Here is a 72,089-nt window from a genome sequence, read left to right on the forward strand (position 1 = left end):
AATGGTTTGCATTGGAAACGAACAGAGATCATTCTGTCATTTTTGAGATTGCATCCAAGTATTGCATTTTGGACTTTTTTGTTGACTATGATGGCTACTCCATTTCTTCTAAGGGATTCCTGCCCAGAGTAGTAGATATAATGGTCATCTGAGTTAAACTCACCCATTCCAGTCCATTTTAGTTCGCTGATTCCTAGAATGTCAACATTCACTCTTGCCATCTCCTGTTTGACCACTTCCAATTTGCCTTGATTCATGAACCTAACATTCCAGGTTCCTATGCAATATTGCTCTTTACAGCATCAGACCTTGCTTCTATCACCAGTCCCATCCACAACTGGGTATTTTTTTTGCTTTGGCTCCATCCCTTCATTCTTTCTGGAGTTATTTCTCCACTGATCTCCAGTAGAATATTGGGCACCTAACAACCTGGGGAGTTCCTCTTTCAGTGTCCTATCATTTTGCCTTCTCATACTGTTCATGGGGTTCTCAAGGCAAGAATAGTGAAGTGGTTTGCCATTCCCTTCTCCAGTGGACCACATTCTCTCAGACCTCTCCACCATGACCCGACCATCTTGGGTGGCCCCACACGGCATGGCTTAGTTTCATTGAGTTAGACACGACTGTGGTCCTGTGATCAGACTGGCTAGTTTTCTGTGATTATGGTTTCCGTGTGTCTGCCCTCTGATGCGCTCTTGCAACACCTACCGTCTTACTTGGGTTTCTCTTACCTCGGACGTGGGGTATCTCTTCACAGCTGCCCCAGCAAAGTGCAGCCGCTGCTCCTTACCTTCTCTAAATCAATGAAACTATGAGCCATGCTGTGTGGGGCCACCCAAGATGGACAGGTCATGGTGGAGAGTTCTGACAAAATGTGGCCCACTGGAGAATGGAATGGCAAACCACTTCACTATTCTTGCCTTGAGAACCCCATGAACAGTATGAAAAGGCAAAAGGGTATGACACTGAAAGATGTACTCCCCAGGTTGGTAGGTGCCCAATATGCTACTGGAGAAGAGTGGAGAAATAACTCCAGAAAGAATGAAGAGACGGAACCAAAGCGAAAATGCCCAGTTGTGGAAGTGGCCTGTGAGGAAGTAGAGTCTGATGCTGTAAAGGACAATATTGCATAGGAACCTGGAATGTTATGTCCATGAGTCAGAGGAATCAGTTCAGTTCAGTTGCTCGGTTGTGTCCAACTCTTTGCGACCCCATGGACCACAGCATGCCAGACCTCCTTGTTCATCACCAACTCCTGGAGTTTACCCAAACTCATGTCCATTGAGTCGGTGATGCCATCCAATTTCGGTATTCATGATTTGAGGCAATAACTGAGATTATGTTAAATTGGCTGAGGGATAAACACAACAACCAAAAGAACAGAACAGAAGTCTTAGAAACAGACCCACACAAGCACAGCCAACTGACTTTTGGCAAAGGTACAAGAGTAACTGAATGGAAGAAAGATGGTCTTTTCAACAAGTAGTGCTGGAACAATTGCATATCCTCAGGCAACTAATAAACCTCTACCTAAATCTCACATCTTATACAAAAAGTAACGCAAATTGATCATAAATTTACGTGTAAAACTATAAAACTGTCAGAAGGAAACACAAGATAAAATATTTGGGACCTAGGGCTTATTTAAGAGTACTTAAATATGACACCAAATGCACAATCTATAAAAGAGAAAAATCAACAAACTGCAGTTCATCAAAATTTACAACTTTTTCTCTGTGAAAGATCCTGTTAATAAGATGAAGTGATTTGCTACGAACTTGAAGATTATGTGTGCAAACTACATATGTGACAAAGGCCTCATTTCTATAATGTACAAAACTCTTAAAACTCAATAGTAAAACAAACAATCCAATTAGAAAAGGGACATATCACAGCCGGTAACATTTCCCCCATGAGGATACATAAATGGTGGATAAATACAAGAGATGTTTGCCATCACCAGGAATAACAGAAAATACAAAGAAGGACTGTGACGAGTTATCATGACACATCTATTAAAATAGCTGAAATAAAAGTGGCGACATCACATACCGGTGACAATGCAGAGAAAATGGATTTCTCATGGTTGGTAGTAGGAACACCAATGATACAGCTACCTTGAAAAAGAGTTTGGCAAGTTCTTTAAACACAAAAAAGGGTTTACATTTACAACTTAGCAAACACACTTACACCCAACAAACACTCTTATGCATTGTCTCAAGAGAAATGAAAACTTAAATGTTCACAGAACAACTTTAGGTGGATGCTCAACTGATCCATATCTGGGGAAATCATTTGGCTCCCCCAGATAATATAGCATTCTTAGGATGGTAGCTTCTCAATTCCAAACGTGGGTTCTATTAATAGTTTAACTTGACATTGCCTGCCTGCATGCTTAGTTGCTCAGTCGTGTCCGACTCTGCGACCCTATAAACTGTAGCCTGCCAGGCTCCTGTGTTTCCATGGGATTCTCTAGGCAAGAATACTGGAGTGGGTATTCCTTTCTCCAGGGGATCCTCACAACCCAGGGATCAAACTCAGGTCTCCTGAATTGGAGGCGATTCTTAACCAGCTGAGCCACCAGGGAAGCCCTGACATCTCATGACTGAAATCAAACTTTCCATTCTACAAGGTTTGTCACCATGGGCTGAATTCACACAGGTCAGAATGAAAGATTCAGTTCATGAGAATTAAAAAAAAAAAAAAAACTTGCTTAAAATGAGACAGTGTTTGTAAAACTTCTGCTAAAAAGAAAAGGAGAATAAGAAGGACATATTTGGAGAGACAAAATGGCAACTGTTCTTAGAGAACAATATTCTAAATATATTGGAATATTGTCTTCCAAAATAATTTCTTATGGCCACAGTGAGTTAGTACTATTTAGTCTGAACTTTTGAAGTTTTGTCTGGGGGTAACACCATCTGAGTACCTCCCCTTTTCTCATTGAAATGGTCAGGAATATAACTGTCTGAGAAGGAATAGAAGATTTAGCAAGGCTGCGGACTAAGTCATTTATTCCATGTTCAAAAGCAATAGTAGAAAGGAAGCCAGGAAGATGTCTTTATTCTTCTGTGAGAATTCTATTGTTCATCCTGTTCTAATTATGAAATCTGAACTTAAAAGGATGAAAGGGAAGCTCAATCAGTAGTATAAAAGTGTGTCTTCTCTGGAAATGGTTCTTAACAATTTAAACGGCAGGCTTATCTATCCTGGACTGACTGACCCAATAGTTAAAAGTAATATTCTATAATACTGAAAACAGTCTGCAAAGCTGCATTTCTTGATTCATTTATGTTTCAAATTATAAGGCTGTATGGCAGAGAGAGAAAACACTACTAATCTTTCATGACTGTGAGGTGGTTTAACTGAAATGTAATTGTGAAAACAAATTTCTCAGGTACAGAAAAAAAAATATGCTGTGCCATTTCCTCAATTCAAAATGAATTCATTTAGTTCTTAATCACAGAAAAGAAAAAAGCTCTCCAAACTGAACAAAAGGAAATGTAGGGGATTTCCACAAAAGAGAATTTTAAAATAAAATGAGAAAAGGGCTTCAAGAATACTTTCATTCCTCAGAGGCCCACCAGGGAGTTAATGGGAACTGTGGCCACAGCAATCCAGAATTAATATCTTACATTTGGAAAATCAACATGTTTGGGAATCTGAAAAGAGGAAAGCTACGTGAAATGAAATCATCTTGGGTCATTATGTGCCTACAACATTCGCCCCACTCAGGCACACTCAGACATATGTTAAAGACATAACTGTCTCTACCTCCATTTGAGACTCTTTTCAATAAATGAAACTCCAACCGCAAAAGCAGTTGACAATGTGAAATTACAAAAAAAGCTGTCAGAAGGTCTGTGTGGGAGATACATTCGCCATAAGCAGAAGGGCTAGGAATCTGAGAAGCTTTTTAAATGGATTCAGAGACCTTTGAAAAAAAAGGTCTCCTTCTCCAGTAATTGAATTTGACACCAATGTTCTTTGGATGCCAGGGCTGTACAGGGTATTTTCCCATCCACATCTAGGCTAAATTGGAGATGGTGACCTCTGATAGACTAGAGCAATCCAGGAAGTAATAGAAACCTCACTTCATAGAAACTAGTGACAGGTTGGGATTAAATGCTGGGCTGGCCAGGAACAGTCCAATTCCTTTTTAGGGAGCCCACAGGCTTCCAAAGGAATGGAGATTTTAAAAATCACTCTATAAATGCTACTTTCTCCAACTTGCTTTAACTAAATTGAACATCATAATCTAAGGTCACCTCAGATTTAGAACATAGGCAAGCCTTAAATCCAAAGGAGATATTCTTGCTTCCTAAATTCAATACATTTTACAGAATTCAATAAAAGTTGATTAGGACTGGGGCATTTACCCAGAGTTAATATATAAGGATGTTCCCTCAAATGTTATCTCAAATAGTGAAAAAAAAAAAGCCTAAGTTTGCAAGAACAAAGGATTGATTAGGATAAGGTATGTCATAAAATGGAAGTTTATGATACAATTTGAAATAATCATTTTCTATAAGTTTCCAATGCACCCCATTATGTTTGACATCTGTAGACACTACAGAGTGATCACCATCAGAAGTCTAATTAACATTAGTCACCATACAGGTGACCCACGTCTCTATTTTTCTCACCTCTATCCTCTTCCTCTCCTGTTACCACTAATTTATTCTACTTCTTTGTTTTTGTTTGGTTCTTTTCTTAAGATTCCACACATGAGTGACATCATATGGTATTTATCCTTCCCTGACTTATTTCACCCAGCATAATACTCTCGAGGTTTATCAGTGTTGTCACAAAGCCATTCCTTTTTGTGGCTGAGTAGTACTCCATTGTGTATATATCAGTTCAGTCACTCAGGGGTCTGACTCTTTGTGACCCCATGGACTGCAGCACACCAGGCCTCCCTATCTATCACCAAATCCCGGAGTTTACTCAAATTCACGTCCATTGAGTCAGTGATGCCATCCAGCCATTTCATCCTCTGTCATCCCCTTCTCCTCCCACCTTCAATCTTTCCCAGCGTTGTATGTATGTATATATCACATTATCTTTACCCATTCAAGTGTCAACAGACACTCAGGTTGTTTCCATATGTTGGCTGTTTTAAATAATGCAGAAATGAACATAGGGATGAATATGTCTTTTCAGATTATTGTATTTATGTTCTTTGGATAGATACACAGAAGTGCAATAGATCATTACGGTAGTGTTTGTGTCATATTTCTTAACTTTTTGAGGACTTTTAATACTGTTTTCTGTAGTAGTAGCTCCACCAATTTACAATCCCACTGACAGTGTACTGGAGTTCCCGTTTTTCCATATCCTATATAACATTTTGCTAATCCTGGCCTTTTTGATAATAGCCATTCTAACAGATGTGGGGTAACATCTCATTGTGATTTTGATTTCCATTTCCCTGATAATTAGTGATGCTGAGTATCTTCTGATATGCCTGTGGGGCATCTGTATGTCTTCTTTGGAAAGATGTCTATTCAGAGCCTCTGATCATTTTTTAATCAGGTTGTTTGTTTTGTTGTTGTTGAGTTGTATGAATTCTTTATATATTTTGTATATGAATCATTTATCCAACAGATAATTTGCTAATATATTCTCCCATTCTGTACATTGCCTTTTCATTTTTATGATGATTTCCTTCATTGCTCAGAAGTTTTTTAGTTTGATATAGTCCCATTTGTTTATTTTTTATTTTATTTCCCTTGCCTTTGGAATCAGATCTACAAAAACATGTCTAAGACTGATGTCAGTGAGGTTACAGCCTATGTTTCCTTCTAGGAATTTTATGGTTTTCAGTCTTACAGTAAGGTCCTGTATGGTATAAGTTACTGGTCTAGTTTCATTCTTTCGCATGTGACATTCCAGTTTTTCCAGCACCATTTATTGACAAGATTGTCCTTTTTCCATTTTCTGTTCTTTGATCCCTTGTCATAGATACTGTCCATATATAAGTGGGCTTATTTCTAGGCTCTCAGTTCTGTTCCACTGATCTATGTGTCTGCTTTTGTGCCAGTGGCATACTCTTTTTACAACTATAGCTTTGTAGTTTAGTTTGAAATCAGGAGTGTGGTACTTCCAGCTTTATTCTTCTTCCTCAAGATGGGTTTGGCTATTCAAGGTCTTTTGTCACTCCATTCAAATTTTAGAATTATTTGTTCTAGTTCTGTGCAATATGTCATTGGCATTTTGAGGAATTACATTGAATCTGTAGATTGCATTGTATAAAATGGACAGTTCAGCGATATTAATTATTTTAATCTATAAGCATGAAATAATTCCAATTTTTTATCTTTTCAATTTCTTTTATCAGTTCTTATAGATTTCAGTCTAAAAAGTATTTTTTAAAATAATATTTAACTAAATTTCTCAAGTTATATTATTATGAAAGATTGAGAATGATGTACATAACGCATACATATATATGTACACATGCATATAATAAAACATAAGAAATGATAATCACTAGGCATCAGATTACAAATGTTTCTTATTTTCTTTATTGCTTTGTATTTGTTTATTTATATAAATTTTTCCTCTGGTCATGATCACTTAACTGGTACTGAACTTGCCTTCCCAACAATTATGAAAGTGGACAAAATAGAGACACTGAGAAAGAGGTAGTACAAGATGCAATCCTTTGGAGAGGGGAAACATGCAAGTCCAGCTATTGTTCCACAGCTGCCCTGTTTCTCTGCCCAATGGTATTCTGTTATAGATCAGGAAGGTTAAACCAGGCAGAACAACAGTCTTGTTCAGTTGAGGAGACAGATATTGTAATTCCAGGCTGCAGAAGCAGGGAGAATTTTCAGAGCAGGGTATGTAAGAAAAGGGAGTTATATGTGTGTGGTGGGGGAGGAGTCTTTTGAGGATTCACTGGAGTGTTAAGCTAAGGACTGGACTGATTGTTAACAGGGTGAGATTCTGCAAGACCACACAGAGATGGCCTGCTACAAGGCTGAGAGCTAGCCAATGATACCTGAGGTTGTGCAGTGTTAGGAGATGCTGGAATGCCATCTCAATGTAATCAAGAAACTATACACTGAGTACAGTGGACAATTCAGCTGACAATAACCATATGCCACAGTAAAAGGTACACCATACAATTTGGCCCCAAACTGAAATAGACCAATCTTCACAAATAATAAAAATAATCCTGACAGGATCAAAACAGTTTAACTGAATTTAAGATCTTCCAAGAAAAAAAAAAATCCATCTTTTACAGCAAGATGATATAACCCATACTCTCTGCAACATATCATTCAGAATGTCCAGTATATACTCCAAAATTAGTAGGAATGCAAAGAACTAGGAAAATTTGACCCAAGAGATAGAGAAAAAATAGTTAATAGTAATACTTCTCCAAATAACCCAGTTGTTGGACAGAACAGATAAAACTTTAAAGCCATTATTACAAATATATTTAAGGTCTTAAGGTAAATATGGTTATAATGAAAAATGATCCAAATTTAGCAGAGAAGTATTGTAAAAAAATAATTAAATGTAATTTCAATAAAAGAAATGTACAATATATGAAATGAAAAATTCACTGGATGGGCTTCATTGGAGAATTGGAGCAGCAGAAGAAAGAGGAGCAGAGAAAAGTGTCTATGAATTTGAAAAAGATCAATGGAATTTATCCAGTGTTAAGGACACAGGAGAAAAGAGTCAGAATAAATTAATAGAACCTCAATAATCCATAGGAGATAATAGTGAAAATAGAATAGAACAAAATTTTAAGGAAATGCTAACAGAGAATTTCCCATATTAGGCAAAAAAAAAAAAAAAAATCAACATAGAGTCCCAATAAGCTAGTAAACGCAAATAGGAAAAACACAGAGAGAACCACATCTAGGCACATTGTAGTCAAACTGCTAAAAAGAAGTTAAAGAGAAAATCTTAAAGTAGACAGAGAATAGCCATATATTATACATAAGGAAACAGCAATATAAATAATATTTAATGTCTCATCAGAAATAACAGAATCCATTAAAACAAATGCAATGGCATCTTTAAATTGCTAAAGGAAAAACAAATGACATTCAAGAATTTTATATCCAGAGACACTATCCTCCCAAAATAAAAGGCATTTTCCCATGATGGAAACAGAAAATCTGTCACCACCAAATCTTTACTAAGAAAATTCTAAAAGAAGTTCTTCAGGCTGGAGGGAAAATGATACCAGGTGGAAATTTAAACCTATGAAAAGGGATGAAGAGCACCGAAAGTGATAATTGTGAATATATATATATATATGACATCTATAATTTTCTTTTAATATCTTTAAAATCATAACTCTTTAAGGCAAAAATTATATCATTGAGTAAGGATTTAAAAATGTGTAAAAGTAACATGTATAATGATAACACAGAGTATGAAGAACAAATAGAACAGTACTGTTGCAAGGCTATACCTTCTGAAAAGGACCAAGTGCTTACTCTAAAAAGACACTGTAAACTACAGATGCACACTATAATTCTTAGGAAAGTCACTAAAAAAGTAAAGAAGTATACCTAAAAATCCAATAGAGGAATAAAATGAAATAATGAATTATTCGATAATCACAAAAGAGGGCAACAAGGATGAATGGAAGAAGAAACTGACAGGACAAATAGGAAGAAAACAGCAAACAGCAAAAGCTATTCACAACTAAGTGTTGTTTACAAGACATGCTCATTTAATGAAAAAAGAGCATTAATCTATATGTTACAGGTTGAAAAAATTTTAATGGAAGAGGATATAGCAACCAAAGAGTAAGTAAAAGAGAATGGGAGGGGGTACATTAATATCAAATACAAAAATAGAAATCAAGACAAGGAGAATTATTGGAATTTTTTTTAAAAAGACATTTATTAATAATATAAGGATCAATTATAAGAAATGGCAGTCAAAAACATGCATGAACCTAACGGTGGAGTTTCAAGATACATGAAAAAACAACTTAAAAAGAACTAAAGGGATAATAAATAAATACCTACTAATCATGGGAGGTTTTTAACAGCACTTTTCTCAGTAATTTATAGAACAACTAGGAAAAATTCAGTAAAGATATGGATGATCTAAACAATGCTACAAGCCACTAGTGACCTAATAGATACAGATTAAAAAATGTACTCAACAGTTATGAAAAGCACTGTCTTTTTAAGTACACAGGGAACATACAATTGGGTAATAACATAAGTTTTGATACATTTCAAAGATTGAAATATCACAGAATATGTTCTCTGACCAAAATAAAATTGAATTTTAGAAACAAATAAGATACTTACAAAAGACTTAATTATTTGAAAGTCAAATAACATGCTTCTAAATTACCAATGAATCAAAAAAGTTATGACAGAAATTAGAAAACATTTTAAATGAAATATAAGAAAATATAACATATCAACATTTGTGATATAACTAGTGATTGGCCAGAAATTTTAAGCTTTCTTTTCAAAAAGAAAAATAAAAGTTACTTTCTATTATAAAAAGTTGGAAGAATACTTAAACCCAAAGTTGATTGAAGACTGCACTCTTAATGAAAATAAGAGTGCATGTCAGTGAAATAGAGAACAAATAGGAGGGAAATTTAACAAATCCAGAAATTGGTTCTTTGAAACAGCAAAGTTGCTAAACTCTAGCAAGACTGATTAAGAAATATAAGAGCATAAATCATGAAATCAAAAGCATACACCAGAGAAAATTAAGTCAGAAGTTGGTTCTTTGATAAGATTAGTAAGATGATAACCTGAGCAAGACTGATGAATTTTTAAATAAAGAAGACAATACACAAATTATTAAAATTAAGAATGGTAGAGGATATATTTCTTCATATTCCACAGGCATTAAAAAACTACCAGGGGAGTATTGTGAACAACTTTATGTCAATAAATTTGACAACATAGCTGAAGTGAACAAATTCTTTGCAAATGGCATGTGTAAATTAAAACAAATGAACCAGAAAATCTAAATCCACTCTACTTATTTAAGAATTTCAATTTTTTCTTAAAATCTTTCTACAGAGAAAACTCCAGGACCAATTGTTTTCACTTGTGAATTCAAGTGTTAAGGAAAAAATAATGCTAAATTTACATAAAGTCTTTCAGAAGATGGAAAAGGAGGGAACATTTCTCATTCATTTAATAAGACCATCATAAACCTAATACAGAGATATGATGATGAAATTATAAGATTAGAAAGATTACAAAATAACTACAGTCCAATTTTTCTCATAAACATAGACCCAAAGTCCTCATAAAAAATATTCACAAGTTGAATCCAACAACACAGGAAAAGGATGATACACCACAACCAAGAACAGTCTATCTCTGCAATGCAAGGTCATGTTCACATTCAAATTTCAATCAGTGTAATCCACAGATTTAATAGAGTAATAAACAACCACATGAGCATCTGAATTGAAGAAGAAAAAGCATCTGACAAAATTCAACATCAATTTATCATAAGTACTCTTAAGAAACTGGAAATAGAAGGGAACTTCCTCAACCTGAAAAGGGGCATTTTTGGAAAAAACTGGCTGTTAACATCATATTTAATAGTGAAGAGAGAAAAATTTCTTCTTGAGATAAATTAAAAGGCCAGAAAGTCACAATTCTATTCAACAGTGTACTGCAGACCTTAACCAGTGCTAACTGACAAGAGATTTGAGAGGAATAAACTAAAGTACATGTTTACAGATGACTTGTCTTCATTAAAAAAAAAGAGAAATTTACAAACAAATACTAGAACTAAAAGTGAATTTATGAAGTTAAATACAAAATCACCAATTATCTTTCTACATACTAGCAGCAAAATTTGGTAGGTAAAATTGTATTAACAAGTCCCTTTGCAATGGTATCAAAACTACTAAAGCTAATAAGTAAATGCTGCAGTATCATAAGGATAGGGAAATAAATCAACACACAGAATAGAGATTCCAGAAGTAGACCCACACTCAATCTAATTCAAAAAGATATATGCACCCAATGTTCATAGCAGGAATATTTACAATAGCCAAACATGGAAGCAACCCACTGCCCACGAACAGGTGAATGGAGAAAGAAATTGTGTTACACATATATAGAATGGAATCGTAAAAAAATGAAAATTTTCCATTTGCAACAACATGGATGGACCTGGAGAGTATTACACTTAAGTAAGTTAGAGAAAATAAAGACTGTGTATCTTCATTTTTCTGCGGAATCTAAGAAATAAAACATAGACTCACAGACACAGAGCAGAAACTAGTGATTATCAGTGGAAGAGGGCTGGGGGAAAGAGTAAGACAGGTGAAAGGAATTATTCTGACTATTTGGCAACCTCATGGACTCCTCTGTTCATGGGATTTTCCAGGCAAGAATACTGGAGTGGATTGCCATTTTCTTCTCCAGGAGTTCTTTCCTACTCAGGGATCAAACCCAGGTCTCCTGCTTTGCAGGCAGATTCTTTACCATCTGAGCCACCAGGAAAGCCCAAGACATACAAACTACTAGGTATAAAATAAATCAGATACAGTATAGGTAATGTAGCCAATATTTTACAATAGCTTTATTTATAGCATCATCTGTAAAAAAAAAAAACATCAAAACCCTAGGCTGTACACCTGAAACCATTATGATGGTTTAAGTCAACTATACCTCAGAAAGAAAAGAAAGAAGCAAAATAAGCCTCCCAATGGAAAAGCAGTCAATTCTCAGAATAAGAAACTCCAAGAGAAAAAAAGAAGAAAAAAATTTTTTAAATCCTTTGTTAAATATAGAGAAAGATGAAATTATTTGTAAGAGCAAAAAATTGAAAATTAAAAGGAGATACGCATGGTACATCCAATCCATGACTATGTTAAAAATTAGAAGCATGTGTTGGTAAGGAAAGGTTTCTATGTGAAGTGGGAAGGGGACATGAAAAGTACCACACATAGTGCCATTTAATATTCTAGATAATAAATGAACTGTCCAGGAAATAAATGCACAGACAATGAAAACCTATTACATGTGTCTCTCCAAGGGTAAGGAGTAAATGTTGATTTATGGGAAAGGACATGTTATCTGGGCAATGGTGACATGGAATGAGGACTGGATTGTGAAAAGAACTCACATGAGAGGAAATAGATGAAGACGATTAAAAAGCCAAATCTTAGTGGAATATAGGTAAAAATTTCAGAATACTTGTACTTTCATTTATTAATGCTTATTATCAGTTGGTTAGGTAAGCAGTGTGGACAGGATAAACTACATAATACATTGTGTGACCAAAGTTTAACAATCCAAATCTTACCACTTTATTACAGTTTGGATTTTGGATAGTCCACTAGGTTTGGTCCTGGGAATTTTAAATTTAACTTTTTTTTTTTTTTTTTTTTTAAAGGGAGGCCTGGCGTGCTGAGGTTCATGGGGTCACAAAGAGTCGGACATGACTGAGCAACTGAACTGAAGAATGAACTGAATTGTGTCCAATTGCAATGTGTCCATCATTGAAAAAGACAAAATATAAAAGTAAAAAATAAATCACTTTTATCACTGCCTTTAAGGATAACCACTGATAAAATATATGATTCTGGCACCAAAATATATGAGCATGGTACATATTTATTAATAGTTGCCCCAAAAGATTCAGTCAGTTCAGTTCAGTGACATCACTTGGTCATGTCCAATTCTTTGCGACCCCATTGACTGTAACACGCCAGGTCTCCCTGTCCATCACCAACTCCTGAAGTCTATCCAAACTCATGTCCAGTGAGTCAGTGATGCCATCCAACCATCTCATCCTCTGTTGTCCCCTTCTTCTCCTGCCCTCAATCTTTCCCAGCATCAGGGTCTTTTCAAATGAGTCAGCCCTTCACATCAGGTGGCCAAAGTATTGGAGTTTCAGCTTTAGCATCAGTCCTTCCAATGAACACCCAGGACTGATCTCCTTTAGGATGGACTGGTTGGATCTCCTTGCAGTCCAACAGACTCTCAAGAGTCTTCTCCGACACCACAGTTCAAAAACATCAATTCTTCAGCACTCAGCTTTCTTTATAGTCCAACTTTCACATCCATACATGATTACTGGAAAAACCATAGCTTAACACTGAGAAATCTGTATAGAGCTTCTTCATCTTTGGGTGCAAAGATACACAAACATATATTCCAATCAACAAGTCATGTACATTGAAAATAACCAATTTTAAAAATCTATCCTTCCTTTTAATGAAGGATAGTCACAAAAGTCTCAGCCCCTTTCTGTGTGACAACACACAGTTCACGCTTCCTGTTGAGCTCACTTCCCTTATCATATTTGAGATGTTTCAGCATTCTCTTAGTGTATCCACAAACCCATTCCAGTAGTTGGCTGTCCCTCTCATTCCAAACCCCTGCTCTGGGCTTCTCTGTACGTCATTGTTGCCATCAAGTACTTTCTTTCCCTTCAAGCAATGCCTTATCCAAATCTACATCATTCCAAGTGTGGTTACAGGTTTGACATTTAATTCCCTAAAGCAGAGCTGGAAAGAATGCCACATACACTAACTTATTAGAAGCTGAGTTAGTAAAAGAAGAATAGAGTATAGATGGGGGAAAAAAAAAAAAAAACTTTTAACTAGTCCTTTAAAATTCTTTGCTCCTTAATCCATTTAGCCTGTTATAACAAAAATACCACAAACTGGGTACTTATACACAAAAGAAACTTATTCCTCAGAGCACCGGAGGCTAGGAAGTTCAAGACCAAGGTGATGGCTTTCAGTCTAAACCCAACTGCTCCTTCTTGTCCTCAGCCAAAGGAAAATATTATTACAGAAAATCTTTACAGAGATCCAATTTCTCCTCCAATAAGACATCTGAATATAACATAATATACCAATATCTGAAGCAACTTCATTCAGATTTTGGTAATGTTTCCAAGACCAGGATTCCTAATACATACCTGTCTCAGCATAAAAAGTGATTCCTTCCATCACTGGAAAGACAAATGGAGAGTCAGCTAGACTAATTCCAGCTGCCAACTCAAGTGCAGAGACTTCTAAAGACTCACCAAACAGCATGTTTTTTTTTTTTCCATTGCCAACAATTTTAAGATCTAGATTTCTCTCTAACCACACACACAGAGAGAAAAAGCCTCCTAGCAGTGTGAGACCAGTCATTCGGCCCATATGAAGACCATATGAAGAGATGAAAATAAGAGCACATTTCTGTTTGAATTCACACTTCTTTGATGGCATTCAATTATTTATTCATGATTTAAAATGTTTACCTAGCCTCCGATTCTTTGTTATCCTTTGCATATACCACACATATATATTCCTGGATCCATGCTCTGTGTGGGTACCTCTGCTTCCTACTACACACAGATCAGAAGACCATAAGCCCAGAAGGCAGGAGCCATTAGATAAAGAAAAGAAGAATAACATGAAATTTAGGGAACGGTTTCATTCATCTTCTCAGGGGGTTGTGTAGAAAGAGATATATTTCCCTGGTCCCTGTAGGTATCGCCAGAGGCACTATTTGAATTCTACAAGTGGGATCCAGGACCAATTTGGGTCAAAAGGGCCCTACACTGGCCTTGTGTCAGTGTTCACTACCCAGGCTCTTAATGCTTTCTTTGGAACCAAGCCCCCTGACTTCTAAAATTCTAGAAAATCAGTTCCCCCAAATTTTGCTTTCTTCCATCCTTTAAGTCAACAAAATGTATTGGCACCAACTATGTACCAGAAGTGGGCTTCCCAGGTGGTGCTAGGGGTAATGACCCGCCTGCCAATGCAGGAGACCTAAGAGACGTGGGTTCCATCCCTGAATCCAGAAGATCCCCTGGAGGAGAGTATGGCAGCTCACCTCAGTATTCTTGCCTGGAGAATCCCTTGGACAGAGGAGCCTGGCAGGCTATGGTCTATAGGGTCAAAAAGAGTCAGACATGACTGAAGCAACTTAGCACACACGCATGTGCCGGAAATTCTGCTGAGCATGAGGATCTTACCAGTGAACCAGAACACTGTCCATACCTCCTAGCAGCGAACAGACTTCGAAAAAATAATTTTGAAATAGTTAGAAGCTGTTTACGTTATGTTGTGTGTGAGCTCAGCCATGTCCGACTCTTGGCGACCCCATAGACTGTAGCCCTCCAGCCTCCTCCGTCCATGGAATTCTCCAGGCAAGAATACTGGAATGGGCTGCCATTTCCTATTCCAGAGGATCTTCCCAACCCAGGAATCAAACCCATGTCTCTTGAGTCTCTTGCTTTGGCAAGCATATTCTTTGCCACTGCACCACCTGGGAAGTCCAAAGCTGCTAGTGAGCACCCTACAACTCCTGCTTCGGTTTCCTTCCCCGGACCTCCCTAGCTTACCACAATAGTACCTTGCTTTCCCACAGCCTCTTCCTGACCTCAAGTCTCCATGCCCACATCCACTCTTCTTCCACCAGCCTCCTGGCTGAACAAGCCTCTGACTATTAGCAGAGGCCACAGTGCCACCAGCTGCTAGAACATTTCCCTATCTGGATCCATCCTGAAGCCCCGGGCCTCTTTGATGCTGGCGTTCACCTCTAATCATTTCTTCCACCCAAACCTGTCCAGTTTTCCATCAGTAAGGCTGTATATTGTCACCCTGCTTATTTAACTTATATGCTGAGTACATCATGAGAGTCGCTGGGCTGGAGGAAGCACAAGCTGGAACCAAGACTGCTGGGAGAAATAGCAATAACCTCAGTTATGCAGATGACACCACCCTTATGGCAGAAAGTGAAGAAGAACTAAAGAGCCTCTTGGTGAAAGTGAAAGAGGAGAGTGAAAAAGTTGGCTTAAAGCTTAACATTCAGAAGACTAAGATCATGGCATCCGGTCCCATCACTTCAAGATGGGGAAACAGTGGAAACAGTGGCTGACTTTATTTTTCTGGGCTCCAAAATCATTGCAGATGGTGACTGCAGCCATGAAATTAAAAGATGCTTACTCCTTGGAAGGAAAGTTATGACCAACCTAGATAGCATATTAAAAAGCAGAGACATTACTTTGCCAACAAAGGTCCGTCTAGTCAAGGCTATGGTTTTTCCAGTGGTCATGTATGGATGTGAGTGTTGGACTATAAAAAAAGCTGAGCACTGAAGAATTGATGCTTTTGAACTGTGGTATTGGAGAAGACTCTTGAGAGTCGCTTGGACTTCAAGGAGATCCAACCAGTCCATCCTAAAGGAAATCAGTCCTGGGTGTTCATTGGAAGGACTGATGTTGAAGCTGAAACTCCAATACTTTGGCCACCTGATGCGAAGGGCTGACTCATTTGAAAAGACGCTGATGCTGGGAAAGATTGAGGGCAGGAGGAGAAGGGGATGACAGAGGATGAGATGGTTGGATGGCATCACTGACTCAATGGACATGAGTTTGGGTAGACTTCAGGAGTTGGTGATGGACAGGGAGGCCTGGCGTGCTGCAGTTCATGGGGCCACAAAGAGTCGGACATGACTGAGTAACTCAACTGAACTGAACTGAACCAGCCCTAATTTGAAGAAAGGAAGGGACCAGATAGAAGGAGTCCAGGCAATATATTATCAGAAGCTGAGAGGCTTCCCTGGTGGTCCAGTGGTTAAGACTGGGCGTCCACTGCAGAGGGTTACAGGGTTCAGTCCCTGGTTAGGGAACTAAGGCCCCGTGGCCAAAACTGAAACAAGTCCATATTAAAAATGACAGAATTTTTAAAAATACAGAAGCTGAAACACGTGTAGAAAGAAATTTCCCTGTGGTAGGTTGTCATCTAATATCTGGCTTTCTAAAGAGTGATTACTTGTGTCATCTTTCTTATCTTCATAACCGTATTTGTTATTAAACTCATCCAAATGAATAAAAAAGCACATAACTTGGGAAGAGAGTCAATCAGTCTTTAATTAAACAACTTGTTTTTCTCTCCCAGAAGTTGTCTCACAGAAAACTGTGTTTTGCATATGTGTGCATTGAGTCAGCTGTCAGAGTCAGATGCTGTGGAATGACGTTCTTTAGTAGAAAACAGAGCATAAAATACCTGCATAGAGAAAACCAAATATTCTATGTTATCACTTCTATGTGAAATTTAAAAGAAAACCAATCTATATAACACAATAGAAGCAGAATGGCAGATATAGAGAACAAACTAGTGGTTACCAGTGGGGAGAGGGAAGTAGGGGAGCAAGATAGGGGATTAAAAGATATAAACTACTATTGTATAAAATAAATAAGCAATAATGGAACATTGTACAGCACAGGAAAATATAACCATCATTTTGTAATGACTGTAAATGGAGTATAATCTATAAAAGTGTCAAATCACTATGTACTTCACCCGAAACTAATATAATACTGTAAATCAACTATATTTCAAAAAAAATTTTAAGATATCAGCATAACTCATTTTGAAAGTAAATGTGAAAGGCGCTCAGTTGTGTCCGACTCTTTGCAACCCCGGACTATACAGTCCATGAAATTCTCCAGGCCAGAATACTGGAGTGGGTAGCCTTTCCCTTCTCCAGGGGATCTTCCCAACCCACGGATCGAACCCAGGTCTCCCGCATTGCAGGTGGATTCTTTACCAGCTGAGCCACAAGGGAAGCCCATAACTCACTTTAACCACCTCTAATTAGTGGACCAACTTTATGGGTAATGTAAACTTGAGAGGGGTGTATGGAAATATTTCTAATCTTATATTTTTAATACAGGTCATAATGGTCTGCGCCACTAATCAACAGAAAAGAGACAAAAGCCAATCTCCAGTATAGAAATTACTGACATCACTGAGTTTTAAAACACCTTATCTTTGACAAAGGAGGCAAGGATATACAATGGAAAAAAGACAACCTCTTTAACAAGTGGTGCTGGGAAAACTGGTCAACCACTTGTAAAAGAATGAAACTAGAACACTTTCTAACACCATACACAAAAATAAACTCAAAATGGATTAAAGATCTAAATGTAAGACCAGAAACTATAAAACTCCTAGAGGAGAACATAGGCAAAACACTCTCTGACATAAATCACAGCAAGATCCTCTATGACCCACCTCCCAGAATATTGGAAATAAAAGCAAAACTAAACAAATGGGACCTAATGAAACTTAAAAGCTTTTGCACTACAAAGGAAACTATAAGTAAGGTGAAAAGACAGCCGTCAGATTGGGAGAAAATAATAGCAAATGAAGAAACAGACAAAGGATTAATCTCAAAAATATACAAGCAACTCCTGAAGCTCAATTCCAGAAAAATAAATGACCCAATCAAAAAATGGGCCAAAGAACTAAACAGACATTTCTCCAAAGAAGACATACAGATGGCTAACAAACACATGAAAAGGTGCTCAACATCACTCATTATTAGAGAAATGCAAATCAAAACCACAATGAGGTACCATTACACGCCAGTCAGGATGGCTGCTATCCAAAAGACTACAAGCAATAAATGCTGGAGAGGGTGTGGAGAAAAGGGAACCCTCTTACACTGTTGGTGGGAATGCAAACTAGTACAGCCACTATGGAAAACAGTGTGGAGATTCCTTAAAAAACTGGAAATAGAACTGCCATATGACCCAGCAATCCCACTTTTGGGCATACACACTGAGGAAACCAGATCTGAAAGAGACACGTGCACCCCAATGTTCATTGCAGCACTGTTTATAATAGCCAGGACATGGAAGCAACCTAGATGCCCATCAGCAGATGAATGGATAAGGAAGCTGTGGTACATATACACCATGGAATATTACTCAGCTGTCAAAAAGAATTCATTTGAATCAGTCCTAATGAGATGGATGAAACTGGAGCCCATTATACAGAGTGAAGTAAGCCAGAAAGATAAAGAACATTACAGCATACTAACACATATATATGGAATTTAGAAAGATGGTAATGATAACCCTATATGCAAAACAGAAAAAGAGACACAGAAATACAGAACAGACTTTTGAACTCTGTGGGAGAATGTGAGGGTGGGATGTTTCAAAAGAACAGCATGTATACTATCTATGGTGAAACAGATCACCAGCCCAGGTGGGATGCATGAGACAAGTGCTCGGGCCTGGTGCACTGGGAAGACCCAGAGGAGTCGGGTGGAGAGGGAGGTGGGAGGGGGGATCGGGATGGGGAATAAGTGTAAATCTATGGCTGATTCATATCAATGTATGACAAAACCCACTGAAATGTTGTGAAGTAATTAGCCTCCAACTAATAAAAAAATTTAAAAAAATAAAAAAATAAAAAAAAAAAAAAAAAAAAAAAAAAAAAATAAAATTTTGATCCCTCAGTAAGTACAATAAAGAGAAAATTAATTTGTGGCTAGCAGTACAAATTAAAACCACAAGTACGTTTGTTGGTGCAGTGAGCATTGCAAGATAAAGTAAACAGTGGGCACAGAGTAAAGTTGCAAAGATTCATTTGCTCTATCCGCTGATTTTATACATAAGCAACAGCAGCAAATAATCCAATAAACATGCAGTGAGCACTGGGAGAATGTCACTGGAATTTTATCTGCCCAGAGCTTCAGGAATATGTCTTTTTCTCAATTTTATCAGTATATATATAATATAGTGTCTTACGCTACAAGGAAACACTGATCAAAACCTCACAAAAAAGGTATGTGTCATATCCTAGCAAAGATTTTACTCATTCTGATATTGTCAGCTGCTCCATCATCAACAGATGGCGTCTGCTTTCCTCTCATGTTTCCCTGAAGGTTCTCCTTTAAGCCACTGGCCAGAAATTTGGTCTGCAATAAGGAGCAACAGCCTCAGAGCCTCATGAAAAGGATTCTGCCTGGTATTTTTAACAATTGATATTTCAAGGAATAGACTTAGGAGCTTATCTCTTAGAAAATTGTCAGAGGTACTCAGGGTTTCCAGGATGCTTTTGAATTTGGTACCATGAAAGCCAAAACTCAATTAAAAACAACTGAATGAACTCAAGAACATCTCATTGTGATTATTTATTTTGGAATGTTTGTAGAGCTTTTATTATTCTGTTTTCTGAAGGCTCTATGAGAAAGCCCTTTTTCTTTTACGTCAATTGATTTCTTTTTTCCTTTTTGTTTTAATTGTTGTAAAATCTGCATAACTATTTTTAAGTGTACAGTTCAGTGGCATTAATTACATTCACAATGCTGAGTAAACATCATTGTATCTATTGTCAGAAATTTTTCATTACCCCAAACAAAAACTCTGTAACAATTAAGTAATAACTTTCCATGCTCCCCACTTTGTCCTCAGTTCCTGGTAACCTCTAACCTATTTTCTGTCTGTATGGGTTTGTCTACTCCAGATACTTGATATAAGTAGAACCATACAATATTTTATCTTTTATGTCAAGCTTCTTTCACTTAGCATAGTGTTTTCAAGGTTCATCCATTTTATGGCATCTATCAGAACTTCACTTTTTGTGGCCAAAAAATATTTCCTTGTATGTATACATGTTTTGTATATCCGATCATCTGTTCATAGACACTTAGATTGTTTCCATCTTTTGACTATAATGAATAATGCTGCAATGGGCATTTGCCCTAAAGCACCTATTTGAGTCTCCATTTGCAAATTTTGGAGAGGATTGATGTAGGTGAGGAATTGCTGGGTCAATTCTTGACCTCTGTCTGACCTCAACTTAATAACTATATGCTTGCATTATATTCTCTCTGACTCTTCAAATTTCAGAAAAAATATTTTTATTGAGTTCCTTTACTTCTAATGGCAATGTTGTTAGTTGCACGTGTTTATTAAAACTAATCAGAATGTAACTGCACAAACTGAATGCGTAATAAAGGCTATACATGGAGTGTCATATATCAGAATAAATCTCGTGTAATCAGATAGGAAAAGCCCACCATTAAGAATGAAGGGTAATACTTCATGGGTGGAATCAACTCCTTCAGTATTCTTCCAGGAACTGTTCTCAAGTCTCACAGAATCCCAGATGTAGAGGTCGTAAGACAGGTCGCCCCCTGGCAGGCCAGGAAGCTTAGAAGATTGAGGGACATCACAGAGAGAGGAGTTCACACAAATCTGCAGATACTCCAAGCAAAAGCTAATGGGGATGAATTCCCTGGGTTTGGCTTCAAAACCTCAAAGTGGAAGAACAAATACAATTGATGTTTTATTTAATCTCTGGAGAAGAGAGACTATTTAAAAAAAAAAATTCAGTCCTAGATTTCTTCCAAAATCTTGAACATAGTTGTTTTTATGGTTTTTTATACTTGCTTAATGCCATATGACTCCAGATTTGAAGATCATATCACAGTTTATACTTGCTAATTAACACTGAATGCTGTACCTATGAGAGCAGGCCAAAACACCAGGAGATCACCCTTATTTGAACCAGGAAGATTCCCCTGGAGATAGTTCATGAACACAAAAAGGGACTACTAAGAAAAATTATCCCAAATTCAGAAATAGATAAAAAGATGGTCTCACGATCCAAAATCATACCTAGAGCATTATCTGACAGGAATGCTCAAGGATTATCTGATCCTCTAGGAGTATGTACTTTAATCATTTACTATTAATTAGGGTATTTTACAAATCTATAAGGATAGTCTTCAATCTCTACAAAAGTAATAATTATTCAAATGATTTTTGTCCTTTGGCAATGTAGATGAATTTTTTTCCTGTGGATGAACAAATGGTTTCTGTTTGGGAGAGACGATTTCATCACAAAGGTGAGAGTGGCGTTGCCTTCATTGTGGCCTTGACCATCTTGTACATTAATCAGTTTTGTGTGTAATAGGGCATCCTTCCTTTCAGTTACTATAAATGCTTCTGCCTTGCATACACTTTTCAGAGCTGGCTCACCATCCCAAGTGATTTCCTCATTTAAGAGTTAAGTGGTTGAGTTGAGTTTCCTCATTTAAGTTGAGTGGTTTCCTCATTTAAGAGTTAAATAAATCTTTGACACAGTGCTCACTTAAAGAAAGAAAATGCTAGAAAAGAATGGCAAGATTATAGCAAAGTTGCAGACTTTCCTAAAAAACAAGAAAGTCCAGATAACATTGGAGCAATAGCTTAAAAATGTTCAGGGGAAATAACTGGCAACTTAGAAGTTACACTTAGTTCATAGATCATCCTTGACTGAGGTAAAATAAAGATACTTACAGACCCGCAGTGATAAAAAGAGTTAACAACCTCTTTGAAAGAACTATTAAGGGGAAAATTTCAATGAGAAGAAAAGTAAACTACATAGGAATGGATGAAGTTCTTTTTAAAAAAGAATAGTGAAACTAACATTCTAGAAAGCAGTAATGTAAAACTGGAGAAATTAAAAGGGAGTTTAATGTATGTGAAAACTTTTTATCCTTTTGGAGAACAAAAAAATAATGAACAAGTCTCAATTTGTTTACAAAATTTAGCTGATTATATATTTTTAAATTTTAAAGTTACCAAAAATATTACAGATGCAATTCATAAGTTCCAAACCAGCACAGGGAAAAATAAAAATAACCTACATGAAGGAAACTCTATCAACCCAGAAGAAAAAAGAAAGGATAGTAAGCCAGACAGGCAAAATTAGATACTGGAAAAAAGTACAACCACGTCAGTAATCATTAAAAAACATAAATAAATTAAACTCATCTATTTGAAAAAAAAGGATATTGTCAGGTGAATTTTATTCAGCTATGTGGTGTTTTCATGAGATACTAAAATCTCCTTGGACTTCAACGAGATCAAACCAGTCCATCCTAAAGGAAATCAATCCTGAATATTGATTCGAAGGACTGATGCTGAAGCTGAAGTTCCAATACTTTGGCCACCTGATGTGAAGAACTGACTCATTGGAAAAGACCCTGATGCTGGGAAAGATTGAAGGCAGGAGGAGAAGGGGATGACAGAGGATGAGATGGTTGGATGACATCACCAGCTTGATGGACATGAGTTTGAACAAGCTTCAGGAGTTGGTGATGGACAGGGAAGCCTAGCATGCTACAGTCCACGGGGACATGACTGAGCAACTGAACTGAACTGAAAACAAACCTCAAGAAAATATTGAAAGTAAAGACACAAAAACATATTCCAGGCAAATATGAAAAGCAATACAATACAGCATATTATTATCCAACAAAATAGAATTTAAGGTGAAATAGTTAATAGATACAAAAAGTTACCCTGTAATAACAAAGAAAAATTTCCTAGCAGTAAAGTATGAAAAAAATCACAAAATTACATGCACTCACTGTGTATTTTCAAAATATGTAAAGCCAAAAATGACAGGATTACAATGTAAAATTGATACACCTCTATCAACAGAAAGATCTATTTTGGAAATATTATTGAGACTAAATATTTCGATGAAATATTAATAAGCTTACTATAAGAACAAACATAAAATATTTGCTAAAACTGCTTTGCCTACTAGATCATGAAGGATATTGTGATTAATTTTAAAGAACTGATACTGCTAAGAATACATTCTCTTATGACAATACAATTTAACTGTAAGTCAAGCAATAAAGAGATAATGAATATCACATGTGTCTGATCCAGCTTGAGCTCTGTTCCCCACATATTATGGAATAATTCATAGGTTAAAGAAAACATCATAGTAAAAATAAGAACATATTTGAAACAAAACAGCATTAGAACTACTATATGCCAAAACTTATGAAATAGAGCCAAATGTGACATAATTAGAGAATGTATGGCCTAAATATATTTTTAAAGGAATACTGAAAGTAAATGAATTAAGTAGGCAGCCTATGAATCTGAGGGGAAAATCAATAAAATCAAAGATAAAAAAGGAACTAATATATATGAGTCAAATGAAAAAGATTAATTAGAAAATGTAGAGATCATTTGTAAGACAAATTTTTTTTAACTAATTACATAACTTTTTTTTTTTTTAAGTTTGGCAATACTGATCAAGAAAAAGAAGAGAAAATACAAATAACAATTTCTGGGGAAAAAAAAGGGAAATAACTCTGAACACATATGATATTTTTAAAGCTTAACAGAGTATGGTGAACAAGTTCAAGCCAATATATTTGAAAACAGTCAAAATGGGCAATTTTCTAGGGAAAAATGCAAATCACTAGAAGTTACTTTATAACCTTAACAGTATGATTTTGTATAAGTTTACTTTTAGTATCTTCTACCAAGAATAGATACAAAACTCAGATCAGCTACCAGATCTTCAGTGAACAAATAAATTTTACATAATATATACACAATACATAATAATTTTAAAGAATAGGAAAAGGGAGCGATCCCCTTAGAAATATCAAAAGATGATACATACAATTCAAGGTAATCAAATATTCACTGGAAGGATTGATGCTGAAGTGGAAGCTCCAATACTTTGGTTACATGAGTCATTTCTGACTCATTGGAAATGATCCTGACGCTGGGAAAGATTGAGGGCAGGAGGAGAAGGGGGCGACAGAGGATGAGATGGTTGGATGGCATCACCAACTCGATGGACACGAGTTGGAGCAAGCTCCAGGAGATAGCGAAGGACAGGGAGGCCTGGTGTGCTGCAGTTCATGAGATGGCAAAGAGTTGAATGTGACTTAGCAGCTGAGCAACAACAAGAGTTCAAGGAAAGAAAAGTGTTGGTTTAGTTACTAGTCATGTCCAACTCTTAGGCAACACCAAGGACTGTAGGACCAGGCTCTTCTGTCCATGGGATTTCCCAGACAAGAACACTGGAGTGGGTTGCCATTTCCTCCTCCAGGGGATTTTTCCAACCCAGGAATTGAAGTCGCATCTCCTGCATTGGCAGGTGGGTTCTTTACCACTGAGCCACCGGGGAAGTATAGTTATATCATAAAAGCAGATTCAAAAAATTGCTAACTAAAATATTAGTAAATACAATCCACTAATGTAACATCTTTTAAAAATCAGTACAGTATAACAAAAAAACAAAAACAAAAACAAATAACCTAGTAGAGTTTATCTCAGAAATGTAAGGATAATTTGCTACTAGAAAAAAAACTTTACAGATTAACAGATTAAAGGAGAAAAATGATTTCACCATCTAAATAAATGAAAAACATAATTTAATTGAATCAATAGCTCACTAATCATAAGGACTCTATATACAAAATAGAAGGTAGCTTTTGTTAAGTCTAGATAAGAATTTCTACCAAAAATCTACAAGATAAGACACAGATACTGGCATCATTTAAAAAACATTTTCTGTGAACACCAATTTTAGAGTGCATGATACTAGAAGTCTTAGCAAGACAATAGTAAAGAAATGAATTAAATACCTAAGAACTGGAAAAGAAAAACCAACACTTTATTACTTATAGATAATACAATTATCTACATTAAAAAATCTAAGAAAGTTTGCAAAAACATCATTAAAACCAAATAAGACAATTCACAGAGATTTCTGAATTTAAGACCACCATAAAATCAGTATTTTTCTCTGCAACAGAATAAAATACTGTCTTAATATAATAATTTGTAAAAGAAAAATCTATTCTATAAAAACTTGTTTTGTCTATCTGAAAGCCTACAGGCTTTTATTCTTTATCATTCAGTGTTAGAAATTTTGCCAGGACACACTTGAATGTCTGTCTCTACTCCTCAGTCCTCTTTGAAATTCCATGAGATTTTCTACCTCGGGATTAAGTCTCCCTTTACTTTGTGAATGTTTTCTTTTAATGTTTGTTTAGTTGTTATTAGTCCCCAGGATCTGTCTCGGTCTCTTTTCCCTCGTGATCTCTGCCTCTTCATACATTTGCTCTGTGCTCTGAAATGATTCTTGTGCTCCATCCTCCAATCCACTGATTGGGACCTCAACCAGCTCTTCACTCATTATCACCAAAGCTCGGGCACCCAGCAGGGTATCTCTCAGCAGAGATTTAAACAGAGACTTTACCAACGTCCAACAGCATAAGGTTGTATACATCCAACTGGCTCAGGAAAGACAAGTAAGATTCCCCCAGAGAGGGAAAAGGAAACCCACTCCATTATTCTTGCCTGGAGAATTCCATGGACAGAGCAGCCTGTCCTCTGTCCACAGGGTCCATAGTGGGCGGACTACAGTCCATGGAGTAACAAAGAGTCAGACACGACTGAGTGACTAACACTTTCAAGACTTTACCAATGTCCAACAGCATGAGGTTGTGTATATCCAACTAGCTCAGGAAAGACAAGTAGCAGGGAGTATAGGACACATAATTGGTTGTGTATTTCCACTCATGCACTTGGCAAAAAGATCCCACTCAGCTTAGCATCAAAATGTAAAATACTACAGTACATTACAATATATGTAAGAAAAATGCAGAAAATCATTAGAGATACAATTCTAAAATATTATAGAAAGATTTAAGGACTAAATAAATGGGAGATATACTGTATTCATAGATGAAAATGGTCAATATGATAAAAATGTGAGGTCTCTCCAAATTAGTCTAAAATTCAACACAAAAATTGCACCAAAAATTGATTGAGTTTGGTGAATTTGAATCTAAAATTCATATGGAAGATTATAAATTCAAGAATTATCAAGATAGCTCCAATAAAATAAAAGAGAGATGAAACTTGACTATGATATGTCAAGGCTTATTTTAAAGTTTGAATAACTAAATAAGCTTGATAGTATTAATAAATGCAATGACAGAATTACACATAATTGCAATAGTGGTGAAAGACAAGTAATAATCTCAAGCTTATTTGGGAGTTCAACAAATTATGGTGGGGTCAATCCACCAGTGGATGAGAGCAAACATTTTAAAACTTCTATAGACCTTTTAACTAAAACTGGAATAAATATTAATCTTGACCAATACTTAATATGCAGGCAGACACTGCAACCTTCCAAGGGGCTTATGTCAGTAAATAGGGGTCACCTACAGTGGGGTGAGTATCCCAAGGGAAGTGGCAGTACCCCAACACAAAACTCCTCTCAGCCACTATGAACAGACCCTTGAAAATGCTCCAGATTAAGTTTACAGAGATAACACCATATTTCAAATACATTCACCAGATCGCTTACAGGAAGATCATGGCAACAAAGGCTCTGAACCAGAAATACATAAAAGGCTACAGATTGTCGTCCATGTGGTTGATTTTGAAAAAGAGGACCTTTAAAATACAGTACAAAATTCACCATATTTCATAATAAAATAGGCAAGAGAGATGAAAATCTGTTGTTCTACAAAGAGGTTCACGGTTTAGTTTGTGGCAAGTTATGTAAAATAATTGTCAAATTTACATTTGAGCTACACACTTATTTTCCTTTACAAAGTGATGAGAGTTCCTTGCTTGTTGACCTTCTCTATGATAAAAAAACAGCTCTAAGCAGTTCGCTACTAAAAAACGTTTCCCCAAAAAAATCACGTTTAATCTGCCCCTTAAAGAGTAAGATAACGTTTTTAAATGGTTGAAGAAAAAACTGCTTTTTAAAACTCAGACTATGAATTAAACCTTTTGAAATGGAATAATCTGGACTGTTCCCATGATTATGCAATTTTATTGCAACAAGTAAGTAAGTAAGTGTTAGTCACCCAGTCCTGCCTTACTCTTTGCAACCCCTTGGACTGCAGCCCACCGGGCTCTTCTGTCCATGAGATTTTTCAGGCGAGGATACTGGAGTGGGTTGCCATTTCCCAATCCAGGGATCGAATCCGGGTCTCCTGCACTGCAGGCAGATTCTTTACCGACTGAGCTACAAGGGAAGCCCCTTTATTGCAATAACAATACAAATATACCTTCTATAAAACATGTAATGGATGCATATTTAAACTGGAGAATGCCACAGCTGAAAAATCCCACATGTCCCAACAAAGACCCAGCACAGTCAAATAAATAAATAAATATTTTTTTTAATTGGAGAAACATAGTTTCCTAACCTGTTTTACAATTATTCAAATGAAACACTTCTGTAGGTTTTGAAGAAGATCCCCCGCCATGTGCGAAGTCTGGTGATGAACAAAACCCTCATTTCACGTAGTGGGGAAAACAGATAAGTAGATTGACTGGCCATCACTGTAAAGTGCAGGAAATGCCACGTGAGTAGGGTTCCTAATTCAGTCCTGAGGAGGAAATGAAAGCCTCCTGGATGAAGCAATATCATAGCTGAAATCTGAAAGACACATACGAAAAGTTACATTGGCATGCTAGTACTGTGCTCAGGCATGTCCAGCTCTGCAGCCCCATGGACTGTAACCTGCCAGTCTCTTTGTCCATGGGATTCTCCAGGCAAGACTCCTGGAGCGGGTTGCCATTCCCTTCTCCAAGGGGTCTTCCTGACCCAGGGATCAAACCCATGTCTCCTGCATTGGCAGGTGGATTCTTTACCCCTGGAGCCATCTGGGAAGCCCCATGTTGCAGTAGGAGGGACTAAAAGAGAGTGGGAGGTTCACCCAGACGGACCACAGCAGAGCAGGCCCTCTGGCTTCAGAAGGGAATGCTGCTTTTCTTATTCTGACATCACAGAACCTGACCCTGAAAGTTTAGGGGAGTTTCTTCTGGAAACTGAGACAGGTAATGTCACCAAGGGACACATGGAGAGATGGCAGCTGAGAGCACAGTGAGGTCTGGATGAGGACAGCTACCTTCCTCTGCAGACCCTTTCCCATCACCTGGTAACACTGTCTTTAGCCCCTCATCTGTCCCTGTCCCATAAATATTCTACCCATGCATCAGGATCGGTGACCTGACCCCAGACCAACTGTGTCACTCTTCTTCAAATCTTCGTCTTACTTATAGTTGACCAAAAAAGCCATATCTAAGTTGATACTTGAATATAGGGGGAAATGTAATAATTTATGTCTCTCTCCTTGTGCCCCAAGCAAAGTTATCAGGAAGTTCTCTTCATTGTATTTGTTGCTCAGTTGTGAGCCCATGGATTATAGTCCACCAGGCTCCTCTGTTCATGGGATTCTCCAGGCAAGAATAGTGGAGTGAGGAGCCATTCCCTTGTCCAGGGGATCTCGCAACCCAGGGATCAAACCCACATCTCTTGCACTGCAGGCATATTCTTTACCATCTGAGCCACCAGGAAAGCTCATTCTCTTCATTATTTTTTCTTTTATCTGAAGCCCAGTGATGTGAATATTTTTATTTCCTTTGCCAGTGTCCCTTCTGTGTACATCTCCCCCAGGAACCTCTTGGGTACAGGACATATGAAGAATTAACAGGTCCCTAACCCAGTAATACTCAAATTTTAGTGGGCACACAAATCACTTGTGAGGGAGAAGAGTGTCGTGTTAAACACAGTCATTTCAGTTCAGTCACTCAATCATGTCCAACTCTTTGCAACCCCATGGACTGAAGCACACCAGGCTTCCCTGTCCATCACCAACTCCCGGAGTCTACCCAAACGCATGTCCATTGAGTCGGTGATGCCATCCAACCATCTCATCCTCTGCCATTCCCTCTCCTCCTGCCTTCAATCTTTCCCAGCATCAGGGTCTTTTCCACTGAGTCAGGGTCGTTTCCAATGAGTCAGTCAGTTAAACACAGTAGGTCTTGAGGAAGACTTTTTGTCAAGTGTACACTTCTGACAAAATTCTAAGTTAGCAAGGTCCTATGCCATTTTATTACTTTCCAAACTCTCCCCAATTTCCTGAAATAAGAAAGTACCTGGTTTCTGTGAATGAAGTTATTAGTTCAACCCCAGAAGATATATATGTGTGTGTGTGTGTGTGTGTGTATATACACACACACACATATATGTTTAGTTGCTCAGTCTTGTCCAACTCTTTGTGACCCCATGGACTGTAGCCTGCCAGGCTCCTCTGTCCTGGAATTTTCCAGGCAAGAATACCGGAGTGGGTTGTCATGCCCTCCTCCAGGAGATCTTCCCGACTCAGGGAGGGAGCCCACATCTCTTGTACTCTGGGCAGATTCTTTATTGCTGTACCACTGGGGATAAGATTACATGTAGTGTTATATACACAGTACTACTATATATATATATACATATATATATATATACACACACATATACATATAAACTACATGTTATAAGCTGAATCGTGCCCCCCAAAATTCCTGTGTTGAAATTCTGAATCCCTTATACCTCTGAAAGTGACTGTATTTGGATATACACTCTTTGAAGGGATGGTAAGTGAAGATGGGACGGTTAGAGTGGGACCCTAATTTAACCTAACTGCTGTCCTTATAGCAAGAGGAGATTTGGATGCACAAAGAGACAGACACCAGGGGTGCTCACACACAGAGGAAAAACAGCGAAAAGGCAGCCATCTGCAAACCAAGGAGAGAAGCCCCAGGAATAACCAAACCTGCCAACACCTTGATCTTGGACTCCAGAACCATGGAAAATAAATTCTTGTTTAAAACCCAGTTAGTGGTATGTTGATACAGCAGCCTTAGGAAACAAATGCACTGTCGTATTAAAAGAATTTGCATGTCTGATTCACTGAATGTCTGCAACTTAAGAGGAAATAATGAAAATAGTACAGGTAACTGCAAGATGGAAATAGACACTTTCAAAATAGTCCATCTGACTTTCAAAAATGGAAACAGCATGAATTCCAAAAATTCCAGGTGGGTACAGTTGAACTGAATTCCCTTGACAACATTTTGGACAGGATTGTTAAACAGGTGGCTGGTGAGCTCTTAGGAAATAGAGCCATAAAGGAAAGTCCAGGTTCACTCAGATTAAGGCATGCTGAGCTACCCTCATTTCCTCTATTGATAGGTTAGTTGATGGAGATCATGGGAAGGCTACAATCATACTGTATCTGGATTTCAGTAAGATATTTTATAAAAGGTTGTCACGTGATTCTTCAGAGAAAGACAGAGAAATGTAGACTGAGCGAGGCTTGGCATCAGGTGGATTTGTGGCTGACTGAAATCTATGAACCTGGGATGTTAATCAAGGAAGCATTAAAAACTCGAAGATTAACTCCCATAGGCATGAGACTTCCCTCGTGGTTCAGTGGTTAAGATGCCATGCTGCGAGTTCAGGGGCATGGGTTCTATTTCTGGTCAGGGAATTAAGATTTCACATGCTGTTCAGTGCAACTAAAAGATAAAAAAATAAAATAAAGGCCTGTGGGGATGTAAAAAATGTGTTTTTTTTTAAAGCCCAACAGATATGCCCATAACAGTGATGTGTACAGAATTGCATACGTACGTGCTCTGAAATTACATGTGGCAAAGATAGCTCACTGTCTTACAATAATTATTTTCTCTTTCTTTCAGATAATAGAACAAACAAAAGAAAAGACTGAGTAGATGAACAAACAAAGGAAAAGACTACTTTTCCCAGCCTTGTTGGCAAGTTGAAATAACCATTTGACTAAGACCTGTCCAATAGATTAAGAACAGATTTGATACGCTCTGGAAATCCTGTCCTTAAAATGACGAGGTGCCCCTTCTTCGCTTTTGCCCTTCATAATGATTAGGATATGAACTTGTTGTGAGCCAACTTGGCCTAGGGATTGGGAAGAAATAAGAAAGAAGGTAGCTGGATCTCTGAATCCGCAGAACCTGCCTACAGCTCTAGACTTATACCCAGATAGTTCAGAAAGAAAGAAACGTCTATCTTATTTAAGCCACTATTATGTTGCATCTCTGTTGAGCACCTGAACCATATCCTAAGTAACTGAGTATGTTTTTCTGATTGTCAGGGGACATTAAGCTGGGGAGGAAAACCAAACCATTCAACACCAACCAGAAAATCTAAATAAGCTGGAAGAACCTAAACTCATGATCCATTTCAACAATCTTGCATTTATGTTTAAATAATCAGTTGCATAATAAAATGTAGGATGGTCTACCATAAAACAAGGTCATGTGTTTTTTTTTAAAGATTTTTTAAAAATCTGAACTCAAAGCCACACTCTTAGGCTACAGTAAACAACTGTGGTGTCATGATCAATGATATTAAGATCCTTACTTGGTCCATCCTGGTTAGATGACAGAAGAGCCAGAGGGTGACCAGGACACAAAGTGCATGGGCTGACCTCCACAGGTGCACAAACAGAAAATGGGTTCATTCTCTCCCCACTCCTCCATTCTCCTTTCCTCACCACTTGACACCTCATGCAAACTTCATAGCTTTAGGGTTACTTCCATTCATAATTAGAGTCGCATAATTCCAAACTCATTTTCACATATCAAAAGTGTCAGTCTTAATGAAGGTAAGTTGAGAGGGAGACATTTCACCATGCACCTTTGGTTTTTGAACCATAAATTCCAGCATAAATCAAAAGTTCAATATCACATCCAACTCAAAGCCTCTCCCTTCTGCCACTGCAGGTGGGGCTCTTGGCTCAAGGCAACAAGGAAGAAGTTATGACCTGTTCTTCCATCTTCTTTCCTGGCCCCCTTCTCATCCTCTTCTTCCACTCACCCTGCTTCTGTCAGGAAGAACAGGTCAGAAAGGGGGTAGAGAGAAATAGAACACCAAAATAATAATAATAATAGTAATCATTTATCATAATAATGCTCCTGTGATTCAGCTGGTAAAGAATCCACCTGCAATGGGGGAGACCCGAGTTCAATCCCTGGGTTGGGAAGATCCCTGGAGAAGGGAAGGGCTACCCACTCCAGTATTCTGGCCTGGAGAATTCCATGGGTTATACAGTCCATGGGGTCACAAAGAGTCGGACATGACTGAGTGACATTCACTTTCATTTTCACTATAGGATCAAAAGTCTTTCCATTTAGCTGGAGCTATGGACATTCCCTCTCTTGGCTCAGCTTCTGGCTGTCCCATTCTCCATCATGGCAGGAGCCCAAAGCTGGCCCACACACAAAGCCAGGCATTCATCAGTAGTCCTTATAGGAATCCCTAAACCATATAATTCCCTGACTTAATAACAGATTCCACCTCAATTTTTGTTAACCTGTTTCATACCCTGGTATCTGTGTAATGGAGCCCATGGCCTCCCTCTTGCAGGTACCCCAACCTCTGGGAGCAATCCTCTGGGATCCCCTCATACTCTGTTCATGGGCACCTCTACATCCCCATGGAAAAAGAAAGAGAAAAGTCAAAAAGTTTACCCTAAGTCTGTGGATCCCTATGCTAACCCAATCAGCTGTCTCACTGAGCTCTCCTTTCTGTAGCTGGCCTGCCACAGATAGGAACTTCCATCTCTTGTTGTGAGTGAGTGATAGTTGCTCAGTTATGTCCGACTCTTGGTGACCCCATGGACTATAGCCTGCCAAGCTCCTCTGTCCATGGAATTCTCCAGGCAAGAATACTGGAGTGGGTTCCCATTTCCTATTAAGTTCTCAAAAAGTATAGTCTAGTAGCTCTTCCTTCAAATGTGAGGGAATTTGGGGGTTGAAAGAGACCATTCATTGTCCCCCAAAATATGTTCTCCTCTTTTTTCATAGTATTAGGCTTTTAGCACATAACTAACAGCATGTGGTTACCCAATCAGCAATTTTATTTCCCTCATTTCATTGTAGCTATGATTCTGGATTCGAATTTAGGTCTATCACATTAAGAATTTGCATAAGATTAGAAGGCAGAAGGCAGGTACAGACACCTGGCTCCTGCTGCTGGTACAAGGTCATGGCTTCTTCTCCAGACCAGCTGTTCTTAGCAGGGTCCCAACTTGATCTTTACGTAATTTTATTCCTTAATTTCAGCACCATTTCCCACCTGGAAGAGCAGGGAACTTTCAAACCCAACAAGTCCTTCCTCCTCTCTTTTTTTAACAGTCTCTCCTTTTGTTTCCCTCTCCATTTTAGTATAAGAGGCAGGAATATGCCATCAGGCAGCTTCAATTGTCTGTGAGACACCTCCTTAGTTGTGGGCCACCCAGTTCACCAGGTGCCTTCTCTACTTTCATGTTAATTCAGGCGACAATCTTGCTAAACTTTCTGCCATTCGGTAACAAACAGAGTGCGCAGTAAGTTTTCCTCACCTTCCTCTCAGCCCTCACCACAGCATCATTAGAGACCACTGCATTTCAATGGCCAGTTTCTTCCTGGCTCTTTAATCTTTCATAAACTCTCTCCTCAAAGTCCCTCCTGCCTCTGCCCACTGTCTACTTCCAAAGACACTTCCACATTTTAGATGTTCGTTACAGAATCACCCTAAAATCTGTATTGCTTATCTATTGGTGTGTCATAAATTCCCACAAAGTGTAGTGGCTGAAAACAGAGTTTCTTTGGGTCAGTAATTCAGGACTTTATTGAGTGGTTGTGGCTCAGAGCCTCTCATGAGTTTAGGGTCAGGATGTGTCATGAGCTGCATGTTTGTGTCCTTCATAATTCACAGGTAGAAACTCTACTCCCTACTAAGATTATAGCAGGAAATGATGCCTTTGAGAAGTTTAATAAGGTTCAGATGAAGTCATGGGGGTGGAGCCCCTCAGGCTGTGGTTAGTTAGCATCCTTACAAGAAGCCTGGACTAGAGTTCCCTCTCTGCACCATGTGAAGACACAACCAGAGGCTGGCTGTCCATAAACCAAAAGAGGGTCCTTGCCAAGCATCAAATCTGTTGTGCCCTGATCTTGGACTTCCTAGTCTCCTGAACTGTGAAAAATAAAAATAGGTTGTTTGAACCACCCAGTCTATGGTATTTGGTTATAGCAGGTCAAACTAAGATAGGAGGTCAGCAAGGGCTTCAATCATCTCAAAGCTTGACTAGGGCTGAAGAATCTAATTTCAAGAGGACTCACTCACATGGCTACTGTCAGGAAAGCCTCAACTCCTCACCTCATGGGTCTTGCCATGATTCTAAGGTCAGGGCACAAAACAACAACCAAAAAAAAAAAAAATCCAAGATGATCCCAGAACATCTTTTAGTGACAGAAAGTTTAAAAAATATACATTTTAATGACAGCATGTCCAGAGGATCTAAGAACAAATTTATAAAGGCTTCTGGTGGCCAAAACTAATAGGGTTTGGGCAACAAAATAAATAAAACTACATTGCTTTATCACTCAAAGAGTAAAGTAAACAGGAGTCCATGCTTATATAAATAAATAACTGAATAAATAAAGAGAAAAGGTAAAGCTTCCTTAAGGAAGAAGACCAATTAATAAACATAGAAGGAATCAGGAAAACAGAAAATCACCATTAGAATACCACAATATGTATTGCTGCAGACAAGATTAATTGATAATTGCTAAAAACAGTGAGAAATGGAGTATCTTTTCATACTTATATATCTCCCAAATTTACTAACTACTATTGTGGTTTGAAAATATGACAACAAATCCTGTTATACCTCTTACTCCAGGAGGTGGAGTATAATACCCTTCCCTTTGAGTGTGGGTCAGACCTAGGGACGACTTCTAATGAATAGATTAGAGAAAGGGAAAAATAATAACTCTCCAGTGGAGAGAGCTAACAGACATCACCTAACCAGCTGATCAGGGTTCATGTCACCTGTAATTCTGTTGTTGTTCAGTCGCTCGGTCATGCCTGACTCTTTGCAGCCCCATGGACTGCAGCACACCAGACTTTCCTATTCTTCACTATCTCCCAAAGTTTGCTCAGACTCAAGCCCAGTAGCCATAATTAGCCATGTTGATGTTAGATGCCCACTGATATGACATAATGAGAAGGGCATGTCACCTCTAATGTTCTTTCCTGAAATCCATAACCAGTGTATTTATGAGAAAATATCAGATAAACCCAAATTGAGGGACATTCTGCAAAATACCTAACCACTACTCTTCAAAATGTTTAAGGTCATGAAAGAAAAAGATAGAAAAATGGTCCAAGATGGAGGAAACTAAGGAGACGTGATGACTAAACTCAATGTGGTACCCTGGGACAGAAAATGAGCATTAATAGAAACACTTGGTAAACCTAAGTAAAGCCAGTAGTTTAGTTGATAATATTGACCGATGCTAATCTCTCAGTTTTGATAAATGTGCCATGGTTAGGTGAGATGTCGACTTCAGGAAAAGCTAGTGTATCAGAACACTTCATATTGTTACTAACTCTTTAGTAAATATAAAAAGATTTCAAACTAAAAAGTTAAGAAAACTAGGTATGGCTGCAAATAATATGGTGAGAGGTGCAGATGGAGATATCTGATCTGCGAGGTAGGAGGTCAAGTAATTTGCTGAGAAAAGTAAGGGTAGAACAAAGGGACTGCTGAAAGCCCTTATTACTTCTTGCCAGAAAGTCTACTCGGCATTTTAACAAATTATCCCCCCAAATCACCATACTGTGCTGTAATTGTGCTATGTCTACATATATCTGCCACCCCTGTGTTTTCTGGGCATGCTATAGTGATGTAAGAGATTCAAATGTACCTTTTCAGCAAAAGGAGAAGTTTCCTGATTGGTGGCCTGAGGCAAGAAGAGATGACCTTTCACCTGGGGCAATCATGAATCCCAACGTCCCTCTGTGTGACACCAATAAACAGCATGTCCAGCCACTGAACCCAGGATCTTAATATCTGTGACAGCACCTCTGTCAAATGGTCTGCTAATCATTGATACAGAGCTGAGATTAATAAAAAAAAAATATACTGTTTACCCAAGTTTCATTTTCATAGTATCTTGTTATATTGGTATATAGTTTATATCCTCTATCTTAGTAGGTAAGTCACTAGCATCTAGTTGAAGTGCACAAAAGCAAATAACATTTAGCAGTAGCTTCATGATCTATCAAGAATGATGTCTTTATTTTTCTTAAACGTGTGATATGTTACACCACCCAGAGAGAAAATAAAACACAGAGTGTAGGATACACACATACTAACCATAAAAACAACCATATTGTAACACCAAAATATATTTATAAAATTGGTCAAGGAAATTGAATTTAACATATGCTGTTATCATACAAGTATTTTTAATGAAATAACACTTTGTATTTATATAGCACCTTTCTTCTAAGGAGCAAAAATATGGCTCAGATATTATTACTCATTCTCACACCATCCTTGACAGGTGGGTAAGTAGCAACATTTATACCAAGTTTTAATCACCGAGAAACCAAGAATGCATTGAGAGAGCAAACAAACCACATGCAATGAGCCAGAAACTTGGAATTTTCCAGCCCCAAATGCCCAATGTGTTCTATTCACTCTCTTCTCCAAAATCTTAGAAGCTAGTTTTAATACTGGGGGGAAAAAAGAGAGAAAGAAACACTTGAAGAATAAAAAAGGTTTATAGCAGCTACTAGGAAGCTGATGGTAGAACCTAGATTAGAAACTGCTGAAAGTTAAAAATAGTGCCCAAACCTTGATCATCTACTTGGGCAATCTATACTATAGTCCAGGAAAAACTAAAGTACCTTTCTAAAATATGATTCAAACTGTTGTCAAAGCTTTTTGTAGATACCCGAGTAGAAGTAAAGTCTTTTTCTCAACCAATTATCATTCAATGTGCAGGTGGCCACAGCAAATCAATTAGCAATAAAGGGTAAATACATCTGAGGAGCACGGAAAGTCTTGCATAAAACATAACAAGACAGGAGATTTTGGATGACAGCTTCCTGAGAAGGTCTTCAAAAAATTATTCAAAGGACCAAAAAGTTACTTTAAAGATAAATGTAAATTACAGACATAGTTGCTTCCCAGATGGCTCAGCGCTAAAGAACCTGCCTGCCAATGCAAGAGCCACAAGAGACATGGGTTTGAGCCCTGGGTCAAGAAAAATCCCCTGGAGAAAGAAATGGCAACACACTCCAGTGTTCTTGCCTGGAGAATCCCATGGACAGAGGAGCCTGGCAGGCTATAGTCCACGGGGTCGCAAAGAGTCGGACATGAATGAGCACACATGCCCACATGCACACGTGCTCACGTATAGACATAGTTTGAGCCTAAAAGTATCCCTTGAAATAAGAAAATTACTGTAGGATAAATTCTTTAAGAGCCATAATGTCTTTTAAAAGGTTTTAATGTATTTAATCTCCAGTTAACTTTAAGGTATCTAAAGATGTAGTTCCCCCACACACACCTTTTTTCAGATAAAACGCAGTGTCTGAGAATGTTTATCATATCCACCAATGTATTCAACCAATGTCAGCAAACCTAAGGGCAGCATCAGACGTAAAGGGAATAATGAAGATGTTCAGAAAATTTCTGAATCAAAGGGACTAAGAGGGAATTCACATTACACTCTAATAGCAAATCTAAATTACAAAAAAAAAACAAATATATTGCAAATATATGCAGTCGATATTTATTAAGCACTTTTAATACACGAGGAAGGGTATAGCACCAGGAACATACATGAATATCTAAGTTCATTACCACAAAATTCCTTTGAGATATTCCCATTTTATATATTTAAGGAGGTTAAGGATGTTGTCAAAGGTCAGGCAGGTCCAAGTGGCTATCTGACTCCAAACCCACTCCCTAAAGCTGCCTGGAACTTTCTTTCAGTTCTCAACTAGTGCAAAGAACTGAGTCTCATCTTCTGCTTCTTTCCCTGCACTGACAAAAATCTAAAAGCCATCATTTTGTAACATTGAAAACTTGGATTCAAAAATCCATTAAAATCTTACTTATGGAAACATTTCCCAAAGCCTGATAGCAAGTAATTCAGATAAAAGCACATATTTCCACTACTTTGCTGTTCATCGCTCTCAACAACATGACTCCTATTTTGAGCTTCATCCTTTCCTGTTTGACTGCTTTTAAACCTATCGAATTGTACCATGAAGCTGCAAATACTGTGAAGGAATAAAAAAAATGCAAGCAGCTTCAAGATAATTGATAACTCCCCCTTCAACAGACTAATTTATATGAAATATAGTGAATCACAATGATACACTTTAATTAATTAATTTAATTAATTATTTAGTTAATTAATTAATGCCCCTGGCAAATAAACTTCATTTTCTTATCCAGAGAGCTTCTTGGCCCACGAAGGAGAGGAAAAAGTAATGCTCCTTCAGAAGTCTCTGACCTTCATGACAGTCTGAGGCCACCTTCAGGGGAACATGTCCTCAGTAAGTTCACTATGAAAATTAGGTCTTCAAGAATGCACTGCAATCCACACACCGGCCTCCAATGAGTCCATTAGGAGTGAGAGCCAGTGTTAGAAATAAGTGAATCACACCAGTTATCTTGGCTTGATTTTTCTTCTTACGTCCATCGCTGGATACATTTAGCTTCTAATCTGACTAATCACCAGGGTTTAAAACCTCTGCTTTCCCAAGAATCAAAGCAAGTAAATGAGGAAGAGAAGAGGCCCATCTCCAAAGACCAATCCTGCACCCTTGGAATAAGGGCCTTTTCCCTTCACCTCCTTGACAACCACCACCACTGGGCTATTTTCATTTACTTCCACAGAGGCGCCCTCCTTGGGTTGGTGCACACCTTTGCATTGCTCAGGCCTCCCTCCCGGCCCCCAACCCCACTGTGCTGGACCCATGAAGGAATTTCTCTTCCACATGAACCTCTCTTGGGTGGTCCTCTGGTTCTTTTCATTTTGAAGAATGGGAGACATTTCTGCCTGAGTTATCCAGATCTTAGACTTCCATTCAATTCAGACCACCAGTAACGCTCTCCTGGGTATCCATGAACACACAATTTCTCCAGAGTCTCTTTCTCCAAGCAGAGAGACCAAAGTCCTCTTTTCCTGCCCCTGACTGTCTTCATAATTCTCAAGTCTGTCATGGCATTTGTTCCCTTGTTTAATCTTCCAGCAAATGCTTATTTAACAACTACCTGCTATGGTCCAGATACTTAACTAAGTGCCAGGAAACAAAGATGACTAAGACATAGTCCTTGCCATAAATAAGTTCATGTTGCCGTGAGGGAGACCAGCCACCCAGATTATTAGAGAACAACACAGTGGAAGGGCAGGAACAGAGTTAAGCCCAGGGCATCACAGGACTCTCAAAAATAACCAACCCACCCAGCTGGGGTCTAGTTCTCCTCATTCTTCAGGTTGCCTGTGTTTCCAGAGTTTGGTTTTATTAAAGTGTTTAAATCTTTCCCTTTCTGTCAGCCTTCCCCAGAAAGAGGGGGACATCAGAGGTTGCCCACCCTGACTCCCAGTCTGAATTGCCATATTGCTTTTCAGCCAACAGGTCATATATACCCATATACCCCTTCTCATTATAAATAATACCACAAACACCAGAATACTTAAGATCCCTTTAATCAAACCCCCTCAACCCATGTTTGAGTTTTCCTAATTCACAGGATTCAGGGAAGGTGGTTTCCTCAGTGCAGTGGGCTTAGAGCTGCTTTTAAAATCAACAGACATTCACTTCATCCTTTTGTCTCAACTTCTGATCTCATAAAGATGAAAAAAAAAAAAAAAAAGGAAAAACCTCCATTCACCTTAATTCTTAGTCACTAACGTTATTCTGCATGCATCTTCAATGATGGGTCTTTCTCTTACCTATCTGGTTTGGGATTGCATTGGCCAACTTGAGAAAAATCATCTTTACTAAATTGGTTCTGAGGGTAATTGAAGCAGAGGACATAGGCGGTCTCCTAGCGATTGTTTCAGCTGTGCTGTCCGTTTTGATATTAACAGCCTAATGAGGGGTCAGATACATGACATTTTAAGGCTTATTTACTTATCATATATTCAAAACCTTTAATCAGCTTAGGAGCTTCATAGTCAATGTCAGTTGTCATTCTTTTTTCTCATCATGATTCCTTAACAAACCAAAATACCATTATGTTGTTATCTTTCCTAGGGGGAAAAAAAAAAACAACAAGTTGAATGGGGGAAAGAAATTAAGCTACAGAGAGACAGGGACAAAAGCATGGGATCTAGACTGAGAGATCTGGCTTCAAGTCCTGCTTCATCCGTTATTCATTGCAGGGTTTACCTCAGATTATTTAACTTCTTTGTGCCTCAGCTCCCTTACCTATTTTTCTTTTAAAGATTTATTTTAATATTTATTTATGTTTGGCTGTGCTGGGTCTTCACTGCTGTGCAGGCTACTCTCTAGTTGCGGTGCGTGGGCCTCTCATTGCCGAGGCCTCTTGTTGCAGAGCATGGGCTCCGGACCATGGGCTTCAGGAGCTGCAGAGAGCTGGCTCAGTAGTTGTGGCATGAGGGCTTAGTGGCATGTGGGATCTTCCTGGACCAGGGATCAAACCCACGTCCCCTGCATTGCAAGGTGGATCTCACTTAACCACTGGGCCACCAGGGAAGCCCTGTCTTACCTATTCAATGATGAAAATCACCATTCCTGCCTCACAAGGTGTTTGCAAGGAAGAGTGAAAGCCCTCATCTCGTGGACTCGGCAGGGGCACCCAGCCCTGCATTCTGAAAGTCCCTCCTCTGAGCTGCCCTCATGCCTCGGTCCTCTCCTGCTGCTCTGGACTCTTCTAATCCTCCACGTCATGGCCTGCACCCCCGGAGTTCCTCAGGTTTCCATCCTAGACTCTCCCCTTTTCATTCTCAGCCTCTCTCTGCCACATCTTGTCCACATCCGTGGCTTCAGTGCCAGTTACCTCCAAACTCTAAGTTGAATTTCAGACCCTTATGTGCAAGGATTTACAGTTGTTACAATAGCTACTACCGTAGCTGCATTTGGGGATATCTCACACTCAACAGGCCTGAACCGAGTTCAAATCCTCTCCTAAATGGGGCACTCCCTCCTCCGTGTCCCCTGTCTCAGCTAATGGTACTGCTCACCCCTCTGCATAAGCCAGATACCCAGGAACCATCCTTGACACCTCACTCAGGCCCCAAATCTGACCGGCGCAAGTCCTGTCCATTCTTCTTTTAAATTATATTTATTTATTTTTAACTAATTGATGATTGCTTTACAATATTGGTTTGATTTCTGCCATACATGAGCACGAATTAGCCATAGATGTACATGGCCCCTCCCTCTCGAACATCCCTCTCACCTCCCACCCTTCTGTTACAGAGTTCTGCTTTGGGTTCCCTGAGTCATATAGAAAATTCCATTGGCTATACAGTGTATGTCTCAATTGCTGCCTTGTGAATAAGTTCATCAGTAGTCCTGTCCATTCTGCCTCCTAAAGAACTCCTAAATATACCTTTCGACCTGGATCTCATCCTACCACTGATCCCAGTCACCAGCACCATCTGCTCCTAAACCATCCATCCCCCTCCTTCCTGTGCTATAGCTGGAGTGCCCTTCGCAATGCACAGAAGTCCTGGTGTGGTTCCCCTCCTCAAGCCCTTTCACCGCACTGCATTGCTCTTTGGACCAGAACTAACACTCACAGTGAGACCTGTACAATCCCACCTGAACTGGCCCCGGCTGCCTCACCATTCTCGTCCCCCATTGCTTTCCGTCTCCACATCATGTTGCCGTCTTCCCACTCGCCCCCCAACTCTGTCATCCATCAGACCTCAGTTCAAGTTCACTTCTGCAGAATGGCATCTTATGACCCCTGAACGAGTCTACACATTCTTCGAGACTTTCCCAGCTCATCATGATTTTACTGCACGGCGGGGTCACAGTCTGTCATCGAACAGTGTTTCTCTTCATTAATGGCAGTCCCCTGCGCTAGAGTGTGCCATCCAGCAGGACAGAAATAGGTGGGTCTCACTTCTCCTCGAGTTCCCAAGGGCAAGTCCCAGTGTCACTTCAGTATGTATCTGTTCATTATTCATGGGATTATTTGTTAAATTATGAATCACTTCTTTAATTAATTAATACTGAGGTGGACCCGCAGAGTGGTTAAGCGCCCCACTTCCCCAAGCAGACTGCCAGGATCCACTTCTGGCCCTTCCACTCACTCGTGGTCTCATGTTGGTGAAGTTGGTACCATCTCCGACACCCTCTCTCCAAAACTGGGTCACTGGCATAGGAAACTCAGCAAGATGGCAGCTAGCTCCCCAGCAACTACAAGAGCCCGTCTTTAACCAAATACAAAAAATACATTCCATGTTTTTTAAAACCATATGCTTGTAAACATCAGTCATAGCAGAGGATGTTATTTTTAAAAGAAGAAAAGGTGGAGCCCCAGCCTGTTGTGTTTTGCTCTCAAATCACAATCCTGACAGTACCTTACTCCCTCCTAGGGCAGGTGTCTCGGGGAACCTCGGTTTCTGCTAGTTCCCTCTCCTGGAGCACCCCAAGCTCGCCAGCAGCTGACGCAGCTCGTCCTCCAGGAGAACTCCAGCCAGGAGCCGCCCCGTGCCCCAGGCAGGGAACGAGGCTGAGCCGGGCCCTGTCCTGCAAGCAATCAGCACAGGCCCTCAAGCATGAGATTTAATTGCTTGTTCATTATTTCAGCTCACAGGGGCTACAAGGAAGCCAGGCATTTCCAAGCACATCATCCACCAGAACCCTGGGAGCTGTCAAGATTAAAAAATAACAGCAGCAATGAGAAAGGAGTCTGTCTTGAGCAGAATGGCTCCAGGTGCCTGTGACTCAATGAGAGGATCCCAATCAAAAACGCATGGCGGACCCTCGCTGTTTTCTCTGCCCTTTCCAATTCTATTCGTGCGGGAAGGAGAGGCGCAAAAAAAGACGAGAATTTGAACTCACAGCCCCCAAGTGACCAGCGTCCCTTTCCCGCCTGATTGTATACTTAAAGTGCCTGAAAAGTCAATAACTTCCCATGGCTTCACAGCAAAGCCAAAAGATTAAAAGAGAGACATTGTCCTTTTGAAGACGCGGAAAGTAATAAGTGAGCAGACTGAATCCTCTTTGGGTTTAAAAGCCTCTGCAGTGCTAGCACTTCTGCTTTAAGGTGTAAAAATTGCCTTAAATCTTTGGCTTTGTTATACCCCACTGCTACACAGATATAATAGAGCCCGGTTGACTATCTCAAACAATTTGGAGATCATTTTTTCTCTCTAAAAACTTTGTTGAAATATATATATTAGCACAGACTTTTTCCTTGACATTTTCTGTTTAAAAAAAAAAAAACACTATGTTTTCAGATACTTAAGAGATCAGGGTAGCCAAGCTATGGCTCACTTAAAAAAAAAAATAATCATACACCAGCTATCAGGATTTGAGCACAAAGGTTACTGCCAGTTTTCCTACCTCATTTTATTTCCTCCTTTGGAACACATTTGACCTCGGCTGTCTTAAGGCAAAAAACTTCAACAAAGACAGGAGGACTATTTAAAGTGATGAAAAAGATTCTGAATGAAGGCTTAGGCCTTTGATGAAGGCTGAAAGAAATGCAGTGCTTAGGAAGTGGATAAAAGTCAATAGAAACCAGTCTTTGCTTTGGATGAAACCTTGATGGTGCACTTTCCCACCAGTGACCTTAAAAATAAAAACAAACAGAGACTCGCAAGTCTTTACGCTGTCTGGTATCTGTGCATCCACTTGATGGACATTTACTGAATTCCGGAGGGTCCCTGTCCAACTCCAGGCTCCATGATGGATTGGGCGACCTGTAACTGCACCAGGAGAAAACAGGAGGATGTAGGCAACGGACAGAGAGAGAGAAACCTCTTCCCACTCACTGATCCCAACAGAGAAGGAAGACTCTTGTCCTGCAGATCAAGAGGCTGTGAACTTGTTCTGTAGGAGAAAAGATGGGGAAAATGTCCTGAAGAAAGAAGACCTTGAAAGGATGCTGCAAAGATGCCCCTTCTCCTTCCTCTCTTTCCATCTTTCCCTCCAAAGCACCCCACCGATCTAGCTCTAGATTCTACTCTCCCGCTGAGGCCTGACAGATACATTTCCCAAAAACAGGTGGAAAAAAAAGAAACACAAGGGCTCCAGACTCTGTACATGCAACTCATTCTTCTGTGTCAGAGAGACACAGAATGGCATTTCCACATCTGCCTGTCCTGTGTCCCTCGAACTGTGAACTACTTAAGCATAAAAGGTAAACGTTCTAAACAGCGAGATTCCCCTCATGTTACAATTAGATGCTTACTGGTGAATATTTACTTAAAAAAATCACTATTTGGGGTCACCCAGGTGGCTCAGACAGTAAAGAATCTGCCTGCTGTCAGGAGATCCAGGTTGATCCCTGGGTTGGGAAAATCCTCCGGAGAACGAAATGGCAACCCACTCCAGTAATCTGGCCTGGAAAATTCCACGGACAGAAGAGCCAGGGGTGGGGGCGGGGGGCTCCAGTCCATGGGGTCACAGAGAGTTGGACATGACTGAATGACTAACACACAGAGACAGCAAATCGGGTTTCTGAACCTTGAATGGGAGGAACTGGGCTGTGCGCAGGCAGTGTCTATTCTCACCTCCAGCTTCACAGCAACTGCAGGTCTTAGCTCTCATCTTTGGGATGTTCTGTGCTCAGCTCAGAGGGCCCACCGTGGCAGCAATCATTTTATGAGCCAACTCAGGCACTCTGCTGGTGTCTGCACTGCCTGCACTGTTTCAAAAGGCAGGCTCACAGGAAAGAACAATCTCTTAATGGAAAGAATTTGTTATCGGTTTAGGCCACAAGCCCAAATCTTTGAAACAGCACGACTCAGATAGTTCAGCACTCAGAAAATTAAGGTTTCGTGTCCCTTGGTTTTACGTGAGGTTTCTTACTCTCTTGAGGCTGAGAGCATTACATTCCTAATGCCATCTTATTCCTCACTCACACAGGACTTACCAGCACCTACTATGTGCAAGAGGTAGTGGGAAGCAGGAAGATTAAATTTTTTAAACAGCAACTACCTCCGAGGAGGTTAATTCGTTACAGATCTTGGAATCATAAGAAAAAAATTTTTGACGTTTTTAGGTAACCCAAGTACTTTTATTTTACAGATGAGGAAATGAGGCCCTCAACTATTTCCCACTGTCTCTAATAAATGACAGAGGTAATTCTCAGACCCAGATCTGTTGGCCAAAATAAGGCCTGTCCCTTTCCATGTCTCCAGGCCACAGAGGCAGGCCCGTGTGGTTTGCAAGGTTGGCGCTGTGGTTGCATTGTAATCAGAAACACACACCGCTCCTTGGGCAGCCCTCACCTCCTGCAGGAGCCCCCGGCGGGAGCTTGTACCCACACGCTCACACACTCATGGAACACTCACCACCCACATTTGTGGCTGGGGTTGGTATTCTGGATCCACATTGGAGAAATCTGTGTGCAGAGTGGTTAGGTAACTGCTCAAGGTTAAAAGGCAGGAGAGGATTCAAACCCAGGAGGCCTGACTCTTCCAACCCTTCTTGTCTCCCACACCTCAGCAGCCTCATCTTTTATGTGCTTCTGTGGTTCTCTGTCTCATCTTCACAGACTTCCGGCCTCAGTTTGTACTGAGTAATGGAGCAGAGAATTTGAGAGATGAAACGATCTTGGAGGCTATCTGGCCCAGATCTCTCCATTTACAGGTGAGGAGACTGGCCCAGCAGTGTACCTGAGGTCTTATTAGCACTGCTCAAGGTCTGGAGAGCTCACGTTGAACGAGAAAGACCATGAACTCTTTTCCCTCTTGCCTACATGACCCATCCATACTTTGAAGCAACTTGGGTGTGGTCCAGTTTTCCCAGGCCTCAGCAGCCAGCGGGTGTTAATGAAGTTCCCATTATCAACAAGAAGAGATAAGAATAATTAAGCACCTCTTTAAGTCATACACACATATTCGTCTGGCTGTGGAACACACCTCCCACCCTTCTCAAATCTTCACTTAGTTACCCTAGAGTCTAACTGGCCATCCCATTGCCCACCCCACCCCCCAACCCGGCACGTTGGTGCTCACTACCTCAGATGGCTCTTGAGGGTGGTCCTCAATCATGACCACAGCAGCTCAGCCCATGCCTAACAGTCTTGCTGTCCATGGGGAGAGTGCTCCCTCTGGACTCTGCCTGGATGTCTGATGCCTGAGTTGGAGGTCCTTGTTTCCAAGGCACTGAGGCTCTACTGTGATACATGCTTGAAAAGATCTCTCTTCTTCTTCCAGATACCACTTGTCTATCTGGCACGAACACTGTTTGCATTCTTGGGACTGTTGTGAGAGCCAACCAAGATAATGGATGTGAAGAACGTAGCCGAGGCTGCTCCTTATATCAGCTCTTGGCAAATTTTAGTGTTTTCATTATGGTTTTGTTGCCATCATCACTATTACTTAAGTGTTAGAAAATTTCAGAGAAAGAGATCCTTGGATGCTGGAAATTGGGAAAACTTAATTTCATATGGGTTCTAGAGTCAGAGAGGCCAGTATTTGAAGATTTTGATAATAGAAATAAATAAACAGAGATTTGATTATCTAAACAAATTTATACAGGGAACCCAATCCTTCTAAACTGTTTCTTTACCTATAAGATGGGAACAGTAACACCTACTATGCATACTTACTCTATTTCTCTCTAAGGAAAGAAAAGTTATTTAATTACCCAATAAGAAGTATATTTCATCTGTGGACAGAAAACAACTCCTGCTATCAATTTACTTACCCACATAGGAGGGAAACATAGATGTACCAAAACTGTGTTAGTGGCTCAGTTGTGTCTGACTCTTCATAACCCTGGACTGTAGCCCGCCAGGCTCCCCTGTCCATGGAATTCTCCAGGCAAGAATATTGGAGTGGGTTACCATTCCCTTCTCCAGGGGATCTTCCCAACTCAGGGATTGAACCCAGGTCTCCTGCATTGCAGGCAGATTCTTTACTGTCTGAGCCTCCAGGGAGACCCAGGAAGACCATAGATACAACGTATCAGTTATCTTTACTATAGCCCTTGACCTTAGGACACTCTTAGTAAATAAGAGCTAGTCTTAAGAATGGAAGACAACTAGACTCAAGTATGGCCTCAAACAATGAGCAGAAATAGGTCAGAAAATTGAGTGGAAAGGATATCTCAGGAGGAGGAACAGCATGGGGACCAGCTTAGAAGAAGGATGAGGATATCAGATATGAGGGGAATTCGGGAAAAGGGAATGGTGAGCGAAATACATTGGGAAACAGTGACAGGTAAGATGGGCTAAAGAAACTACCGACACCAGGATTCAGACGGAGGAGCTACCAGAAAGGGAAACGTGATGAAATCAGAGCTGCAAAAGATCAGCCTGGCCAGGATACGCTCAGTGCATGGAGCTAGGAGGAACTTGAGAGTGGTCCTCCTCCATACCTGGGGACAGTAGACTGAAAACATTCTGTTCCCCTTCAGCAGGCACGGATCAGCTCTCCCCTTGCAACCTAAGTGGATTTCCCCTGGATACCCACTTCCCCCTCTGCTGCCCGTCGGCCACTGTGCCAAGACTCAAGGGATTCGCAAGTATGGATTCCATAAGGATTCTAGTCACTCACCTTCTACTGATTTTTCGCTTAAGACACAGTAGAAAATTATTGACGTTATTTCCTTGAAAACCCTTCCCTGCCTGTGCATGTCTGTGTCAATAATTGTCATGTTGGCAATTGGAAATGGGCCTTTGGCAGCTCGCCTAGGAATGTCAAATAGTCTCCATTAGGTTTGAAAGCTCTGAGTTTCAGTAATGGGTTGATACTCTACCTGATATGATTGTACAAAATTACATAATTGATTTCTGGGACACTGCACCACACACATTTTATAGGTTTCTTTTATTTTGTGCCTCAGAAGGCAAGTGTGCTTTCGTCCATTTTCCTTAGTAAGAGGATTTCAAGTCTTGCTCCTGAATGGTCCAGATTAAACTCAGGTATTTTATAAGGCTCTATACCCTTTTTTCCAGTTATTTTACACATCAAAGTCTATGATTTTTCCATTGGTTCCCAGGAGCTGGTAACTCAAAAGTGGGCCTAAGAATTTTATCCACAACTCCAGCTACATCTGGGAGCTAAAAAAAAAAAAAAGAGCATTTCTTAATTGCTGCAGTATTTGTCCCGTGTTTATTTTTTTTTGCTTTATATTGTTACACATAGTATTTGTTACATATCTTTAGAGCAGGTTTGATTGGTGCAATCATCTCTTTTTTAAAGAAGAGTGACTTCTTATATGTATAACTATATCACTTTACTGTATGCCTGAAACTAACACAACATTGTAAATCAATTATCCTCCAATATAAAATAAAAATTTTAAAAATAATGGTGATTTCTGGCCTTGAGAACGCCTACAGTCAGGGAACAGTGACGAGGTAAGAAAGAACCGCCTCGTGTGCAATCTATTCTCTAGTTGTCAACGGATACAAGGACTAATGGGCTCCCATTCAGCCGTGACTGTACCGTCCCAGCCAAGGCAGAGAGGACAAGCTGAACCGGCCACATTCAGTGACACCCGGTAATTGTCCCTAATATTTAAACAATGGCCATGACAAAACCAATGTTCAAAGGGAAGAGAAGGAGGCGTTAGGCTGAGTAAGTGCTGGGGAACTGTAGGTGCATTTTGAAAGAAACATCTTATACAAGGAGAAAGGAGGAAGAATATCATGAACTGCAAAAGGCATATAATAAGAGGAATACTTTTTAGAAGATACTGAAAGACAAGAGAGACTGGATTTTTAAAAAAAACAAAAAAAAATCTTCTGAATGAAAATTATTTCATTTGCTTGATTAGGCTCATAAGCTGGGTGCTAAACTGAGTCACAACCAATCCATATTCAAATATCCTGATTTTTCAGACATGAATTTCAAACTGAAGGGACTTAATTTTTATTTAGTTACTTATTTATTTTTGGCTGTGCTGGGTCTTCACTGCTGCACAGGCTTTTCTCTAGTAGCAGCAAGCAGGAGCTACCTTCTAGTTGCAGTACACGGACTTCTCATTGCCGTGGCTTCTCCTGTTGCAGAGGACAGGCTCGAGGGCATACAGGCTTCAGTAGTTGCAATTCCAGGGCTCTAGAGCATAGACTCAGTAGTTGTGGTGCTCGTGTTTAGTTGCTCCACGGCATGTGGGATCTTTCCAGGTCAGGATCAATCCTGTGTCTCCTGCACTGCCAGGCAGATTCTTTACTATTTAGCCACCAGGGAAGTGCTCAAACTGAAAAACTTAAGAAAACTCCTTTCTTCTTGAGAAACACCTTTCTGTTATGCAGAACTTTTCAAAAGACTAATAAAAATAGACTGCTGTCAACAAATAATCCCCAAAATATTTCCAGGGACAATCTGGAAAATTCTATGTAATTAGGATCTCACACTATACCTTGTTAAGTATCATGCCCACAAGCAAGCAGGAGTCTCTTACCAAAGATGTTCTTTATTCTATTGTTCAAGGGAGTCTTGTTATAATATCTCAAAAATTACATAACAGATATGGTTTTATTGTTTCAAAGGTGACATTACCAGAAGTGTCATATTTTTTCTTCAGGGAAAATCAATTGAAGTTAAGTTTGTTTTGAAATTTTCACAACTTCCTCAGAAATACTTGGGACCTGTGCAGATATGTTATGAAACCAATGCTTATTCATTTTTCATGCTCACTCATCATGCAATGCTGATTCCAGTCAATGAGAAAAGATTGACTGTTCTGTACTAGGCACAGCTGGATAGCCAGTAAGGACACAAAGACTAATAATTTCAGACAGTCCCCACCCACATGGAGCAGAGAAACAAACCAATATCCTAAAACAGAAAGACCATTCACTTGTTCTCTACCATAAGAAGAATCCCAACTTCTCAAAAAATTTTCAATAGATAAAACAAAATAGAAAAATAAAAAATTTCCAAAGAATTCAGCTCTTAGCTCAAGAACAAGTCATTGATAAACTCCGTTTTAGCCCCTTTCACAAAATTGAGCAAAGAAGTTCCTCTTAAAAAGCTAACATTTGAGTAATTTTTCAGTGCATTTCTGGGGTACGAGGTTTTTCTTTGACATATTTACTCAAAATGACCATGCTTTTTCTCAATTATTTTCACTTTCTTAGACAGGTGCTTGAAAGTCAGCCATAGTTCTGACATCTGACCCTCTCATGTCCACATGGGAGCATTTAATTGTCCCTGTTAGACACGCCCAGCACTCCCTTCTCAGAATCATGCCACATCCCCTTGGTCTTTCAGCCTGGGCCCTGAAGAAAGTAGACCATGAAGCAGAGCCCCCGCCTGACCTTCAGTGACATGGAACAAGAGCAAGAAGGAACCCTTTGTTCTAATAAGGCAATGAGAATTCGGGATTGTTTGTTACTGCAGCATAACTAAGCCTATCCTGATTTATACCTCCTTTTAACTTCACCCATGAAATATTCTCAGGGTTTCTCTCCAAGAAGAATTGAGAAGGAGAAGAAAACAAAAGCTCTCAGCATGCCACCACTGAGTCTGGGACTTTTGTGGGTGTGAACTTTTTTATGTTTCCCAAGAAAAGGAATGACTTCTCAGACCCAGAGCATATGGAAGCTATGCCATTATCCTATAAGGGAGAGGAGGATTTTTTTTCCCTCTTTCTCAGAATGGTTAAATCCCTCCAGCTACCTCCTAGACAAATGGTTCAGATTGGATGAGGATAAAGAGATGAGTGGAAAAAGGACCACAGAGAGGCACTTTCTAGGATCTGAGATGCCAATACCAGATGTTACGGGTCCACTCCCAAAGCTATCTCCCGTTAACTTTGTACATGATTTCCCTAACCTTGTGGAGTGATGTGCAGTGCTAGACACTAGACCCCCTTTCCACTAGTGAAGTCTTATTACCCTTCATCTTATTCTGTCTCAGACTCACCATGCAGACCTACACTGGAGAGGCTCTTCCTCAAACATACCCACAGGCATAGAAAACAAACTTCTGGGTACCAAAAGGGAGAGTCAGCCGGGAGGGATAAGTTAGGAGTTTGGGATTAACAGAAACACACTATATTATATATAAAATGGTCTTCCCTGGTGACTCAGATGGTGAAGAATCTGCTTGCAATGCAGGAGACCTGGGTTCGATCCCTGGGTCGGAAAGATCCCCTGGAGAAAGGAATGACAACCCACTCCAGTATTCTTGCCTGAAGAATCCCATGGACAAAGGAGCCTGGTGGGCTACAATCCATGGGGTCGTGAAGTGTCGGACATTACTGAACAACTAACATTCACAAGTTTTGTATATAAAGTAGATGAACAGAGTCTCACCGAGTAGCACGGGGAACTCTACTCAACCTTTTGTATTAACCTGTAAGGGAAACGAACCTGAAAAAGAATAGATATACACGTGTAACTGAGTCACTATGTTGTACACCTGAAACTAACACAACACGGTAAATCAAGTATATTTCAGTTAACAAAAATACACCTGTTCTTCCCACCTTTTGAATCCCCCCAGCCATCCTGTGCCAGATGTAGACCAGAGCTTCCGCGTCCCGGCTGGGCAGGGGCTCCACCTGTGTGGCCTTCCGATAGAAGTAGGTTCAGACTCAGCACAGCTGGGACCCCCTCTACTGTGTACACTTCCACATCACACTTGTGAGTCCCCTGTGGACACAGGGTTGAAAATCACTATTGTATAAATCCCTTTCCTCTCAGGTCACTGGGGAAATAAACAACTATTAATAACCATTGTTTGTGATTAGTAACAATTATTAATAATTATTAAAATATTTATTAATTATTAATACTAAGTATTATTAGTCATTTATAATTACATTGTTTTATAATAACCATTACTATTATTATTAAATCTACACAAGCAATTTCTGAGCATTAACTCACTTAATTCTCACACTAATCCTATGAACGAAATACTGATATTATTCTCATTTTATAAACTCATCCAACAACACACAGGAGTTTGAGTGGCAGAATAAGAACTAGAACCCCAGTCTGCCAAAGTTCAGGACTTCCTTCCCAAAACAGAATACAAACTCCTTTTCTCAAGCCAAGTCTCTTTGTTTTGTGTCAAGACCCAGCCACACCCAGGAGAGATATTTCACTATGAGAGCTTGCCTGTTTCTCCTCAGTAGGGACTGGCCTGGTCCTCACCAGGCTGACTTCCTGAGTGAGCACGCAAGAAGACCACACTCCTGCCTCTGTGAACACAGGCTGGGCCGACGAGACCAGGTTCTGGCCAGTGGAATGTGAGCACCTTCCAGGCCTGGCCAGAGAGCACCCTGCAGGCTCTCCACACTAGTTCTGCATCCACGGAGGTCCCGTGTGTAAGACGGCAGCCTCACCGCTTAGAAGAGGCTGGGTGTCTGAGCCATCTCTCCGAGAAGGATGCCCAGCCTGCACCAGACTGCCACAGGGGCAGGGATAAACCCAGACTTGTAAGCCACTAAGATTTGGAGATTGCTGTTTTTGCAGCTAGCTTTCCTTATCCTGGTCAATTCACCTCCCCTATGGTAATAACATGGAAATTCTCACAAATACCTTATCAAGGAATTTCTCAAGTTCAGCACAAATATTCCAAATCTCTTCTTCATCAACAAGTGTAAGTTTAGCAACCTCTGAGCCATGACTCTTGGTTAAGAAGCCAGAACACACAATAACCCAATGATACCTCTCTTGCTGTCCACACAAGAACCCTCACTCTTAATAAACTGTTCCTGCTGCAGTATTTCCAAGGTAATCAGCTTACTCGTGCCATCCCATTCTACCTGACTATTTTGAGCTCTGTCTTAGAAAATCAATTCTGAAAGTCCCTATTTTAAAAGTCTCCTAAAACCATCTCATGTGTGGATGGGTGAAACATGCTGGTTTGTTCCAACTGCTCCCAGGATTCAGAGGTTGAAGACACTATTCCAGTGAATCAATGACAACTCATATGGGGCTGTTTTAATCAAATCTTCAATATGCACCTGGAAAGAATTAACTCTTGTAGGTAACAATGGCAACAATATAGAAATCCTCATTGTATTATTGTATATGGAACATTTATTTTGTGTCATCTGAGGTTCTCAGATGTCCCACAAGAGCAAGGCCAAGTAGCGCAATCTAAAAGCAAATGAATGATTCTTTTGGTCTTTTTAATCTAGCAATTACTGGACAAGACACTGGTTATCACCACATGGTAGTCAGTAGGACCTAAATGCATACTGGAAGATGGCTTAGAATATTCCATATGCAAAGGCTAAATCTGTCATATGGATGTTCATCCACTTCAAATATGTTTAAAGAAAGTTTGGCAAAATGCAGGGCTGGGATGTGACAGCTCTGTGACAGATCCATTAAATGAAAAAGATAACAATGGAAATTCTACATCGCTTGCGGCACAAAAATTAGCAATGGGCTCAGCGATCTGAAGACTCAATTCGCAGCTTAATGTTCTCATTTTTTTTTTTTTAGTTATTAAGCGAATATTGAGTTTTTGTCTCCCAGAGACAAAAGGAGAAAAACTTTCCAATAAGAGAAGTTGAAAATAAAGAGTAACATTTCATACTAGACTTATTAGACATGCAGCAGAAACCAGAGGGAACAAAAAAAAACTGACACTCTTCCGAAGGCGCTTCACCTGAGGAACCTTTTAAAATAGGCAATACATTTGGCTATATCCTGCCTTCTCTTATTTGATGCTGGTTAAAAGCAGCGTCAAAAAGTTGTCCTAGGATGCTGAAAAAGAGTATCACCTGAAATGCCACATGAAACTCTGATTCCTCAGCTTCATCTTAGATCTAATGAGTAAAAATGTCAGGACCTTGGCATAGAGGATTTTAACAATCACTGTGCAATTCTGAGAACCCCTAGTAGAGTCCAATCACTTGTGAGAGATCAAGCGAAAGAAAAACATCACAGACAGGAAGCATTTTCCTGCAAAAGAACACAGAGACATTAAACTCCAATAGAATTAATTTCTTAATTGAAATCTTAAAGATCAGAATAAATAAGAAGTCGTTAAATGTGTCCATCTAAAGAAAACAAAGATAGATGAAAGGGTATTGTGAAGAAAAAATCATTTTGCTTCTAATAGAGATAAATTCACTGTTTAACTTTTTTGTTTAAGATCTTAAAATTTATATAGATAGCAACTAGACAGACAGACAGACATTACAGTCCCCACTGTGCTTAGAAACAGCTTAAGAGAATGCCTTTTATTCTTTATTTTATATTCTTTCTACTTTTAACTCCCTTCTGTTTTTAACAACAAAGACTCCAAAACAGTCAAAGGGGAAAGGTTTTGAAGGAGCTATTAGAGAGACAGTTTTCCCCAAAAAAACACCTAGCACAATTCATCCTTCACATAACAGAACTGCCCAGTGGGAGGTTAAATTCTGAGAGCTGTCTGGTCAGGATTTAATACTACACCTTTCCATTTGTAGCTCAATGTCCTAATCTAGAGCATTTAGGTTACTGGGTACCCAGTCCCTTCATCATTGTTCAGAGCCTGTTGCCAAGTGCCACTGGAAATAGAAGTACCATGAGCAACGGAAACCATATTTTTAAAGGAAAAAGATGAGATGCCCCACACTTTTAGACCACAAGGAGTTTCAGTATATTTAAACAAGAATGTCAATATAAGATCAAGTCAGAAACCCACAAATGAAAATACTATAAGAAACTTGGTTATCTGTACATGGAACAGATTTCAGCTGCTCATTACAATTCATGATGACAACCGTTGCAATGCTGAAATATCTATGGCATTTCAAGGTGCAGGTGAGAGAAACATAAAAATATTAGTATAGAGATGGGCATACGGTACCCCTGTGTGTGTTAGTCGCTTAGTTGCATCTAACTCTTTATGCCTCCATGGACTGGAGCCCACCAGGATCCTCTGTTCATGGGACTTTCCAGGCAAGAATACTGGAGAGGATTGTCATTTCCTTCTCCAGGCGATCTTCCCGACCCAGAGATCAAACCTGGGTCTCCTGCATTGCAGGCAGATCCTCTACCATCTGAGTTACCAGGGAAGCCTATGGTACCCTATTCAGGAAGCAACCATAGCATCCAGCTGTAAACACAAGAGGGCAGGCACATTTTCTTTGGCTCTTCATGAAATCCCAGTGCCTTGCACACTCCTTGACTCTTGTTGTGCATAAATAAAATTTTTTTTGAGAGGACAGAATATGAAAAATCAGAACAAACAAAATGGGCTTTCCTAAAACTATCAGAAGAAATTCCAGGGTAAAACCCATCTTTGTACTGAACTTTATCAAGTTACTTCCTAAGTATCCTTCGAAACCTCCCACCTTCCCCCACCTTTGCCCTGCTCACCTTAATCCCAACCACCATTAGCTCTTTCCAAGACAACAAGAACCTTTTAAAGGATCTCTCTGCATCAACTTGAGCCCATCTGCAATCTTTAGTTCATATTTTAATCACAGTCATGTTTTTCAAACTGAAAAATCTGATCTTCACACACACGCATATACAGATGCACCCCACAGCAGATTAAACCACGATTCTCAGGGGTCTAAGGAGCCAGACCAAAATTCTTAATGTGACTACCAACATGCACACGGTCTTGTTCCTATCCACATCCACATGGTAACCTTGCAGCATGCTTCAGCCACCCAGGCTCCTCTCAGTCCCTCTGACATCCACGCTCCCGCTGCCCCAGGGCTCAGCACTTGCTGCGCCTTCTACCTGGGGTGCTGCTTCTTCTTCCCTATTCCCTTGCCTTCCTTCATTTCTGTAATTACCAGTCTTCCTTCAGACCTCAGCTCATGTACATCTTCTTCAAGGAAGGCTTTGTCACATCCTCTATTACAAAGTCTGAAATCACCATGGACCTCTCCCGTGTAGCACTTAGGAGAGTCATTATTTTATGTTCATTAGTGTGATTCTTTGATTAAAATCTTATTTTACCACACTGAATACTATATGAAGGCAGGGACTCTGTCTTTGAGCTTTACTCAACAATACATCCCCATAATCTGGCAAAGTGTTTAGTATTATAGTCAGTTCTCAAGAAACATTTGTCAAGAGTCAGTTAGGGGACAGATGATTCAAAGGTGCTGTCTTGGTTCCATATTCTGAGCCCTAGATTGGTTCTGGCTGTTGTTTTTAAGCCATAAAAGTTTCCCTCTCATTTGTCAAACCAATGCATATCTAAAGGATTTCACCAAAATTTCATCTCTTTGCGATGACGTGCAAAAAGTCAGATCCAGACAGCTGTTGGAACCAGAAGCCCAGAGCAAAGGCGTCAAATTAAGGAACTTCCAATACCATCTCCACATTTTTATAACTTCAAAAAGAAGCTTCTTGGGTATTTAGGCTAAAGCAACTGGTTTCCAGAATGGCTACCATGGAATCTGATTTCATAAATTTCAAAAAACAAACCGTAGAATTACATGTCAGACAGCAGGATAATATCAACGGAAACAACTGGTATTTTTATGAGGTTAAAATGAAAAAATCTGTTCTACTGAGATCCAGCTGACCAGCAGAATATACACACAGATAGAAAGTTTCCAAAGATTTTTTTCTCTTTTTTAATTAAATGTTCTTTCTTAGTTTATGAACCCAAACACATAATATCCACCAGAATATTTGGATTAGTTAGCAGGTAGCTCTGAAGATTTTTCTAACTTCTAAAAAAAATACTAAAATATTTATCTTTAATAAATATTTAAATAAATAAAAGTTTACATATATGTATATATATAAAGAGAGAGAATTTGGGAATTTATTCTGTTCAACAACTTTGCAAGATAAATAAGTTGGTGTTATTATTATTATAATTATATACATGAAAAAACTAAGGCTTAGTTGTCCATCTGCTAAGTAACTCAAGTGGGAATCAAATCTATCTTAGTCTCCCATGATCACCACCATTCCCTTAAAAAAAGGCGCGGGGGGGTGGTGGGGTGATGATTTTGCAATGTGGTTTATTAAATATTTTAGATCTAATTGAAAAGGTATAAAGTGATCAATTTCATACCACCCAGGTTTTTCCATTTAAGGTGTTTTTCATATTTTTCCTAAAAGAGACTCTAGGCAGGGTTTAGAATTTTATTCCACACTGAAACAAAGAAGAAAATGTCTTCAGAGTTCTAAGCACGTTTCTTGCTATTTCACTCACACAGAGGTCTGCTCTTAATTTTTTTTTTCTGTTTCATTCAAAAAGCAATTCCACTACCAACCTGAGGTTAGCTACATTAATCTAATGTCAACTCCATTATTGTTAATTATTTTATGGTGGCTATATTTTAACAGAAGGGGGACAAAGATCCCTCATGTCATTTGATAGCCCACCAAGAATTATATTGAAATAACTACATTGATTTCCAGATCTCAGCAAGCAACTAGGACATAATTAAACTTTTATCTCTGCAAATTTTGCTGTCTTTTTTTCAAAACTTGGTTACCTATTGTTTGGTGGACTAATCTTATTTTGCTTCTCAGGTGGGCCTAAAATTTCATTCAGTGCTTAAGAAATGAATTCAAATGAAAGACATATAATATCTGGACATTTCTCAAATAAGAATTTCCATTGGCATATTTTCTTTCTGGGTTCATTTTCCGCCCCGCCTCTGTTTCTTATTTGACTTTAATAAAGCTATATTCTATTGAAGTTAAATAAAAGCATTCCTCTGAACACTTGGAGTTAAATTAAAATAGCTGTAAATCTGAAGAAGCAGCCATTTAAAGAGTCTACTTGACCTACCTTAGAAGAAATAACCTGTAGCTACAGAAAAAGTGGGCTCCACTGGGACCCTCTCTGTGAAACCAGCGCTGAGGTCCCTGGCTTCTCCCTCCCGCAGCACATCTGTCATCTTACCTTGCTCCCTCCTCACCTCTCAGCACAGGCCTTAAACTTGATGAGAAGGAAACTTTCTCAAGACTTCAGGAATTTTTTTTTTCATTAAGAAAAGAAAAAAAAAAATTAGCAAGCAAAGGAGCAGTATGGTAAGGTAGGAAAGAAAAAGAAACCCACTAGGCTGAATATAAACTTGAATTCATGTCCCCTTAGTTATCTCTGTCACAGAGCATAAGCCACGCTCACTCTGTGCCTCAGTTTACTCATCTGGAATCTAAGGGGCTAGATTAGACCCAGGGCCAGGACTAGGGGGGACTCAGGTGAGGTAGTCACCACCTGTGCAAAATGCACAGGACCACCAAAACTTCAGAGTGAAGGTGTTAGTCACTCAGTCATGTCTGACTCTTTGCGCTGCATGAACTGTATCGCCTGTCAGGCCCCCCTGTCCATGGGATTATCCAGGCAAGAATACTGGAGTGGGTTGCCCTTGTCTTCTCCAGGGGATCGTTCCCACCCAGGGATCAAACTAGAGTCTCCTGCATTGCAGGCAGATTCTTTACCACCTGAGCCACCAGGGAAGCCCCTGTATGCAAAAGATCCACGATGAACAAAATAGCAAATGCTTAAATAAAGACAGGCTGAGGATCGCTGATTTTCCTTTGGTCTCGGCACAGCTCTGTTCCTCCTCATGACTTCGATCATCTCTAAACTCCTCTCTCTCACATCCTAGTACCAGGCTTCTTGTCCCCACTGGTAGCCTGGACATGCACCAACCCCCCCCCCCCCCACAAACCTGGACAGGGAGATTCAAGCCATCGCAGCCCAGGAGGAGCACCTCCAGGGTGACTTATAGAGTGGCTGGCGCCTTCCTTTTAATTCTCCTCTCGCTGTCCCAGAGACACGGTGACTTCATGTGGCTCCACATTAGGATGTCTGCTCGTGATCAAGATGGAAATCACAATCTCATTTCCCTAAGAGCCCTGGGAGGGCCCAGACTTCCAGCAAGCTGCCTTGGGCGCCACCCCACAGCCCAACCTGCTCTGACTGGATTAAGATGCAGCTTCAGACTGAAAAACCCGTGGAGGGAACTTGCAGAAATTTTGGAAGGCTGCCCTCCCACCCTCCGCCTGTTTCCTTGCCCACCCAGCCTCAGGGAAGGGTGACGTCCCGTCAGCGCAAAGCTTCCAGTCCTCCAGGCTAAATCGAACTATCTCCTTTTGTTCCTGAGAGGGCAGGGGGGTCTCTGAATTGGAAATGCTGAGTTATTGGCCCAGATAAAGCAAGCTGCATTCTTTCTCAGGGATGTTAACAGCTTACTCGCTCTCTCTTCCCCAGTTCTCCATCAAACCCTGTCTACACAGCACAGTGTGGAAAGGAGTCCATGACAATCCGTTTTTGCATAGGAGGCTAGTGTGGATGAAGGCAGGAACTGAGAAGTACTCTCAAGGATGCTTCCCTGGTGGCTCAGACGGTAAAATCTGCCTGCAATGCAGGAGACGCAGGTTCGATCCCTGAGTCAGGAAAATCCCCTGAAGGAGGAAATGGCAACCCACCCACTCCAGTATTCGTGCCTGGAGAATCCCACGGACAGAGGAGCCTGGTGGGATACAGTCCCTGGGATCATGAAGAGTGAGACACGCCACAAAGAGTCAGACATAACTGAGCGACTTTCACTTCACTCACGGATACCAAGGTACCACTGTGCCTCTTCCAGGCTAGCGCCGGTTTGCTGTTCTTCCAACAGAGGCGACTTTCATGAAACTAAAGATGTCGATTTTTTCCTAAAACCATAGTCACTTAGATAATATGATCTGCTCCCTCTGTTTCTCCAGTAGGGCTTCCTTGGAAGCTCAATGGTAGAGAATCCGCCTGCCAATGCAGGAGACACAGGTTCCATCCCTGCGACAGGAAGATCCCCTGGAGAAGGGCATGGCTACCCACTCCACTATTCTTGCCTGGAAAATCCCATGGACAGAGAAGCCTGGTAAGCTACAGTCCACGGGGTTGCAAAGAGTCAATCATGACTTAGCAACTAAACAACAAAAACAACAACAACACAATTTCTCCAGAAGTGCTGCGCCTTTTGATTTACAAGGGCTTCAACATTCTTGTTTCATATTTTAAAACCCTTATGCAAATTCTGCCAGCAGCCCAGAAAACTAAAATTTTTGCATTAATGCTCCATATTATTCACATACAAAAATTCCATTTAAATCTCATTAAGCTTGTGACATAAATCCAAACAAACTAGAAAATGCCCCGTGAAGGTGGAAAAATGACATATGTTTTCCAGTCCCCTGGCAGAACAAGGCAGAATGAAAAAAAAAAAAAAAGATAAAGGTGCTCCCCATTTGGGACAATACACCAATGGACACATATGTTACTTTTCTGCCTTTAACTGTTCACAGCCTTCCTGCTTTTATCTCAATACCATTCAAATGAAGTATTCGTCAGCAACTGTTTCTGGTAATGTGACGTACGTGATTCAGTGAGACTGTGAGCCGGGTTTCTGGAAACACAGCAGTATCCTGGGAAAATCATAAAAGGTCTGTCTGCTAACGGCATTTTTTGATTTCCCCCTAGGCGTTTCTTGGGGTTCACAATATAATTTATCTGTCATGTAGTATTAACAATATACCTTTCAGGGACTTAAAGATTAGTGGGGCCCCTGAGCTGCCTGTCTCAACTTGCCAAACACTGAACGTCCTTCATGTCATCGTGTCTCATCTCTAATCCAGTTTTTCCTTGAAAAACAATTATAGTTATATCCGCGGGTTATAGCAGCTTTGCGATAGTGCCCGGCACTCTTTAGGACCACTGCTAATTACCAATTATTCAACATTTTAATTCTGTAATGTGTTTAGTTTAGAGATTTGGGGGGTTGGGGAGGATCAGCTTTGGCCTTTTGCAATTGCAAATCTGAGTTTATCTTCCCTCTTGATGTGAATAAGCACGAGTTCAGACTGATATGTTGAATGACACTATTACAATATCATAATCATTTACATATTTTCTCAAAAAAATTGGATTTGGACATAGCTTTCAGCAGCTGCAGGAATCTCTCAGAAGACTTAATAAGAGTCTCTAAAAAGAAATGAAAGTCCCCGCCTGTTGAAAGTAGAATGGAGTCTTCAGCCAATGTTTACAGCTCTCCAACCGCTCTTGCCAAGCCTGCCAGGGCTCCACCAGGAAAGATGACATGGTTGCTTCCAGCAGCCACCCCCTTGATCTAGTTCTACCGCCTGTGGTTATCAAGAGCTACGCACATACAGTTCCCCATCCCCACGCATTTTAGAGAAAGAGACACAGAGCGGGGAAAATGGAGAGAGTAACCAGGTGGGTAAATATGGGCAAAGAATCGGGTCTCGCACGCCTACTGCCCAAAATGCACTGCCTTCACCTGCGTGGCTCCGACGGGTCCCTTCTCCATCACAACACGGTCCCCCGGCCGGCCTCTCCTCTCCCCTCCCACCGCACACCAGCGGCGCTGTCCTGTGATGCACCAGCCCTGCGTTGTGCACACTTCACACCCCTCAGCTTGTCATCCTGAAGGCAGAACAGGGAGGACCATGACGCCACAGCCACAACGCCTGGGTCTGGATCTCAGTCCTGCCCCTTACTGAGTGACGCTGGGCAAGTGACACTGGGTACCTCCCTTTCTCTGCCTCAGTTTTCTCATCAGTAAAATAACTGGTCATGTAAATACGTTTTTTAAAAATGTTCAGGAAATAGAAAGGGCTCGCTCAGTGTACCATATTATTATTTTACATAAACAATTGTCTCACTCTGCTATTGGACCGGAAGTCAGGAATGTTAGGAACTCAGTTTTTCTCAGTGCCTAGCTTAAAAGATGCTGATGGTGAATAAACAACAGTGATCTAAAAGCACTTTTGTAATCTGTTAAAATGCACCTTTTTAGATATCTCCCTATGATGCTTTCTAAAATTTTCAAAAAATGTTACTGAGTTCTAATTGACATGTAAAAACCACATACATTTAAAGTGTACAATTTGACAAGCTTTGACATAGGTAAATATCCATGAAAACATCATCATATCAAGACAGTAAATCCTGAGGGAGAATCCCAAATAATCCATATTATTAATTTGCATTGTCAAGTGTTTTTTACATAAATGTGCTCATCATTATGTACTGATATTTATGTGCTTCTTTTACTCAGCATACTTATTTTGTGACTCATTCATACAGTTATGCACATCAATATTTTGTTCTTTTTATTGCTGAGTGGTATCATATTGTATGAATTATGTCATAGTTTGTTTATCCATTGTTGATAAATAATTGGGTTGTTTCTAGGATTGGGCTATTACAAAATATCTGCTAAGAACATTGGACATATACCTTATTTTCTCTCAAGTGAATACCAATTAGTGGAATGGCTGCCCATTACATAATAGGTATAAGTTTCAACTTTTTAACAAACTGCCAGTCTGCTTTCCAAAGTTGTTGGGACATTTTACATTTCCACCAGCAGTGTATGAGAGTTCCAGCTCTTCTACTTCCTTGCTAATACTGGATATGGTCAGTCTATTTAATTTTTCATTCTAATAGGTATGAAGTACTTTCTGTGACTTTAATTTACATTTCCTTAATGACTACTGTTGAGTATCTTTTCATGTGCTTATTGATCATCCTTATATCTTCTTTGGTAAACTGTTCAAACCTTTGTACAATTTTTTAATTGGGTTGTTTTCTTACTGTTCAGTTAAAAGATAAATCCTAGGCATATTAAAATTTTTAAGAGTTTATTTGAGAAAAAAATCAATTCAAATCAGGCAGCACTTTAACTTAAAAGTAGGAGCACTCCCTCTGCAGAAATAAGAGGAAAGACTTTTATAGTGAAGATGCAGAATCAAAGCAAGGAAATTATTTGATTGGCTATCACTTAAGTGTTGGGCTTCCCTGTGGCTCAGCAGCAAAGAATCCACCTGCAATTCAGGAGACATGGGTTCAGTCCCTGGGTCACAAAGATCCTCTGGAGGAGGAAATGGCAACTCACTCCAGTATTCTTGCCTGGAGAATACCATGGACAGAGGAACCTGATGAAGCTGTAGTCCATAGCATCACAAAAGAGTTGGACATGACTAAGTGACTAAGCATGCATGCACACACAGCTTAAGTGTTTACCCTATTCTGAAAAGGATTAGCAGTCCTTAGGTTTTTATTTCTTAATCTTGAGGCATTTGTAGGCTTATGTAGGTTGCTAAGGTATTAGAAGCACCTCAATCTAATGGCCTCCTTGTTCACTTTATTTAATAATTCCCCCATTTTGGACATTTTTGTGTACATAAGAAAGTGACCAAAAATTTGTTATTAGCAACATTCTCACTCACCATCAGGGTTGTTTTTGTCTCATCATGAAACTCATAGGTTATAATGTCAGATTCATGGAAAAATTGTCTTTGCTGTTCATCTTGTTTCTGTTTCTCCAGGCACAGAGAGACCATCTGATTCACTGCTGATGGCTGCAAATGGGCATTTAAGGCCCTTGAGAGAATACCGTGCACCAGAGAGACTACAATAATGACTATCAGAGGATAAAACCAACAGACTGAATTACTCTCCTTAGCCAGAAGGCCTTATGAACCAAATCAGTTCATTATCAAATAAATCAGGAAATGTACCTGAAGGAGTGTGAACTTGATTTAGCCAAATGGTGTGCTTGTTAATTTCTTGTATTTTGCTACAGTACCAGAGGTGTTGATACAGACACAGCAGGTGATATCTGCCACAGCACAGACTCCTCCTTGTTCAGCCTTGTAAGTAATCTAAAGCAATCTGATCATCTAAAACCACCTTAGCAAGAAAGTCTAGGGACTTCTGTTGTACAGATGTGGCCTTAGCAATAGATTCAATGATAATTCAGAGTTAAGGTGTATTTTCTGCCCAAGCATTGACAAAGAGAAAACACACAATGGGAAAAGGCAAAAAGAAATAAAGGTTTCATACTGAAGATGAAAATCTTGCTCTGTGATCTTCGGAAAGCTATCTACCTCAAGATGCCATCTGCCTCTGAGGAAGAACCTCTCTAGTCAATTTTAATATTAGATCTCTAGCTGGTGTACAGTCCAAGAATCTGGAGAAGCCATTTGTAATTAATTGGGCAGTGCAGACACAAGGTTCAAGTCTGACTGCAGTCTAAATAGTAAGGAGGACCAGGTACAGTCCTTTCCAACAAAGTTCAAGGACAAATATTGTTCTTAGTGATTCCAAATCAGAAGGTGGGAGAAAAGTCAGAAACATTAGTTTGGAGAGTCATAGCCAAACATTTGAGGAAATTAGAATAATTCAGGATCTAGTTTGGTTTACAGGTATATGACAAAACAATAAATAGGACCAGAATTTAATATCCACAAGACTGTGCTATAGTTTCCTACTGAAACTTAATTTTCTCTTCTGTACAATCACCGTCATATCTATCAGATACTCATAGTAAGACTAATTTGTTTTAAACTTGACCCGACTATTTGCATAAATGAAGCAAGAATAGTGATTGACCCTATAGACTTTGTTTAAATCATCTTTGCTGGAACTTTACATGAGGAATCTCAAATTGGACTTTTCAAATCTCTTGAGGCTGGGAAGCCAAGCCCAGAACACCATCAGACTTTGCCTGTGATCTCTATAGAGAGATAGTGATAGAGAGATTTGGGTTAATTCCTCTTTTCTCAAGGTCCCCAAAATATCCTGAGAGTTTTAGGGATTGCAGAAAGTGACCTTTCTTCCTCACTTTGTAAGGCTTGGAATTCTGTAAACTAGTTTTCCAAGGGGTTTTATTGTTTCCAGAAATTCAACCTTAGTTCCTTTAAATTATCCATTAATATGTGATTTTATGCACATCATTTACAGAGATGACATTCCAGTCAAAGTCTTGGTAATATAATCAGTGTTTCTAATTGTGTACTGATATAAGCAAAACAGGTTCTTATTAAACTTATGCAAATAACTAACTATATTACCCTGAAAATAAGAATATTCAATAATTTCCTGAATTCTGAAAGGATCAGGTAGTGAAAAAAAATAAATGTTTCAAATGTGTTAACAAAAGTATATGTGCCAAACTACTATAATTCATAGATAGATTAAGAGAAGAGGGATCATTCTCTGCCAGGTTTTGTCCCTGCTGCTGCCTTCACCATCAGCCCTATGGCTTTCATAACCAGACTATTCATGCGCTCCATGTCCTCCTCCTCCACCACCATGGCCTCAGCAAAGAAAATTCTTGTCAAGCACATGAAAGTCATTGGTGGTGGGCTGATGGGCACCAGCATTGCCCAGGTTGCTGCAGCAACTGACCACACAGTAGTGTTGGTGAACCAAACAGAGGACATCCTGGCAAAATCTAGAAAGGGAATTGAGGAAAGTCTTCAGAAAGTGGCCAAGAAGAAGTCTGCAGAAAACCTCAAGGGTGCTGATAAGTTTGTGGCAAAGACTCTGAGCAGCATATCGACCAGAATGGATGCAGCATCCATGGTCCACAGCATAGACCTGGTGGTGGAGGCCATTGTAGAGAATCTGCAGATGACGAATGAGCTCTTCAAGAGGCTGGGCAAGTTTGCTGTGGAACACACACTCTTTGCCAGCAACACTTCCTCATTGCAGGTCACAAGCCTAGCGAATTCCACCACCAGACAGGACCAATTCGCTGGGCTCCATTTCTTAAACCCAGTTCCTTTGATGAAGCTTGTGGAGGTCATTAAAACACCAATGACCAGCCAGAAGACCTTTGAATCTCTGCTAGACCTCAGCAAAGCCCTAGGAAAGCATCCTGTTGCTTGCAAGGACACACCTGGGTTTATTATGAACCATCTTCTGGTTCCATACCTCATAGAAGCAGTCAGGCTGTATGAACGAGGTGACATGTCCAAGGAAGACGTCAACACTGCTATGAAGCTGGGAGCTGGGTACCCCATGGGTCCATTTGAGTGTCTCGATTATGTTAGACTGGATACTACAAAGTTCATCCTGGATGGTTGGCATGAAATGGACTCAAAGAATCCCCTGTTTCAGCCCAGCCCATCCCTGAATAAGTTAGTAGCAGAGAATAAGTTTGGCGAGAAGACTGGAGATGAACATTACAAATACAAGTGAGCAGCTTCTCTGGCTCCAGGACAAAGCCCCATAAGTACATACCAGCAACTTCCCAAGTGCCCAATCATAAGAGACTACTATCAGCAACCATGCGACAAAAAAATAAACAACTTGGAAGAAATGGAAGAATTCTTAGAAAAGTATCACCTTCCAAAACTGAGCCAGGAAGAAATAAAAAATCTTAACAGACCCATCACAGGCACAGAAATCAAAACTGTAGTCAATCTTCCAACAAACAAAAGCCCAGGACCAGATGGTGTCACAGTTGAATTCTACCAAAAATTTAGGGAAGAGTTAGCACCTATCCTACTCAAACTCTTCCAGAAAATTACAGAGGAAGGTAAACTGCCAAACTCATTCTATGAAGCTACCATCACCCTGATACCAAAACCAGATAAAGATGGCACAAAAAAAGAAAACTACAGGCCAGTATCACTGATGAACATAGATGCAAAAATCCTCAACAAAATTCTAGCAACCAGAATCCAACAACATATTAAAAAGATCATACATCATGACCAAAAGGGCTTTATCCCAAGGATGCAAGGATTCTTCAATATTTGCAAATCAATCAATGTGATACACCACATTAACAAATTGGAAGATAAAAACCATATGAATATTTCAATAGATGCATATAAAGCCTTTGACAAAATTCAACATCCATTTATGATAAAAACCCTCCAGAAAGCAGGTATAGAAGGAGCAAACCTCAACTTAATAAAAGCCATATATGATAAACCAACAGCAAACATTAACCTCAATGGTGACAAACTAAAAGCATTTCCCGTAAAGTCAGGAACAAGACAAGGGTGCCCACTCTCACCACTGCCATTCAACACAGTTTTGGAAGTTTCAGCCACAGCAATCAGAGAATAAAAAGAAATAAAAGGAATCTAGATTGGAAAAGTAGAAGTAAAATTCACACTGTTTGCAGATGACATGATCCTCTACATAGAAAACCTTAAAGACACCATCAGAAAATTACTAGAGCTAATCAATGAATATAGTAAAGTTGCAGGTTATAAAATTAATACACAGAAATCCCTTGCATTCCTATATACTAACTATGATAAAACAGAAACAGGAATTAAGGAAACAATTCCATTCACCATTGTGATGAAAAGAATAAAATACTTTGGAATAAATCTACCCAAAGAAACAAAAGACCTATATATAGAAAACTATAAAACACTGATGAAAGAATCAAAGATGACACAAATAGATGGAGAAATATACCATGTTCATGGATTGGAAGAATCGATATAATGAAAATGAGTATACTACCCAAAGCAATCTATAGATTCAATGCACCCCTATCAAGCTACCAACGGTATTTTTCTGAGAACTAGAACAAATAATTTGACAATTTGTATGGAAATACAGAAAACCTCTAATAGCCAAAGCAATCTTGAGGAAGAAGAATGGAACTGGAGGAATCTACGTGACTGACTTCAGACTATATTACAAAGCTACAGTTATCAAGACAGTATGGTACTGGCACAAAGACAAAAATATAGATCAATGGAACAAAATAGAAAGCCCAGAGATAAATCCACACACCTATGGACACCTTATCTTTGAAAAAGAAGGCAAGAATATACAATGGAGAAAAGACAATCTCTTTAACAAGTGGTGCTGGGGAAACTGGTCAACCAACTATAAAAGAATGAAACTAGAACACTTTCTAACACCATACACAAAAATAAACTCAAAATGGATTAAAGATCTAAACATAAGACCAGAAACTATAAAACTCCTAGAGGAAAACATCGGCAAGGCACTCTCTGACATAAATCACAGCAGGATCCTCTATGACCCACCTCCCAGAGTAATGAAAATAAAAGCAAAAATAAACAAATGGGACCTAATTATACCTAAAAGCTTTTGCACAATGAAGGAAACTATAAGCAAGGTGAAAAGACAGCCTTCAGAATGGGAGAAAATAATAGCAAACAAAGCAACTGACAAAGAATTAATCTCAAAAATATACAAGCAGCTCCTGCAGCTCAATACCAGAAAAAGAAACGACCCAATAAAAAAAATGGGTCAAAGAACTAAACAGACATTCCTCCAAAGAGGACATGCAGATGGCTGACAAACACATGAAAAGATGCTCAACATCACTCATTATCAGAGAAATGCAAATCAAAACCACAATAAAGTACCATCTCACACTGGTCAGAATGGCAAAGTCTACAAACAAGAAATACTGGAGAGGGTGCGGAGAAAAGGGAACCCTCTTACACTGTTAGTGGGAATGCAAACTAGTACAGCCACTATGGAGAATGGTGTGGGGATTCCTTAAAAAACTGGAACTAGAACTGCCATATAGCCCAGCAATCCCACTGCTGGGCATCCACACCAAGGAAACCAGAATTGAAAGAGACACGTGTACCCCAATGTTCATCGCACCACTGTTTACAACAGCTAGGACATGGAAGCAACTGAGATGTCACTTGGCAGATGAATGGATAAGAAAGCTGTGATACATACACAAAATGGAATATTACTCAGCTATTAAAAAGAACACATTTGAATCAATTCTAATGAGATGGATGAAACTGGAGCCTATTATACAGAGTGAAGTATGTCAGAAAGAAAAACATCAATACAATATATTAACACATATATATGATTTAGAAAGATGGTAACAATGACCCTATATGTGAGACAGCAAAAGAGACACAGATATAAAGAACAGGCTTTTGGACTCTGTGGGAGAAGGCAAGGGTGGGATGATTTGAGAAAATAGCATTGAAACATGTATATTACTAAATGTGAAATAGATCACCAGTCCAAGTTTGATGCATGAAACAGGGCACTCAAAGCCAGTACACTGGGACAGCCCTGAGGGATGGGATGGGGAGGGAGGTGGGAGGGGGGTTCAGGATGGGAGACACATGTACACCCATGGCTGATGCACGTCAGTGTATGGCAAAAACCACTACAGTATTGTAAAGCAATTAGCCTCCAATTAAAATTAATTAATTAATTTGTTTTTTAAAAAAAGAGAGGAGGGATCAGGTAGGGGAAAAAATAAATGTTTCAATTCTGCTAAGAAAAGCATATATGCCAAACTACTATAATCCATAGATAGATTAAGAGAAAAGAGGAAAAGATTTTCTTAAACTTAGAAAGCCAAAACATTAAAGAAACAGCAATCTTTCTAACAAAAACTCATGAAAACATACAATCATCCTTATCTCTTCAGTCAGTCCATGGTTATTAATTCTTGTGCTTGAATCCAGTTTTTCCTATAAGGTTCTAGAAATTATTACCCAGTTCAGTGATATGATCATAAAGTTTTCAGAAATCTGTATTCTAGGATATTTAGCAGAGTCCTTTCAGTAAATCTTTCTAAAAACAGAGCACTTCTATAAAAGCATGAAAATAAAACAATAACTGTCTACAAAAAACTTTGAAAAAAACAGCAATGGTTAAACATATAATGAGAATTTGATATAAAAGTATAGTTATTTCTATAGCATATAACAGTTTAAAATAATAATTGAACAATGAGAGTATTGACCAATTTCTATGAACTGCAATTTCTGTAGTATCTATATTAGTAACAGATATCCGTACACATATACCTGAGATTTATCATCACTTCTTATTTGATAACGCCTTTTTGATGTTAATAATTTAACATACCAAATAAACCTAATCAGTTCAATATCTCTCTTGCACAAGGTAAGACACAAATCCTTTGAGATTTCTGAGGGACTCCCCAGGAATTCTCAAAGTTAGTTTATTGTCAAAAAGATTCCATTTAGAATATGATTTGGGGAAGTTGTCAAAATGGCAAAAAGCTTTTATATTTGATTATGTAAAACCACAGATAATTATGAAATAATACTCAATTATCTATTTAACCAAAGTGACAGTAGAAGATCCTAAAAGCAAATACAGAAGGTTATACGGTTGTTTTAAAAAACAACACCTTTTTCTCTTAATATTGAGAAAACTCAGTTCTCCCAAGTAATCAAAGACTTAATAAAGACAGAATGAAGCCTAGAAAAATTATTTTGGTAAGACACTCAAAATCTCTGCTTTTCAAGTAGACTACTCAAAGGGTAAAGAAAAACTCTTTCAGAATCACTGTCAAGAGCATACCAATAGTCCAAAATTCTTTTAATATAGAGACAATCAAATTCCAGTTTTGTACCAGGGTATTTTTATATTAAGACTCATTCTTTTTTTTTAGCTAAAAAAAAAAAAAAACTCATTCTTAAAACATTTAAATAAATCTAACCCAATCTTAGCCATCTTGACCATTCATAAAATTTCTTTTCCAAGACTCCTTTTCCATCAATCTTCTATAACCTTTTTATATTCATTCAGGTTATTGTCCTATATTTTTTCCTCCTTGTTAGTCTGGAACAACCAGTCATCCTACTTAGGGCAAAACAATTTTTTCCCTTAGCAACAACAACATGCCATTTATACCTTGGCTAATCCAAAAAACGCATTCTATTTTTCTTATGTACTTTTCATACATAGTTACTTCCCTTCATCCTTATTATTTCTATAAGTTTTAATTACATGTATTGATTATAATTCTTGGCTGTCAGAAACCAAAATATCTTAAGTTCCTCTATCAAAATACCAAAAGTAGATTAACTTATGTTCAGTAATTAATGTTTCAGTATTTTATCTAATTTGGAAACAATCTAGATATCCAATGAATATGCTTTATTTAACTTAATATAACTTTAATGTTTCAAGTTACCAAAAAGATTTTGGAAACTATTTTTATGTAAAGATACCATAAACCATAATTATTGTTGTAAAGTTTTTAAATAAACTTTTATCTTATTTACTCCTATTTAAATTTCTTATTCTTAACAATTATGTTTAGGTTACTCATAAAAACTTCACGAGACTGTAAACAACCATCATCATAAGTAATTTTTCTTGCTGACAAACTTTATAACACATAATATGAGCTTATCTGACTTTTGGTAAATCCAAGTAGAATAAAAGTTGCATGTCTGCATTATATTTAATCTTGATAACTCTGCAGACATGGCTATTTTAATTAAAGCAACACTTAAATCAGCTTTTATTTGATAAAGATTATTCCAAATCACGGGAACTTAAAAGTCACTCAAGTTCTTTTCTATAATTCTGAGGGAATACTTAATTTATATACATGCTTATTTTTCCTTAAGCCAATTAAATAGAGCTCTTTTACAAATCTTGGAAACACTATCCACGGGTAGAAAAATCACACATCTATAACATATGTATATAGACATACATAAACATACAGACAGACTCAAACAGAGATCTTACAGATTTCATTTTAAAATTTTAGTCATGCGACAAGTACAATAATGCAAAACTCACTAGTTTATAAAAGGACAGTTGGATCTGAATTGTGTTTCAGGAAGATGAAAATAATTTGAAGTTTCCTGCTCAAAAGGCTTAAGCTTTTTACTAATATTTGTGGAGAAGACTTTTCACAATTTTTATTCACCTAGTTTCCAGATAGATTCCTTTATCCTTCGGATAAGAATTACCCCACAGAAGTTTGCATTTCAAAGAGATGGCTCTTGGTACTTAGAGAAGATCTGGTAGAACATTTACACCTCAAAGGCACAGAGAAAGGATGTAAGTTCCTCCAAAAGGACTTTTGTTTCCTAAGTCAAGACTTTTTACAGTATCTGCAGACCTTTGAGATGAATAGAGGATGTTTGGGGATTGGTAAAAAAAGATAGGTGAGCTTTGAATTGCTCCTAGAGCCACAATTCTGTTCTTCTATAGAGTTCATTTGTAAGGCAAGTACAGTTGTTTTTAATTCCTCAAAGAATTGAGTTGCAACCTGTATT

The 72,089-nt window shown here is 39.2% G+C and overlaps 1 protein-coding gene and 1 long non-coding RNA gene across 2 annotated transcripts; one reads left to right on the top strand and one right to left on the bottom strand.

Annotated features, from left to right (window-relative positions):
* Window positions 1–16,859: 16,859 nt before the first annotated feature.
* On the bottom strand, window positions 16,860–54,155 carry LOC122684122. The gene is made up of 3 exons (XR_006337940.1): window positions 54,068–54,155; window positions 51,812–51,977; window positions 16,860–16,990 (listed from the first exon to the last, which is right to left on the bottom strand). It is a non-coding gene; the product is annotated as an uncharacterized LOC122684122 (long non-coding RNA).
* Window positions 54,156–65,307: 11,152 nt separating this feature from the next.
* On the top strand, window positions 65,308–66,252 carry LOC122684404 (hydroxyacyl-coenzyme A dehydrogenase, mitochondrial-like). Its single transcript, XM_043888499.1, has one exon. The coding sequence runs from the start codon at window positions 65,308–65,310 to the stop codon at window positions 66,250–66,252; it is 945 nt and encodes a 314-aa protein (XP_043744434.1).
* Window positions 66,253–72,089: the final 5,837 nt, after the last annotated feature.

The sequence above is a fragment of the Cervus elaphus genome, chromosome 26, assembly GCF_910594005.1.
Source record: "Cervus elaphus chromosome 26, mCerEla1.1, whole genome shotgun sequence".
Lineage (NCBI taxonomy): Eukaryota > Metazoa > Chordata > Mammalia > Artiodactyla > Cervidae > Cervus > Cervus elaphus.

What these genes read in the sequence shown, in the direction of transcription:
- LOC122684404 (XM_043888499.1), top strand. Translation starts at nt 65,308, where the DNA reads ATGGCTTTCATAACCAGACTATTCATGCGCTCCATGTCCTCCTCCTCC.